At 40.5% G+C, this 51,146-nt stretch overlaps 1 protein-coding gene across 1 annotated transcript; it reads left to right on the forward strand.

Annotated features, from left to right (window-relative positions):
• The first annotated feature begins 8,537 nt into the window (after window positions 1–8,537).
• LOC134061668 (cytidine monophosphate-N-acetylneuraminic acid hydroxylase-like) lies at window positions 8,538–50,607 on the forward strand. The gene is made up of 13 exons (XM_062517422.1): window positions 8,538–8,746; window positions 9,205–9,296; window positions 19,975–20,090; window positions 21,166–21,356; window positions 21,955–22,035; window positions 22,385–22,451; window positions 22,771–22,852; window positions 24,008–24,145; window positions 24,315–24,450; window positions 26,889–27,032; window positions 36,185–36,359; window positions 49,053–49,169; window positions 50,491–50,607. Exons 1-13 carry the CDS (start codon window positions 8,538–8,540, stop codon window positions 50,605–50,607), a joined length of 1,665 nt encoding a protein of 554 aa, XP_062373406.1.
• Window positions 50,608–51,146: the final 539 nt, after the last annotated feature.

Below are 51,146 nucleotides of genomic sequence, written 5' to 3' on the forward strand. Positions count from 1 at the left end.
AATGTTTTAATATTCTTGGCCTCTTTCAGCCCGTTTTGATGAATTAAAGGTAGGCCTAAAGGTCCGATAGCTGACCAAAAATGGCAAATGGGACGCAAACCCATCTACAGAAGCCCCAACCCCTCTCCTTCCTTCCTTTCAACTTTTAAATTTTTTCCATATATTATGTATTTATTTAGAACATTCAAAGTATCTTCATGTGTGGATGACAACATGAATGAACTCATTTTTAATAATAGACTAGCAACATGCACTTTTCCTGGAACACGATGGATTTGTGAGTAGGCTTCACTGTAAAAAATAACTAGGCTATGCATCTTACTGCAATAACACAAATACAATATAGCCGCAAGCGGCGATGACGGGCCCGAGCACCTGTGGTGCGGACCTGTGACATTTCGGAATCTAAAAAAGCAACATGTGCGGGTTGGTGGGCATGTGCATGAGCAACACACGTGCCCACCAAATTTGGTTAATTTTTGTGATATATGTGTCAACCACAACAGACAACACGCTAGCTGGCGCTATAGAGTCCCTAAGCCACACCCTAGGCCAGAGCCCTGTCCCTGACAAGCGGTAGCAATAACACACAAGCCTACCTAATAAGCAAGGAAATAGAATTATATTTAGACAAGGTCTAACTTATCCCCACTGTGAAATGTACAATGCGCTGACAACAGAAACCAGTCCTATTGCTACTGTATCTATGCCAATCCTTAACAGTAAAAAACTAGAAAAGCACTCAGAGAGCGCAGACCTCCACCTGTATTATTCTTCCTAGGTTGTCATACATTTGAACCTAAACTATTCAGATTGCCACCACGTGGCCATACAATGCCATTACACCCCTAAGCGAAACACATAAACGGCTCTGGAATCCCGACGGAATTACTGATCACTCCCAAAATGTAATCGTTTCTTCCTTGGGTCATGTCTGACATTCGCTGAAAATTTAATCGAAATCCATTGATTACTTTTTGAGTTATCTTGCTAACAAACAGACAAACAGACAGACAAACAGACAGACACAAACAAACATACGCCAGTCCCCTATGAAAACATAACCTCCTTGGCGGAGGTAATGACATACTGCATGCCAATGAATCAACATATGGTAAAATGTTGGTTGTGTTTGAATTACTGTCCTTGTAGCATACCTTTCTACATTTCACAGTGGGGAGAAGTTCACATTGTATAATTATATAGTATGTCCTTGGCTGACAGCCAGGGCCTGAAGTTAACTTTTTTGGCCACCAGCCATTGTGGCGGGTGGAGTTTGAAATCCACCTGCCAATTTTTTTGCTTCCAAAATTACAACTGGTTTTTGCACTTGTGCAGAATACACATAAGCACGCATCAGCTCATCACTGGAGTAATTTGCACAGCTTGATAACTGTGTAGTACTGCGGCCTGTACTACGAGGGGAGCTCAACCTACCCATATGTAACCCAGGGTTACTTTGCTAAACCGGGGTTGACAAAACCTGGTTATCTTCATTGGTGTTAATTGGTACTACGACGCTGAGTAAGAAGTTGATTTGTTGAACTGGGGTTAACCTCATCGGAGTTGGTGCGCGTTCACATAAAATGGGCGGGTTGCAGCGCAAATCACCACTTTTAATGATGACGCGATCACGTTATTTTACGGGTAAGGAAATCCGCAATGATTATAAAAAGTTGCGAGGAATTAAAACCCACTTTACGATACATCAAATACGTCGGCAGCAAACAAAGCAAGACAAGGCTGTTGGCAACGTAGGCTATTGCAGATCGGATATATGAAAGTAAAGTTTTATTTCATGTTCCTTAAATAGCCTATGTGTTACGAAGGATTAATAGCTTGCGGAATGTCTGAAATGTGTTGAAATAAATACATTTTGAGTTCATAAGAGTCCTACAGATGCAACACAATTCATGCCATGTATATTAGTAAATATAAAGGATAATTGAATGTTTAGCCCCATTGACTGATTTAGTGTATGCCTGCCTATCCTGTGAACATTTTAGATGCAACGGCAGTGCCGCTGGCAGCAGGTGAAAATTAAACTCAAAAACATTCAGAAGGTTTATAGGCCTAGTTATAGCTTGCATTAATATTTCTTAATTATGAAAATATGTTATATTGCCAATGCTTATAGCCTCCACTTTGCCTCGATCAGCTGACAAATGCAACGAATTCCCTCGGCTGAGAATGTATAGGCTTAGGCTATCTTTAATAGAGAATATTATATGGAGAAAGATTCTGGCGGTCTTCAAAAACCCTCGCCTTGCGAAGAGAGGCGCTTACAATTTGCGCTCCAATAGGCTAATGTATCTTCCAAGTAGCCTACGTCGACATTGTGGGGTGTGGTTAACCGCAAACCTCGGGTTAACCAAGATCATAACCTGCTCGGAGCAGGTTTGAGATGCAGCGTAAATTGCCATGGCAGCATACCTCGGTTAAAACCTATCCACCTTTCGTAGTAGGCTACGAGTTAACCAGGAAGTTACGCCACACGTGATCAACTTACTCTCGAAGTTACCCAGCTAAGCCAGTAACCCCGCTTCGTAGTACAGAACTATCAATCATTACCATCTTTGACATTCATCTTCTCGTATTTCAGCCTATTTAAACATTATGACACCCAGGATTGGCCGTGCTGTGAAGCGTTACGCCTTTTCCTCCCTCTGCCCGTGTAGTTCTAGGCATGTGGTTGCTGCATCCCTTGTATGTACAGTAAATATTTGTAAATAAATTAAGACGCATTATTTAAACGTTGCCTGACAGTGTCAGTCTCCCAATGTCCCAGTCTCCCTTTGAGCCAAGGTGTTTGTGACAACATCTGGATATGAAAGTCATATTTGACATGACATGTATCAGTCATCTACAGGTAGGACAACAAGTGCTTTCAGTGTGAACAAGAGCTAGTAATAATGACAGGGAGAGTGTGTGAGCTGGGCAGCAGTGCTTCCATAAAGCAATTTGAATTTGAATTCACTGAGGTGAACTTGAAGGGAGCTTTCAGTAAGACAGACAAAGCACTGATTGTTATTTATAAATGCCTGGTAGATGGGTAGGTGGACATTAGATTAGAATAGATTCAACTTTATTGTCATTGTGCAGAGTATAAATGCAAATACAAAGATATGCAGTTTGCTTCTAACCAGAAAGGTGCAATGTGATATACAAAGTCGACAGGGTGGTGCATAGACAGGACAGGACATATAGTGCAGTGTAGACAGTATGCAGTTGGCTTACAGAAAGTGGTTTAGAGTGATATTAATGAAATATAGAATATGTGCAGTGTATCAACACCCTTACAAAGGTTAAACGTTTGCAACAGATGTGCAGCAAACTTGTGGGTGATTTATGGGAAACAAATGAGTTCACTAGAACATATTGGAAGACGTTTGCCAATGTTGACCGCTACAGGCAAACTTTCAGCAAAGTTCTGGCAATAACACGTTTTGCCAGAACTTTGCCTTTAGTTGGCCACTAGTGGCAAATGTGTTCGCCAGCGATTTGACACTACACTAGACAATATAGCAAACTTCCAGGGAGTTTCTGGTGAACTTAATTAGCAGCTTCTCCGTCAGAAGCCCTGACTGCCAGTATAGCCTAATCGCATGATGAACTACAGTAGCAGCTTTCACTCTATTCATCAAATCTGGACTGTCAGTGGAAGCTTTTAAATATCCCCCTTTTTTACACCTTTTTTTAAACACCTATATGGCAAAGTTTGCGCAATATCACAGTAAAAGGTGACAACGCTGAGAATATTTTTACTGTGTGCTTGCATGCGTTTGAATTGGACTATGCAGCAACCAACTTTCATTGCTCTTTTCTGAAGTGGCTGCTTTTTCATGTTTGCCAACGCATCTTTAATTAACCAATTTTCACAATTAAATTATTGCAGATTTATTCTCATAATGGGTCTGCGGGTGCCGGTCGGTAAAAAACAAGATGGTCTTTGTAAAAGTATTTTTTATTTGAAATTGCACATAGGCCTACACAATTTCCATTAACTATTTTTATGTCAAGCCAAACATTTTGTAAATATGGTGTTTAACACGATTTCAAACTCCTGTTTTAGGCCTAGGCCTACTCGGTAGATCGTACAATCTCTGGCAGGCTACAGTGAGGTAGCCTATGTTTGCCGCATAAAAAGCTTTAAATAAATGTGACAACCTTACATTTCCTTGCCATGCTATTTTGTAAGGTTGTTACATTTTCCGTGGGTGGGTTGTCTGTTCCTAGAACAATGATTTGCAGCGTTGCACTAGGCTAACTGTGGGCTGGTTTGCAGAGCCCCGAATGGTATTTTCCTGAGGCATCCCTATATGCTATATGGGCGCTCATTCCACTCCCTGCGCGACTCCTTGCATTAAGTTGGCCCAATTCTGTCCCTCCCGAACTGCGTTTAAATTGTGTGTTTAGCATCCAGTTGTCTTGCGTTCGTTTTGGTGCCCAATGACTGTGCGTGCAAAACATATCGGCATAAAACCGCTTTCTTATGTTGACCCCATAATGCCTGAAGTCGGCGTCACTGGTTGAAAAAGAACCCAGCATTTGTTTTAGTTTGTATGCTTAATAACGATTCAATTTCCATTGACATCATAGTGAGTTAGTTCAGTTGAAATTTCAATATGGTTTCAATATTCCTGATAACTGAAATCGCGTTGTCAAGGAGAGCGAGCCCCACCCAGCTGCTGAGGCTGCGTGTGACTGAATGCAAATCACCTCATATTACCTGTGGGTAGGGCCTACGTTGCAACCAGCCCTACTTGCATGCGACAGGTGCCTGCTCGATTTGGTTAAGTTACTGTCATCGAGGTACGTTTTGAGTAGGAAGTTGCACTTGTTGGACAAACCACCTTTGTGCTGCACAACCACTTTGACATAATTATTCAACGGGTGACCAATCTGTTCTGGTAAGTTTGATGGGATTTCGATTTTTTTCTTTCTTTTTTTTTGATGCTTTACTACAGTTTTTTTCAATTGCTTACACACAATTTTTAAAACAGATTTTTTTTAACAAAATTTAAGCACAGCTATCCAAACCCCACACTCAGTTTGCATTATTCCTAGATTATTTGCAAAATGAAACACTTCAGTCAAAACATACACACTTCAGTAAAAACATATACACATATTTGTAAAAATGCTATTAGTTGTCATTTAACAAACACAGTCCTCAATGATCAGACACTATTGCAGCCAGTTTCACACTGCAGTGATAAATGCAAAACACATTTGTAAAAAGAAAAATTAGGAAATAGCATGTGCTAGATTTTTGCCCAAACATTGTTATGTAAGGGATCATTTAGATGTCCAAAAAATAGTGACAAACCCACAACATTCTTCATGATTAGTTCGACATAGGGAAAGTATACATAAATAGGGCTATAAACTTGCACTTGCACTGTACAACACTGAAGACTGCTGTAGACTGAATATTTCAAGTATTTCTTTCAATACTTACAGTATTTCTAACCATAATCAGTTACAGTAATCAACCAACAATGAAATCAATTGAACAAATACAATCTGTAGACAAACAAAAAATACTGCATAAAGTACATACACTTTGACTCTGAAGAGCAACTACTGCAAAAGCAACAAGACTGTATAGCACACCTGAGTGCTGCGTTTTCAACTTTGCACATGTGTGCTTACACACCTGGTGGATGTGATTATCCAATTCGTTCATTAGTGAGTTTTACAAATCACTGTGTGTAATGTTTTGCAAAAAGGGTGAAGCAGACATTGTGTGTAATGTTGTGCAAATCTGTGGAGGTGTTTTGCTCCTTGGAGTAAAATTTTGCTAATTGTGTGAAAAAAATTATTTTAGTGTGTAAACAATCTTAAAAAACTGTAATATAAACGCTGTCCTAACATGAGGATCAGTGTGGTATACTACGAATCTCGATTAGTGGGTTAGCGAGGTATGTTGCGCTCAAAGCCAGGATATGCTGTCATACGAAAGTGGATTTGTTTTAGCGTCGCTGTATCACCATGGTATCTTATGCTCGCAACCAAACCTGGTCGGGAGCAGGTTATGTGCTAAGTTATAGCTCAAATCGTGAAAAACTACCGCCCTCTGGCCAATTCTAACCAATCCATTATCTTGAAAAACGAAGTTATCTCACGTGTGCTAATCTGTCATACTTAGAACAAGTTCAGCCCCGCCTCTGCAAACATTTTGAAACTCGAAGGCGCTTTTAACTAGGTTGCACGTGCAAATATGTCACTACTATGAACGTGCATACCATGCAATATTTGATGACCATCGATTTTTTGATGTTATGGGTTAGACACTAAAAAAGACCACCCTAGATTTCTCTGCCGCTCATAAATGCGGAAGTAATCGTTGGTTAACCTAGGCTGTCTTGTGCGTCTCCACGTTTCCCGATTGGTCAAAGTCACCCCAACCACGAGAACGCGCACAGATCTGAGCTGAAAGCCTAGTTTGATAAATTCATCCTTGAGTGAGTTTCGTAGTACCACTCAACTCTGATTGCGACTTTCGTTTTTAGCAATCCAGGTTATCCAAAGAAAACCTGGTTATGTTCAACGAGATTCGTAGTATACCCTGGTGTCCCTGACTAATATGATCAAGTTCTGCTTAGCAGCTTATATTAGATTATTTAAATGTTTTAATATTGTTGGCCTCTTTCAGCCCGTTTTGATGAATTAAAGGTAGGCTAAAGGTCCGATAGCTGACCAAAAATGGCAAAACGCCGTTCACCAATCGTCTAACCGTGTTGGCCCTCAGGAGCGCCTGCAGGAATTAATGCTATGGGACGCAAACCCATCTACAGAAGCCCCCACCCCTCTCCCCCCTTCCTTTCAACTTTTACATTTTTTTCCATAAATTATGTATTTATTTATACCACTGCTTGGTCAAATTTCCTATTGTGATGCGCTATTTGGAACGTGCATTATTTTTCTATAAACGCAGGAAATAGAATTATATTTAGACAATGTCTAACTTATCCCCCCTGAGAAATTTACAATGCACTGACAACAGAAACCAGTCCTATTGCTATCTATGTCAATCCTTAACAGTAAATAACTAGAAAAGCACTTAGAGAGCGCAGACCTCCACCTGTAATGTTCTTCCTAGGTTGTCATACATTTGAACCTAAACTATTCAGATCGCCACCACGTGGCCGTACCATGCCATTACACCCCTAAGCGAAACACATACAGTGGGTATAGTAAGTATTCACACCCATGCCAAAGTTGACTAAAAAGAGGAATATAAAATCATCTTTTGAGAATTGATTGTAATGCCTTAATTCAAAAAATGAGTAAAAATCAAACCGCTAAGGACACTAATTTTCTTTGTGATTGAAGAATGTATCGTAAATAGATAAATGTTCTTCCTTAAATACAGGGAGCATAAGTATTTGACCCCTATGTTAAATTCCCATAGGAGCAAGAGGATTTTTTATATGTTTTTATTTTTAAAGGCCGGCTATTTCATGGATCCAGGATATTATGCATCCTGATAAAGTTCCCTTGGCCTTTGGAATTAAAATAGCCCCACATCATCACATACCCTTCACCATAGCTAGAGATTGGCATGGTGCTTTTTTCCAGTTAGCCTATTAGCCGGTTTGATGCTCATTGAGCTCAATGCAAATCAAACAGGCTAATAGGCTACACCCCTATCCCCACCCAGACAATATTGAATTGTCTGGGTGGGGATGGGGGTGTGATTTGTAAGTTCAATGATGATTAAATGTGATAAACTTTAATCATATAATTATAATTTAATTTAATTTAATTTAATTATATATACACTGAGTGAACTGAATTCAGCTGCTTTAGTTCAAAGGAACACTTCAACGTTTTTTCATATTAAACTATGTTATTCACTTAATTAAGACGAGTTGATACATACCTCTCACATTTTAATGCGTGCACTCACTGGCTCTGGCGTGCGGCACAACTTTGATAGCACTTAGCTAGCCCAATGCATTCATTAGGATCCAAACAGAGATGAAGTTAGAAGTGACCAAACACCTACATTTTCCCTATTAAAATACAGTTACAAGAGTAGTCACACAACCAAGTATGGTGAGACAAAATAAAACGTGGTGCATTTCTAAGCAGATAAAAAGGATAACTACAGTATATTGTGTATACGGCTCAATGCAAACCTTGATTATTTATTTGCATTATTTTTATTTTATTTAATTTTATTATATATATATATATATTTTATTTTATTTTTTTTTGGGGGGGGGGGGTGGTAGTTATTGGTTGGAAAATATACATTTTATTAAATAACATTTCAACAGTATACCTTGGAACACCATTACAAGTATTACAATACTTGTATATTATACAAGTATTGTATAATGTCCTGATATAAAAACAGAAAATACTGAATTTCTGATGTTCATGACAGCAGAATTTCTGCAGATTATAGCTTACTATTCATAGTGTGTGTGTGTACATCTTTTTATACATATTTTTTATTTAACTAACAAGATGGTTGACATTTTTTTTTTTTTGCAAGAGGCTCAACGGAAGCCTTGGCTGTTTCCATGGCATCCCAGTTTGCGCAGAACGTGCTGACCCTGGACTCCGAGGCTGTTGGGTCGCTGAAAGACGGCATCAACTTCAAGAAGAGCCCTGTGGATGGGAAGTGCTACATCATCTACAAGAGCAGCGAGGGTCAGCTACGAGCATGTAGGAACCAGTGCAAGCACCAAGGAGGCGTCTTCATCAAGGACATCGAGGACATGGACGGCAGGTCAGTGGTCAGCACTAAACAAACAACAAGCAATACTCATTTTCACAGACAAAATATCAAAACCTTTTCCTTGTAAAATATCAAAACCAGGACAACAGTAAAACCTGAAATAAATGTGGGCAATAGTCATGAAACATCTAAACTGATTCAAAGGCCTCCTGAGCATCTGGCCTCAGCTTATAAAATGAATCACCACTGAGAGGAATATGCTTTGTGCCTTGCCTTACTTGGTGCACTTTTTGAGCAATGTTGCTGGACAACCACTAAAGCAGTTCCATGTGTTCTGATCGGACAGTGATGAAAATCTGGATGAATCTGGCTAAAGTCTTTCAGAAAATACACCTGTCCAATATCAAAGGGAAATGTTCCAGAACTTCAATACTCTGGAACATTGCATAGCTTGCTTCAAGAGCTGCTCAGAAAGTTGCCTCAGCTTCCATCTGTACTTTCTGCCACAGGACGGTCCGCTGTACTAAGCATAACTGGAAACTCAACATGGAGACCATGCAGTACGTCAACCCCCCTGACAGCTTCATGCAGGATGAACTCGGTAAGCTGGAGCACCCTGCATGGGGTGTGTTTAAATTGGCCACAAACAATGGAGAACTTTCGTGGCGAGCTTGTTTTCTCTGAACAGTTACATTTTACAGATTTTTTCAATCGCTAACAAGCGTTTGTCCATTCATTTGACACATTTTCAAAACTCTAAACACAGACTCTCACCTACAAAACACAATTGGCCAAATGGATCATTTTCCTCTCAAAAGCACATCCCAACGTTACACCACATTTTGTTACATATACACTATAACTCGTCATTTCTCTGCACACACTGGCCCTCATTTATTGTGTTGGCTAATGCTTTTGTCATAAACAACTTACAATATAAGAACACTACAACTAATGAACTACATTACAACTAATAGCTTCAAATAAAGTTGAAAAGCTGACATTAAGTATAAAAGTAATAGTAAAAATAACAACAATATTATTAACAATATCAAATATCAACCATGAAAATAATGGCAATTTAATAATAAATGGGCGATGGCGGGCCCATTTTGAATCTAACACAGCAACATCTGCTTGTTGGTACTTGGGGGTACGCCCCCTGGCTCTCTGGCGCCCCAGTCTTCAGACATACACATATCTCATCCAAATCTCTCTTCCTACATGTATAATGACACCTCACTGCCACAAGCCCTCCTGCTTGGTGACTCTTCCATCAAGGGAGTTAAACTTCCAGCTTGTATCACCTACTGTCTGTCCAATGGTAAAATTGGTGATTTCATCAAACTTTTGCCTGAACTTCTTCACTCACACACATCTGTCAAAATAGTCATTATACACACCGGGACTAATGAGATAATGGACAGGCAATCAGCCAGATTGCATTTAGATCTTGAGGCACTATGCTTTAAAATTGATCTCTGGGAAAGCGCTGCATTTTATCTGGTCCTCTCCCGTCTCCTTCCATGGGCTCCGAACATTTTAGTCGTCTCTATGGACTGCACCAATGGCTGTGCCACTTCTGTCTGGCAGCTGGTTTTAACTTTATTCCTAATTTTGACTCCTTTTGGACTAGGCTTGACCTTTTTAATGCTGACAAATTTCACCTGAACAGGGAGGGAATCAAGCTGCTCACCTCCAACTTAGTAAACTATATAGCCTTTGGTATGGATTGACACAATGCTTAGCTTGACCCTCCTCCAGTCTGCATACTCTCCACCCAGCATAGCATGTATGAGGGTCCTGCTGAACTGTCTCCCTGTACAGACCTATGCACAATCCCTGCGCACCTGCATAGGCCTACTCCTATCACATCCTTACAGGCTCCTATAACTGTGCAAACTGCCCAGATAGCAAAACTACACTGGGACGGAACTGGGCCACATCTACCACAACATTCGGCACGGATCTACATAATGGACCTGATCCGGCATCCAAACGCACATCGGTCCAAAATTGTTTTGGATCCTTTTGACGGATCTGCGGCAGATATGAACTTGCACTCGTCCAGGTCCGTCCCAGATAGCAAAACACACCTACCACGACATCCGGCACGGATCTGAATAGTGGACCTGATTCAGCGTCCAAACGCACATCGGTCCAAAATTGTTTTGGATCCGTTTTACTGATCTGGTGCTAATAAGGGCTAAGATTGCTCCCAACAAACAAGATAACGTCCCGGCGATGATTCAGAGCATTTTAAAGAACGTATTTCTCACCGCGACGTAAAAAGAGGAAAAATCTAAGTACCTCGACTTTCACACAACTTATTTTTGTGCCGTTTAGCTTTCCCCTCCCCCAAGTAGTTCTGTCTCGAATTTCATGGCGTGCGGTGATTATTAATGAACGTGAAACACCTGTCATTCTTTTTAAGCAGACATTAGCCTACAGCAATGATTAGCAATTACGTGTATTGTTTGTATATGATTCTAATTTGACTTACCTGTTTATGCGGCTTGTTGAATGATGATCACGTCTAGCTGATTAAACAGCTTGATAGTTAGCTGGATATTTATACTCGGTTAGGTCTGATACTTTCACGACCACGGTGTATTTTCCCCCTAATAAATTACTAAGTCAATGGTCATATCTAGTAATGTTATTGTTCAAAACATCAGTGGAGTAGGTTAGCCTATAAGCTAAGTCCCAACCATATTGTTTCAAAATTCAAAACTAATATTTGCAATGCATGCTGGGAAGCAAACCTCAACAAAGTAGGCCTACACAAAATATAATTAAAGTTATCAGAGAATGTTTAGGTTATATTTTATATCTAAACCATGAGGTTTATAAAGACATAAAATTGTGATAAGCAGTAGCCTATCCTTAATTCTTCTGCAAAGTTTTTTTTATAGTGGTGACCAGTTGGGGATGTTGTGAATGTCTGCCTAAAGTCATATGTAATATGGGACCTGTATTGCGGATCCGTAGCCTACCACACAAAAGAAGCGGACCCGTAGGCTACCACACATAAGAGGCGGAACCGCATTGCAGATCCGTACCACACAATAAGCGGACCCGTACCACACACAAAGTACCACACACAAAAAAGTATATATTCTATTCTAAGAGGCCGTACCACACACAAAAAAGTATATATTCTATTCTAAGAGGCGGAACCGTATTGCAGATCCGTACCACACACAATAAGCGAACCCGTACAGGTTCGCTTTTGTGTGTGGTATGGATCTGTCATACGGGTCCGCTTATTGTGTGTGGTAGGCCTACGGATTTGCAATACGGGTCCGCTTCTTGTGTGTGGTACGGGTCTGCTTCTTGTGTGTGGTACGGATCTGCAATAGGGCACGGGCACATGCCTTGCATTCTAGGAATATAGCCACCATGTTGGTAGCGTACCGAACGTAATATCCATTCATTCAGACGCAGAAGACAAGAAGCAGAAATATAGTATTAGCGATTCTCTTCCTCTAGCGATCGTGGGTTGCGCGGTTACACCCAACTACACAGCACCAAGAAGGCAAAAACTAAGTAACAGGAACACACTAATAGGTGGGGGTAAATCCATAGTAATCCATAGTAAACTAAGGAGTGAGGCTGCCAATAATATGGCTGTGCCCGTGAAGTTTTCACGTCATGATCCCGAGCCCTATTCATGGGTTTCATCAGGTCCCTTTCCACAGGTGTATACAATCAAGCACCTTAATTATCAATGCAGACTGCATGGTGCTTGATACACCTGTGCAAAGGGACCTGATGAAACCCATGAATACGGGTCCGCTTCATGTGTGTGGTACGGATCTGCAATACGGTCCGCTTGTGTGTGTAGTACGGGTCTGCTTGTTGTGTGTAGTAAGGATCAGCAATACGGGTCCGCTTATTGCGTGTGCTACGGGTCCACTTATTCTGTGTGGTACGGATCTGCAATACGGGACCGCTTATTAGGTGAGGTACAGGTCCGCTTATTTTGTGTTGTACGGATCTTCAGTACGGGTCCGCTTATTGTGTGTGGTACGGGTCTGCTTATTGGGTGTGGTAGGGGTCCGCTTATTCTGTGTTCTACGGATCTTCGATACGGGTCCGCTTATTGGGTGTGATAGGGGTCCGCTTATTCTGTGTTGTACGGATCTGCAACACGAGTCCGCTTATTAGGTGTGGGCTACATCTGGCCCACAGTCAGATACCGTAGGTCCGCTACATACGGATCTAAAGGCTTTCATGCGGATCCGGCCCAAAGGAAATTGCTATCTGGGTGGTTCCTCAACAGCAAAGCGGAATAGATGTAAATACTCCCTGGCTCGTAGATCTAATCCATCTAATCTACTTCCTGTTCCCAAGAAACCACCTGTCCCAGTGGAAAAGAATACTTCTCTCATAGTAAAACTTGCTTTGCTAAATATCAGGTCACTCTTGAACAAGTCTTTTTTAATCAATGATCTTATCTCCACATACAAACTTGATTTCCTACTTTTAACTGAAACCTGGCTTGACTCAGTGAACTATACCACTACCCTAATTGAATCTTCTCCCCCCGACTATAAATTCATAAGTGTCAACCGTGAAAATAGACGTGGGGGAGGAATAGCTAAAATCTTCAAAGCTTCTTTTCAGTGTCAACAGTCATCATATGGTGACTATGCCTCTTTTGAATATCTTTGTGCTGTTCTCAAAGGTTGTCCAAAAATCCTGTTGCTAACCATATATAGACCTCCCAGTTTGCCAGTTGCAGTCTTCCTTGAAGAATTCTGTGAATTGCTCTCTGAAATCTGTGTTCACTTTGACAGCATTGTTATATCTGGTGACTTCAACATTCATGTTGATAATCCTGAAACCCCACATGTAAGAGACTTTCTGGCGCTGATTGATGCTTTCAGCCTGACACAACACATACAGGGCCTCACCCACTCTCAGGGCCACACACTTGATCTTGTTCTCATGAAAGGTGCCTCTACATCTGTTGTGGACTTAGCCCTATCTGATCACTGCTGTATTTTCATTGAAGTCTGTATGTCCCCCTATCGTCAGAATAACTCCATGATGATCAATAAGAGAGTTATAAATGACAAAACCTGTGTTCTCTTTGAGCAAGTGTAACCCCTTCTATTTGTCTGCGTTGTGTTTTCCAATAAATGGCAGTGAGACGTGGAACCAGTTCGTCATTTATTGACCTGATAAAGAAATACACTCTTGTGGGATCCGTAGCAGGGCAACAGCATATATTGACATGGAATGCGCTGGCTCTAATCCTCCAAACTCTTGTATATTACTTATGAATAAAGCAAAAACAATATAGAGATGCTAACAAGTTGTTTTAACATGTACCTGATAAAGAAATACACTCTTGTGGGATCCGTAGCAGGGCAACAGCATATATTGACATGGAATGCTAATATGGGAGGGAGAATGAATATTAGCTATCCACACGTGTGATTTCATACTTCGACGTAAAATGACTTCTAATGTACAGAGTTACTACACAAAATATCCAGAATATATCAGCAAAACAAATGCATAACACCTTGAGACCATTGGTGTTGATTTAAAACGTAAAGCAATAAATGTTTATCTCTATAATGTGGGACGTCTGTTTACATTCAACTTACCGCTGGCTCTAATCCTCCAAACTGAGGAAAGCCACGCAGTTTCTCGCGTATGACCACTAGAGGCCAGTACTGAACCAACTACTTGGTTAGTACACCGGTATGGAAGACAATAACAAATTAGTGCAAGTGGAAGAAACTAAATCATCACTGTTACACAAGCACTTTTCGAGTCCACAATCCCAGTCCCAAGGACTGCTGATCACTTACCGGAAGATTTTAACTCAAGAATTACAACTATTATGGATGATATTGCTCCGTTAAAACTAAGAAAATCCACTGGCAAACAGAAGGCCCCATGGACGAATGACCTTTCAGTTAAAATACAAAAGAAAGAATGTAGAAGAACCGAAAGGATATGGCGCAAATCCAAACTAAACTCAGACTATCTAATCCATAAAAAGACACTTCACAAATACAATTCTGTCATTTGTAAAGCGAGACAGTCTCATTTCTCTACCATCATCAACAGCCAAGCCAATAACACTCGTGCACTATTCTCCACTATTGAGAAGCTCACAAATCCCTCCCCTCATCTAGCACCTGAGCTTCTTTCAGTTAATAAGTGCAATGAATTTGCTTCTTTTTTTAAGGGCAAAGTAGAGAACATAAGACATCACATCTCATCTATGTCACACAAAACCTCTCATTTTGAACCACTAACCATTCAGAGAGATGAGCTCAGCACACTGTCAGATTTCAACCCAGTTGACTTTGACACTCTTGAAAAGACCATAAATAGTCTAAGTTCTTCTACATCTGAGCTGGACATTTTACCCACTAGTTTTTTTAAGTCTGTGTTTCGTTTAATAGCTACTGATATGCTTTTAATCATAAATACTTCCTTGCTGACCGGCACATTTCCCAAGTCCCTCAAAATGGCCGTTGTGAAGCCTCTACTTAAGAAGAGCAACCTGGATGGGTCTGTGCTTAACAACTACAGACCCATATCTAATTTACCTTTCATCGGCAAAACAATTGAAAAAATTGTCTTTAATCAAGTATCTGCCTTCCTGACTACAATTTCCTGTCTTGATCTTTATCAGTCAGGTTTTAGAGAACACCATAGCACTGAAACTGCTCTGGTTAAAGTAGTCAATGACATTCGGCTGAACAATGATGCTGGGAAAACCACTGTTCTCAAGCTGTTGGACCTCAGCGCAGCGTTCGACACTATTGACCACAGCATACTAATAGAGAGACTTGAATGCTGTGTGGGTCTCTCTGGCTCGGTCATCTGCTGGCTGAAGTCCTATTTAGAGCACAGGAGCTTTTATGTGTCTATTGATCATCATGCCTCAGCTCCTATGCCCTTAACTTGTGGTGTCCCTCAGGGTTCAATCCTTGGCCCTCTTTTATTTAATCTGTACATGCTCCCACTTGGCCAAATCATAAAGAAACATTCCATCAGTTACCATAGTTACGCAGATGACACACAACTATACCTCTCCCTGTCACCCAATGAGTTTGCTCCCCTGGAATCCCTTTACCACTGCCTCAACCAAGTTCAAGACTGGATGTCTAAAAACCTTCTCAAACTCAACACCGACAAGACTGAAGTAATCATCTTTGGAAAGAAAGAACAGAGACTTAAGATTTCCACACTATTGGGAACGAAAGGTTTTGAGGTAGCAGAAAATGTAAAGAACCTCGGGGTCACTATTGACAGTGATCTAAGCTTCAACAACCACATGAAGGCAGTCACAAAATCAGCTTTTTATCATTTAAAAAACATACCAAAAGTAAAAAAATTCATATCACGGGTAGACCTCGAAAAACTTATTCATGCTTTCGTCACCAGCAGGGTGGATTATTGTAATGGTCTTTTCACTGGTCTTCCTAAAAAAACAATAAGATCTCTCCAAATGATCCAAAATGCAGCAGCAAGGTTATTGACCAGAACCAAAAGAAGAGATCATATTACACCAATTTTAAAATCCCTGCACTGGCTACCAGTGACCTACAGAATTGATTTTAAAGTCCTGTTACTTACTTTTAAATCACTAAATGGCCATGGACCTATCTATATAGCAGAGATGCTTCAAGCATATAGCCCAGTAAGATCACTCAGATCAGCAGATAAGTTTCAACTGGTACAACCCAGCACCCGCACCAAGCAGGGAGAGGCAGCTTTTAGCTGCTATGCAGTCCGTCTTTGGAACCTTCTTCCCATAGACATCAAAACCTCTCCCACCATTTCCATTTTTAAATCCAGACTAAAAACCAAACTTTTCTGCGATGCCTTCCACTAACTCACTCCTGTACCCGTGGTCTGCTTTCAAGTTCTTTTATCTGTGCTGTATTTTGCTCTTATTTTATTCTGTTTATTTTATCTGTTTTTATTTAGTCTATGTTAGCTGTTTTTTATTATTTTATTTTACTCAAGTTATTTTAACATTTTAATCAATTGACTTGACATTTTAACCATTTTTATTTTATCTTTATTTTTGTTTTTATGTGATTATTATGATTATGATTATGTGAAGCACATTGGGCTACCGTTCTGTGTATGAAATGGGCTATATCAATAAAACCTGACTTGACTTGACTACAGGCAAGTGACCCAATACTTTTGGCAATATAGTGTGTGTTGGAGTGAAGATGCAAGAAGCAGAACATGACAGAAGATGCCGTTACAACACTGCTAACACTCCAGTGGAAATACATGAGCCGCCTAAAGAGCCTTGCGTGCATCAGCTCCATTAGTCAACGTCACACTGCAACTCTATTCAAATCAGGTGTGCCCAGGTGTGCCCTCAAGCGCCACCAGTGATCAGCATGGCCTCTGTGCACTAGCTTACCTGAAGTTGGCAAACCAGTTTCCTGTGTGTTAGCATGGCTGGCAACAAGCACCTAAGAAATACAATGCTCTCAAGTCTTAATGTCAATGGGCGGCTCTCTGGAGCAGTGCCACTCTGCTCGGCTTCAAGTCAAAGTGATTTTAGCTTCCACCTTTTCCTAAAAACGCCAATCTGAATGCAGCGGCTGCTCAAATAACGAGGGAAGGGTTCTCGGTGAACACACGTTTTGATACAACGGAGACACTCCTCTTCAGGTGCTTGTTGACTGTGATGCCAACAATTAGGAAAAATAGGTTTTCTGACTTCAAGTAAATTAGTGCACAGAGCCCATAGTCAGGTATGCAATACAGTACATCAATATAATCAATTATTCATTAAACAGTTAGCACATTTTGCACACACACACACGCGCGCATACACACACACACACACACACACACACACACAAACACAAACACACAATTACTCATTAAATACTTGCATTTTGCCAGACACCAAAAGGAACCACATTGATGTTGGTAAAGTTCAGCCCACTGTTTTTCAGATACCTGCAACCAGATTACTGTTAAGTAGGGTTCAGACCAAAGATTCCCGATGAGACGAGCCGAGCCGCGACGTTCTAAAACCTTGCGACTGCGACTCAACATGTTTACTGTAATGCTCTGCGACGGCTTGCAACGGCTTGCACCTACGTGCAACTTCTAATTCACACCGCTGCGACTCAGTCGTCGCGTCGGGAATCTTTGGTGTGAATTGGGCTTTAAAGTGTTGTTGCCTTTATATTCAAGCAGTGCTTGTGAATGCTTGAAAGTGCTAGGCCTACATATTTCTCGGAAGTCTGACTCAACAGATATCGACTAGGACAGATGATGCATTTGTACAGTACAAAATCACTGGCAATTGTCAGAATTGTTGCTCAGTTAGGCCTATAGGGAACCTAAGTGACCGCCCCTTCCGGTCGGTCCACTGGACCTAAGATTGAAAAAAAATGAATGAGAGTCTATGGAGAAATATAAATTATTTTCTGGTCCTGATCGTCTTCTGCCATGAATTACACATATGATGTTTGTCAATTTTAAAGACAATTTTTCATGTAAAGACATTTGCAGTTCATTTCGTAACTAGTGAATTACAACAGAGTGAAATATCTTAATTCCAACGACTACAACACATCAGTCGCGTTAGTGACGTTAGCCCACTTCACAGGCAGTCAGCCACAGCCACCGGCACTAGCAACAGCAGTCTGAACTTTCCCCCTTGCCGGTGAAAATACCATGAGTGAGAGCATTAAACACTCCACATAAGTTGTATTCGTCCATAGACTGTACATAAACTACAGTAAAGTGACATAGTTGGCAGCAAGATGTAACCGCTAACTAGCATAACAACTAGCTAACTAGCGAGCCGCTCGTTTAATGTTGGTGACGTGCATAGTTTGAGACGAGAGATGTAGTCCACTGGACGGATTCGCACAAAACTAACATAACTTTTAAAGTCTATTGAATAACAGTACTTTATTGACGTGAAAAATTATCTTTTAAATTCCCACACATCATATGTGAGATCCATAGTACAATTCGAACGGGACCAAAAGATAATAATTATCTCTCCATTGACTCCCATTCATTTTTTTTCGCGAGTTAGGTCCAATAGCCCGGAAGTAGAGGCGCGTCACTTAGGTTCCCTATAGACCCCTTCACAACGGATAAACATTCGGAGTGGCGTGACGTCAGTGGCGGCAGAAAAGTTAGACGGCCATTGAAAAGCACTAGTAATGCGGCTAAAATTAGTCCGTAATTAACCTTTGATGAAATGGCTAACGATATAAAACAGTATGTACATACACTCAGTGTACGGGATTGGGAGGATTATTTGAAAAAACTTTGAAAAAACGTACGTTATCAGGTGGGATCATACTTTATTGATCCCCAAGGGGAAATGTCTTGGTAGATTCACGACGAGAGGAACCTTATAAATACTGCAACAACCTAATGAATGCTTTGCAACGGCTTGCAAATGCTGGCAACGATGTGCAACGTTTAATCAGACAGTAAACAAAAATTTCATTTAATTCACACCTCCGCAACAGTTTTGTCTCGTCGCAGATATTTGGGTTATGTTTTTGACGTGAGATGGCTACCGTAGTCTCTAGGCTGCGATATAATCCCTAACCGCTAGATGGGAGAATTTCACAATGAAATTTCCTCAGTCTTACACAGTGTCCGTTTAAGAAAATGTAAGCATTGTGAAAATGTATTCACTGACTGCTTACTGTATGAAAACAACATGAAATGTGTGAATGGTATGGCCACAAAAGACCGATGCTGTGCTAACTGTGTTTAGAGTTTTGAAAATGTGTCAATTGAATGGACAAACGCTTGTTAGCGATTGAAAAAAACTGTAAATGAAATTTCTTGAATTTCCCCTTGGGGATCAATAAAGTATCTATCTATCTATCTATCTAAATCCTGTTTACATGTACTCTGGAGTTCCTCCTCCTGCATCTATTACTATTCTTATTTCTCAGTAATTAATCAATTGTGAATTTGATTGTCTTCACTTATGAACAAAACGAGTGAATGAATAAATAGCATAACCTCAAAACAACTTTAGCATAGGCTATTCAAAATTGCATACGGTCTTAGGTCTCTCTAACAGGATATAGTTAGCCATAGAATGTTTGAGAAATAATGGAAATACTAATATGTGCAGCTGCTTTCCCCAGGATCAATGTGTGTGTGTGTGTGTGTGTGTTTGTGTGCTGTATTGTGTGTATGTGGTGTGTGTATATGGTGTGTATGTGTGTGTTTTTATTCTTTTGTGTGTGTGTGTGTGTGTGTGTTTCATGTTTCATGCACAGAGGTTGTGTGGGCAGACGACCCTGATGGTGGTCTGGACCTTGTGGAGCTGAATCCTCCTGACCCCTGGCTCACAGACCCCATGGAGGCCCAGGAGCTGCAGCCCGGTGAAGTGACCGTGAGTGTGTGTGTGTGTGTGTGTGTGTGTGTGTGTGTGTGCGTGTGTGTGGTAGTGTGATGCCATGCAGATCCAAGACTTACTTACTATAGTTACTTCAACGGAAGTGGCATCACACTACCACACACACGCACACACACACACACACACACACACACATCCAACGACGTGATAATTTTATCCGTTTTAAGGGTATATTTGTCAACAATTGTCACTGTCAAAACCAATCTCATGATCATAAAGCTTTGTTTCTGCCTTCTCTATGTGGGGACCAAACAAAAAAACTTACATTTTGATTAATATAGACTAAAGAAGTTGCTGTGACACTGCCCCCCCTCCTCTTCCATCACAACAAGCCAACAAGCGATAATATTAATGTCTGACCGTGAAAAGTTGCCAAGTGAGCCAAGTAATTATTACCACCGTGCAGCGAAGCAGCCATGGAGGTATTATAAGAACTGGAGAAAGTGAACAAGTCCCGCCCCCATTCATTTCAATGGGAATGCTAGGCTAGTGAAAATTGCCAAAATTGAACGATTTTTTCAGGCTTCAACATGGCGTTTCAAGGGGCTTGTTTCCGGTGCCGTTTTACTTAGCTAATTAAGTGCCAGGTTACCGATTGACGTAAGGTACAGAAGGAGAGCTTGTGCCCACACTAAGCTCGTGCATGAGCTGAGAGTGGAACAGCCACCAATCAGCATGAGGAAAACGCAGGGAAAACGGCACCGGACATGATGTATTTCTGGAAAATGGCGACGAGGAAGTGCTTTGCTAATCGGCGAAGCTAACCAGTCAAATCCTGACCCCCTGGAAGCAGCGGTCATATAGTTTTTAATATAGTTTTCTCATCCGGAGTTTTGTGTCACGCCTAACACACACTTAACTACTGTACACTACTGTATACCCTTACAACTGATGAAACAGATATAATTTCACTAAATCAGTTTTGTCATGCTGGTGGTTTGTTACTCTCCTTTCTCTTCCCTCCCCTCTCTCTTCCTCAATCTCTCTCCTTCTCTCTTCCTCTCTGCCCCCCCCCCTCTCTCTCTCTCTGCCTTTCTTCATCTCTCTCTAGTTGACGTATCTCACTCATGCGTGCATGGAGCTGAAGTTGGGTGAGCGGAAGATGATGTTTGACCCCTGGCTGACGGGCCCGGCGTTTGCTCGTGGCTGGTGGCTGCTGCATGAGCCTCCGCCCGACTCCCTGGACAGGCTCTGCAACGCTGACCTCATCTACATCAGCCACATGCACTCAGACCACCTCAGGTAGGCTGGTGTGGACTGGGCTTGGCTGGGGTTGCTGAGAACAAAGTGACAGTGCTGGGAAGTTACGTATTTGTTTTACATTTGGTTGAAAATGCAATATTTAATAAGGTGTGGTTGTAAGACAGGTGCACTGTTACGGTGTAGGCTCGTTTACACCATAACATAATAAGAGACAAGAAACAGTAGTAAAGAATATTAAATTTATTGAGAAGTATAATCAAACTAAGTAAATTATACGTGTCTAGGGTATGTTGATGCAATGTAGTGCCTGTATGGATGTGGTGAGTGTGTAGTAGATCAGTATTAGAATGTTAGCTGTAAAGGGAAAATTATCATGCACACACACACACACACACACACACACAAATGCATGCGCACTCTTACACACATACAGTATATAAACACAATACATACCGGTACACAAACACACTATTTCTGTGGCAGTTTGGAGGGGGAAGTTTGCTCACTGACGCCGGGGATGCACCCAAGCATTCCCCCTTCATCTCTAAACACATAACGCATAGTCTCATACGGAAATATCCAGGGACAGTACAAGAAAATGTACATTTAATAATTTGACGAATTGTCTTCTTCTTAGTTACCCGACACTAAAGACCCTATCTGAAAAGCGACCTGACCTACCAATATACGTGGGAGACACTTCTCGACCAGTGTTCTGGTAAGGAACATAAACATCTCAGCTACATATTCAAATATTACAGTAATGCAGTATAATATTATATTAATGTATTAGAATATACTGTACATACAGTATGCATTATTACTGATATATATTGACCCCAATATATCTTATATAATCCATATAGGCAATGTAAGAATAGAAATGTTAAATACTACAATGCCATTGTTTTCTTTTTCGATATACAATATTGTTAATGCTATTTTTGTTATTTTCACTTTTCAACTTTATGTAATTCATTATATCAGTTTAATGTGTAAGACAAAAGCATCTGCCAACCCCATAAGCATAAAGGCAATGACACTTTAACAACCTGACCATGTTGCAGGTATCTGAAAAACAGCGGGCTGAACCTTACCAACATCATTGTGGTTGCTTTTGGTGTCTGGCAAAATGCAAGTATTTCATAAGTAATTGTGTGTATGTTTGTGTAGCTTTATTTGTGTGTGTGTGTGTGTGTGTGTGTGTGTGTGTGTGTGTGTTTGTATGTGTGGTTACCTACGGCTCAGCCTTCAGCTTCGTGCCTACGGCGAACCACAGCCGTGGCGATATAGGCCAACCACACCACTCCCGCTCATGCGATAATGCTTAATGAAGGAATGTCCTTATTGTATAACAGTTGTTTGGTCTAAACGTTTTTTTTTTTTTTTTTTTTTTTGAGCAAATACTCTCAGACACTAAAACAATGTTTGGGCTTTGTTTGTGTTTTTTCAGGTAGACAAACACCTCAGATTCATGATTCTAATGGATGGTGTCCATCCTGAAATGGACACTTGTATAATTGTTGAATATAAAGGTATTTGTGTATTTTATCAATATAAAGATATTTGTATAATTGTTGAATATAAAGATATTTGTGTATTTTATCAATATATAGGTATTTGTATAATTGTTGAATATAAAGGTATTTGTGTATTTTATCAATATAAAGGTATTTGTATAATTGTTGAATATAAGGGTATTTATATAATTGTTCTACAGTATATGATTGTACTTGGATAATGAATATAAGGCATGTGAAGGCTACAGTATAGTTGAATACAAAAGTATATGTATAATAGTATAAATGTAATTGTGTAAAAGGTACATACAACACCCATTACTCTATCCTCACATGACCATGAGCTCTGTGGTGGGGCGGCCCACAGGTTACATGACCTTGAGCTTTGTGGTGGGGCGGCCCACAGGTTACATGACCTTGAGCTTTGTGGTGTGGTGGCCCACAGGTTACATGACCTTGAGCTTTGTGGCGACCCACAGGTTATATGACCTTGAGCTTTGTGATGGAGCGGCCCAAAGGTTATATGACCATGAGCTTTGTGGCTTCAGGCTGCATTTTATTATGCTTTGCAAATCGACTTGGACCTTGGATATGATGTTACGTCCCCACTTCAAGCATTCTATTATGTTATTCTTTATAACAATATTAATTTGTTTGAGTGTTGTACTTTGAGAGCAAAGTTAACTGGAGTCAAATTCCTTGTTTGATTATGTCAACCTGGCCAGTAAAGCTGATTCTGATTCTGATGTTTTGTTCGTCCAAGTTGGAGAAAAACATGGATGTCACTTGTTGCGGTAGCACTGGCTGAGTACCAGGCATGGTAACCTTCTGTTAGCAACGCTAGCCACATTTACCAACACCAGTGTGGAACAAGTCTTCATTCAATATTGCACTCACAACAAGACCGATTCCCATTCTCATAGGCAGTGATGCGGATGCAGTAAGGTATTGCAGTGATATGAGTGATTGAAATCCGCATTTAAACATCCAAGTTCAACCGAGCTAAAATGTTCGCCATCCGAGTAAAGTATCCGAGTATTGGTGTGTGTTGCTTGACAACATGCTGTGTTTCTCCTCGGAACTCCGACACAAAGGTCACATGACCTTGAGCTTTGTGGCCCCACCCACAAATATCACATGACTTTGACCTCTTTGGCTCCACCCCTGTAGGTCACATGATCTTGAACACGGTGGACTGCACACGGCCCAATGGGGGTCGTCTGCCTCATGGGGTGGACCTGATGATGAGTGACTTTGCTGGTGGAGCCTCTGGGTTTCCCATGACCTTCTATGGAGGGAAGTACACTGGTAAGGCCACAAAAACACAACCAGTTACAACACCATAATAACAATAAACCATTACAGTGGACAACACATCAAAACCAGTACGGTCTTTTAGCTCTGTATTATTGCTTATAGCTTTGTTGTTGTTGTTGTTGTGATTTATTGAGTAAACACTGTAGTTGTGTGTCCATAGAGAGCTGGAAGGCGGACTTCATCCGGACGGAGAGGAGGAAGCTGCTCCATTATAAGGCCCAGCTGGTGAAGTCACTGCAGCCCAAGATCTACTGCGCATTCGCAGGCTACTTCACAGAGGCACATCCCTCTGACAAGTAGGTTAGCTACACACACACGCACACGCACACGCACGCACACACACACACACACACACACACACACACACACACACACACACACACACACACACACACACACACACACATACTGTATTTCATCCAAGAAGTCGAACTTAGTTTAATGAAACACACAGACACCTGCCTGATTTTGGAGAACCTAAATGGAAAGACTGCTGCACCACTCTCTACTTTCATCAGGAAGAAAAATGCAGTCCTGCCTGTTGCAGGAGTGTCTGTGTCTGTCAGTGTTTGGTGTTGATGCTGGTACTTGTGGTAGTTGCATTGTGTAAATGTGTTTTTGTGTTGGTGTTGTTCTGCACAATGAGTGTCTTAGTATCGGTCACCAGCACTGTGTTTAAAGTACAAACAAAACAGAGAGCTAGTTCGCTACTCCCTCCCCCTCCCTCCCTCCCTCCCATGAAATTGAAACTCTCATCTCGTCGGTGATTGGCTGGAACAGTTTGTTATTGTTTTATAGTCCAGGCTGGACCAAGTTATTTTTTGCCATTTTTGGAGTCTGGGCTGTCTATAGAGACTGCATTTTTGTAAGTGATGTTTGCTGTATTTGCCAATTTTTTTTAGCTTAGAAACATCACTCAGGAGCATCTTTAAATGCAGCTATAATTTAAACTGAAAATAGTTACATTGATATATTTAAATCATTTTAAAACATTACAACATGTAGGATTTCCCAACTCCAACTCAAATATTCCCCACATGTAGCCGATGTATCAGGTGGCTCTCTGTTTAGATTGATAGCCTATGAAAAACCTCTCTGGGAATGTAGAATGTAAAATTAGCTGGATGTAGGCCAATATGGCATATATCCAGCCAGCATGTTTTAGGTTTACAGTTTAATAATAAGCCAGCTAAAGGAACACTCCACTGTTTTTTCATATTAAGGTACGTTATTCCCTTAACTAAGACAAGTTGATACATACCTCTCGCGTTTCAATGCGTGCAGTCAATGGCTCTGGTGTCCGGCGCTACATGTACTTTGATAGCGCTTTGCTAGGATAACTTACTCAGAAGGATAACTATACTGTATGGCGGAAAAGCACTTGGGAGCACTTCGACTCGGAGCAGTGATATCATCACTGTTGCAGTTTCAGTTCCTTCTTATTAGAAAAGCGCCACGTTTTAATTTTGACTCACCATATGGTCGTGTAACCACTCATGTGACTGTATTTTAACAGTGAAAACGTGGAGGTGTTTGGTTGCTTCCAACTTCATCTTTGTTTGGATCCTAATTAATGAACTGGGCTAGCCAAGTGTTATCAAAGTAGCGTCGTACGCCAGAGCCAGTGAGTGCACGCATTGAAATGTATGTAAACGAGAGGTATGTATCAACTCGGTGGAGTTGACAAAAACGGTGGAGTGTTCCTTTAACACTGGCTTTACAGAAATGTTGACTGATGAGGACTTCAAGATGCAACTCAGAGCACCTTGGATTGGAAGAGAAGCTAAGGCCCCGTACACACGTAGGCGGGTATCTGCTTAACCGAAGGTATTTGTCTACGAACCGAATGTTTAAAAAAACTCCGGGCGAATCTGCGAATTCTCCGTTCATAGATTGGCGTGTAGCCAGAGATAACCAGAGATCTGTGGTTTCGAACGTCAGAATATGCGCCAAAACCACAACAAATCTGCTCTGACGTCAAACGTGCGACCTCTGTTCACTGCAGAAGCATGGATCTGAGTGCCTTGAAACCGCAGATGTTTGGTTATGTGTGGAAGGTTTTTCGTGTGTACATAGCCTTAATTGAACTAAAATCCCAGGGTACACCTTTAAAATTATGCCCCCGGATTGTAGCACTGTAGCTGCCTGGCTACTCTAGCTGTTGGCTGCAGTAACTCGAGCTAGGAAGCACCAATTTATTTATTTTTTTCACCCTGTACCAATAGTACTCGTGACTTCAGAAACAGAGATCGATGTGAGGCGTTGGGAGGGAGGTTTACCAAGCACATACATACCAGCTGGCTACCGTTGCTTATCACACTAAGCCACAGCCTACCAACACAATTTCCACAATTCCGATATCATAATAATGACTGATATAGTTGTAAAACTGTTTTTCCAACAAACCATTTTTTGTACATTATACATGATTATGCAACTTTCTTAAAGTTTCTTCACCTGAAAAAAGGAAAATGCACAAAGCACAATTCGGAAAAACCATAACGATAATCTTTCCAAAAACAACTGGGCTTCGCACCTCCGGTACTCGGGCCTTAAAGATAAACTGTTTATCCCGAATGAGCCTAGTCTTTCCTGCTGTTTATCCATGGGTTTCATCAGGTCCTTTTCCATGCGTGGGCCACTTCCCCATCTCTGTCCACTTCCTGTCCCCCTGTCTCTGACCACTTCCTGTCCCCCATCTTTGACCACTTCCTGTTCATTGTCTCTGCTGCAGATACATTAAGGAGACCAACATCAAAAACAGCCCAGAGGATCTCAACACTCAGATCAGGAAGAGCAGTCCTGACATCCTCACCTGGACTCCCAAACCTGGGGCTGTGCTGGATCTGGGTGAAGCACTGAAACACCCCTCCACTGGGTTTGTGTGTGTGTGTGTGTGTGTGTGTGTGTGTGTGTGTGTGTGTGTGTGTGTGTGTGTGTGTGTAGGAGGAATTGAATAAACATTGGACAGGCATTTCAGTGTCAAACTTCTAAAGCAAAGGATTCAGGCTCTACTTTGATCCCCCCAAACCAGTTGTACAATCATGATCTAACCCAAAACAACAACACAGACAGAGACATGACATTTTCGTGACTATTACACGTCACAGCTATAATTCCGCTCCGGCTTGTCACGTGACTAAATTCAAGACGTGAACTAAGGCGCGTTCAAGTTGGCTGCGCAGCACAAAAACTGCGCAGCACAAGATGCACGTGGTTAAAAATCTGTCCACGATGGTCTAGATGGGCGTGTTTTCGACTCGGCAGTCGGTATCACATGGCCTCAACTTATCGCGGGAGCAAGGCGTGGCCAGGCGGCTGCTCCGCAAAAGAGCAGCCGGTCTGGAGGTACTGCGGAGAGCAGCGGAGCCTAGACCCTGCCTTCATGACGTCAGGTCTTTGCCCTAATTGGCTTTTACATCCCTGACGTGTGTGCAGGTGTTTAGATGCCTCCCCATATCCACAAGAGTCCGTGCGGGTCCGTGCCTCGTGATTCGTCACATGGTCAAGTCTAGCCAAGTCTACACTACGGGAAGTAGAGAGTGTACAACTTCATAGCAGCGTTTGCATCCCCGCCCCTGCTGCCACCGGCAGCTCTCGTTGCTGCAAAAGGTCATTTGGAGTTGAACTTGAACACGGCTATTGTCACGAATCAGTCACGTGACTAAATTCAAGATGGCGGCGAACGGAAAACTTTCAGAAGTGACTGCCTGAATAAACAGTCATGTAAGTAAACCACCAGTGCTTTTTCAAAGTTCTTGATGTCTCGTTTTAAATGTCGGAACCCTCAGAAGTCTACCAATAAAGTGTGGTGCTACTTTGAGCCTCATAAATGGTGTAAAACAGTGATTTATTTGCATGCCTAACCCGATGCCGAGGCACTCACATTGACAACCTGTTGCTAGCATCGGCTAACGAGCGGCAGCTTTCTTTTTGTAATTAACAATTTTTATTTCAAATTGTACACAGCAGGACATTATATAACCAGGAACAAAAAACATACATAAGTAGAAAAAAGTAAAATAAAATGCCCACCCCCATAAGAAAATAATAATTATATATTGTTAATAATAATAATAGTAGTACAAATAGAAAAACCTTAAATAAAAACAAACTCACATACACACACAGACCCCCAAGTCACCGCCTCAAATAATTTCGTCTTAACTGTACCTCAATGTACTGTATTCCATATCAAATATATAACTGTATGCCCTATCCTTAAGACATAGTAATATATACTATATTTAGAAATAAGAATAACCATTAAATTATAATGGCAAATGTATACACAATAAGACACACCCTGTTCATGAATGTGTATTAACTGTAGTTAGGATAAATCAAAATAAAATACACAAACAGGAATAAAGAAAAAAATAAAACATAACACATGCGTCTCCCTACATATTAATTTTGTGTATTGTCCTCTTCCAGAAATGACAGGTATTTTCCCCATTTTTTATAATAAACCTCTAATTTACCAAATAACTTAAATGACATCCTTTCATAAGCCGCCACTCTGGCCATTTCTGCAGTCCATTCCTTAATTGAGGGCACCCCTTCTGTCTTCCATTCCCTGAGAAGTATCTGCCTACCTATCATAATACTAGTTTGGATCCAATTTTTAATGTGTTTACTCCCTTCAACTAAGACTGAGTTATCCCCTAAGACAAAGAGTCTGGGGCAAAACTCTATGGGGCTCTCTGAGATCTCACTAAGAAAACTGTGTATCCATGACCAAAATTCTTGTACTTTGTCACAAGACCATAATGTATGTAAAAGGTAGCACTCTGTAGATTTGCAACGCCAGCAGTTAGGGTTCTCAATCAAACCTAATCTGAACAGCCTAGATGGGGTCCAGTAAAAGCGGTTCATGATTTTAAACTGCATTAGACGCACTCTTGCATCCCTTGACAAGGTTTTGACATTTTTGCAAATCTTTAACCATACCTCGTCCTCCAATGTCAAATTAAGGTCCCTCTCCCATGTGTGTTTGAGCGCTAGTAGGGCCTCATCCCCTGCTGTTTGAGTCAGCATAGAATAATATGTAGAGGCCTTAAATCCTAAACTATGATACCTAAGTATGTCATCTAGAAGCTCAGCTGTTTTTGGAGCTGGGGTATTTTGTCCAAAAATCCCCTTTAACATGTGACGTACTTGCAGGTATCTATAAAAATGTGACCTGGGGATTCCATATTGACGCCCCAACTCGTCAAACGATTTCAGAGTATTGTTGAGATACAGATCACCCAGGGTTACAATACCCTTCTCCTGCCAATCCTTCCACCATATAGGGGCTTTGTTAATGCGTAATTTTGGATTCAACCAGATACTGGACGACACATTTAGAAAAGGATCCAGTTTAAATAATTTGGCAACTTTAATCCACAACCCTTTGATGTTGGAAATGATTGGATGGGTTTTGACTTCTCTTGAGAGATTAACTGATAGACACTGGAGTAGCGGCACAGGGGCAATAGACTGTTCAATACAGAACCAAGGTGGCGCCCTCTCTGGAGGAAGTGCCCAATGGGCTAGGTGTCTCAAATTAAAAGCATAATAATAAAATAACATATTAGGTAATCCTAAACCTCCTCTGTCAACTGGTCTTTGTAATTTGTAAAGATGTAGGCGGGGCCTCTTACCATTCCAAATAAACGTCTTTATTATTCTGTCAAACCATTTAAAACTAGATGTACCGCAAAGCGATACACAATATGACCGCCGCTCAGTCCTGCACATTCTCTCTGCAAATATCAATCACACTTGTGTTTCCATCGCCTACTCCATCCCTACTGCAACTTTTATGAATGTAAATGAGTGTGTGCATGTGTGCGCTTGCTTTTGTGTATGAGTGCTTCTCTGTCTAGTGTGAGTGTGTGTCTGCTTGTGTGTGTGTTTTATGTGTCTCTCAGTATATGTGCACTGTGTTCTCTGCCGTCACTGTCCCTCCAATATCAGATAACACACACACACACACACACACACTCACATGCGCGCATGCACACACACGCACACACACACACACACACACAGGCACACACTCACACACACACGCACACAAACACACACTCGCGCGCGCACACACACACACACACACACACACAGGCACACCCAGAGAGAGAAAGAGAGAACACACACAGAATACACACAGATAACACAGACACAGAGAGAGAGAAAGAGAGAAAGAAAGAGAGCACACACAGAACATGCACATACACACATATACACACATGCAAACACACAGATGGGCACACAGAAACGCACCCACATGTGTGTGTGTGTGTGTGTTCCTGCATGTTTGTTGCACCCAGAGCAACCATTCTCTTTTAAAACATATTTGGAAACTAGTTGATTAAAGGTTTCTAATGCTGTCATTTATATGTTTCTAGGACAAAAACTAGCAGAGATTGAGATGTTTGGAACAGTTTTTGAAATCCCCAGGGGGGGATTTAGACTCCAGAGGGTGATGGCCGATGGGTATACAGTCCTGAATGTACACATAAATCCATTTCTTTTATAGCCCCCCATGGATGAAATTCCACAAAACTTGGCATACTCCCAGAGGGTGTCAGGTTAATCATACACATGAAATTTGGTGCAGTTCATAACATCTCATCTGAAGATAGGGGCAATTAAAGCAATATTACATTGCATTTTCAATTTTTACCATGGGGGTGCAAATCACAAATGACTGGTTATAAGCTAAGTTGATGCAAGCTCTAGAGAACAACATACCATAAACATTTTGTCATCCTCGGTGCCACGGTTCAGGTAGTTATGTAGGAAAAACTGTCATTTTTGGGCTTCGGGCGGGGGCAGCGCGGGGGTGGAGTGACCCCCGGGGACGAAACGAAAATTTTCCATAGAAGTCTACTGGGGCTACATGCCCACCAAGTTTCATGCGCTCCGGTGTTACGGTGTCCCGGGAATCGTTGACGAAAAATGACGGGAAAAAAGAATAAAAAAAAGAAAAAAAAAAAAAAGAAAAAAAAAACTTTGACAACAACTATATGACCGCTTCGCTAGCTACGCTAGCGGCGGTCATAATAAGTCATGGGAACCTCCAGAGGAATAGACTGAATCAAATAGTTAAAGGGATATTCCGCCATTTTTGGAAATACGCTCATTTTCCACCTCCCCTCGAGCAAAATAATCGATATTTACCTTGCTCCCGTTCATCCAGCCATTCTGTGAGTCTGGCGATACAACTTTTAGCTTCAGCCTAGCATAGATCATTGATTCGGATTAGACCATTAGCTTCTTGCCTGCTAGCTTCATGTTTAAAAGTGACTAAGATTTCTGGTAATTTTCCCATTTAAAACGTGTCTCCTCTCAAGTTAGAAAGTGCAATAAGACCAACTGAAAATTAAACCTGGCGTTTTTCTAGGCTGATTTGACATGGAACTACACTCTCATCTGGCGTAATAATCAAGGCAACTTGCAAACGTACCATAGGCGCAGTGATATCGTATGCAGCATCTGAAAATAGTCCCCATAGACAACAAGCAGTAGTAGTGCCAGTAGTGCCATAGTTTTCTATGGGGTCTCTACCCTTCTTAGGGACCAGGGTGATCAACGCTTGTCTCAAGGTTGGAGGTAATATCCCCTTCTCCAGTGACTCAACATATAGGTCTAACAGCAGAGGAGCTAGTTCCCCTGCAAAGCCCTTAAAAAACTCTGCAGTAAAACCATCAGGGCCTGGCGATTTCCCTGCAGGAAGTGCCTTTATTACTTCCAACAGCTCTGCCAAAGTAATATCTTCATCTAGAATTTCTTTTTGTCTCTCAGACAATTTAGGAAGCTCTAATGGCTCCAGGAAGTCAAGAATTTCTCCCTCTGTTGAGGTAGATGTACAACTGTACAGATCAATATAACATTCTCTAAAATACTTGTTAATATCTCCAGTTGCTGTTAAGGTGTCTCCAGATGACGTCCTAATTGCTGGGATGGTGTTAGCTTGTTCTCGCTCTTTGATAACTCTGGCAAGTAGCTTCCCTGTTTTGTCTCCAGATTCAAAAAAGTTTTGTCTGGCCTTGAATAAAATAAATTCCATTTTTTTAGACAAAATTATGTTGTACTGGTATTTTAGCTGTGTTAATTCCCTAAGGAGGTTGTTTGACATCTGTCTTTTCAACTCTGATTCTAAGTTTTTTATTTTAATTTCCAATTCCAAACTTTCCCTCGCTTTAGTCTTTTTAATAAATGAGGTGACTGAAATAATACGGCCTCTGATGACTGCCTTAAGGGCCTCCCAGGCCACACCCATAGATGTACCTGTGGACCAATTAGTTGCAACGTATAAATCCAACTCTGCCTTCAACCATATCATATTGTCAGGGTCTTGTAAGATAGAGGAGTTAAGCCTCCATCTGGTAGAACGCAGTCTTTCACTATGGGGCTGCAAATCCAGGCCTACACAAGCATGGTCAGAAATTATTATATTTCCTATTGAACAACCAAGAACCGAGGGGATAAGAGGCTTAGATAATAATAAGAAATCTATCCTTGAATATATTTTGTGGACTGGAGAAAAAAACGTATAGTCCCTTCCTCTGGGATTCAAAGTCCTCCAAATGTCTACCAACCCTAGGGCTTTAGACATGCGCTGTAAAATCAGGAGTGCACGGGGGGACCTACCCACTACTCCACCACTATGATCTAAAACTGGATCGATTAATAAATTGAAGTCCCCCCCCAGTAAGATGTTATGATTGCCCATAGCATTAAGTTTCCCTTCAAGGTCTACAAAGAATGATGGGTCATCCCCATTGGGTGCATATATATTGGCCAAAATAACCAGCTGACCCTGAATTTCTGCTAATACAATTATAACTCTTCCCAAATTATCTTTTGTTTGTTGTACACATCTAAATTGTAAATTTGTATTAATAAGTATTGCCACACCCCTACTATTGCTAGAACCTTCGCTATAAAAAATATGACCAACCCAGCCACCACGAAGTTTGATAGACTTCAGAGGCTTGCCTGCTAAATACCCTGATTTAGCCAGAACTACATTCTAAGTAGCGTGTAGGTTATCTGAAAATCGTCCAGACTAAACACACCATAATACAGAATTCTAAATGAAAACCAGTGTCTTGCCTTCAGTTGGGTTAATACTCACAGTCATTACAATGTATTAATAAAGGCCATTGCTTTCTTTGGGCACACAAACGTCTTCTCTCCCTCGTCGCATGAGACTTTCAATGTTGCTGGGTACATGAGACGAAAGCTCACTCCACGGTCGTGTAGCTTTTTCTTACAGTCTTTGAACTTGTCGCGTTTCACCATTGTAGAACGGGAGAAGTCCGGGAAAAGCATGATGTTGTTGTCATCCCAGCTCACCTTGCCCTTGGTCCTAGCTGCTCGAAGCACCGAATCCCTGTCGGATGATCGCAGAAACTTTGCCAGTATCGGACGTGGCTTGCCTCCTGTCAGTGTGCGTTGAGTGGGGACTCTATGAGCACGTTCGATCTCTAGCTTCTCGTCGAAGCCAAGTAGCTCAGGGATCAGGTCCTCCACAAACTTAACCACATCTCTCCCTTCCACTTCTTCAGGAAATCCGATAAAACGGACATTGTTACGCCTCGTACGATTTTCCATGTCTTCCAGTTTCTCCCAAATTGAATCTTGAGACCAAAATTGAGACTTTCGCTTCGGTTGATGCAGTGGTCCGGCGAATCTCTGCCAACCCCTCCATTTCGCTAGAAATTTTTGACAATGCAGCATTGATATTGCTAATATCCTGGCTTATACTGGAAGTTTCAGTCCTAGCGTTAGCATCGCCATCTTTATCCCGGACCACATCTTGTCCTTGTGAGCGTAAAAGCTTTTTAATGTCTCCACCGGCCGGTGTTTTCGAGCTTTTTGACATGTTTCAGATGTGTAGACACCACTCTAGTAAAATAACTATGTATTCTCTGGCTTAAAATGAAGTTTAAACGATAATAATAGCAGAGCCTTGCGGAGCACAATTCTAGGCAGCCGTTCCTCGCATTGCGCCACGTGAACTCCACGAGCGGCAGCTTTCTGAGTGCAGGGGGCAGGTCGAGATCAGCTCTGAGACAAACGCTCACACTCGGTATCATGTTTCAACACACTTTAAGTCAATAACACACCGGAATTCTCCTTTAACCCTCTAACCGCCCAAGGCGCCGTACGGCGACAAGCAACATCACTGATTAAAACAGACGGTAGATCCGAGTAGGGTGACAAATCGCCTTTGTACTCTCCACCACTAGTTGGCAGACATCCAGAGCTTCGATTCAAGCCCAAATTCGAGTAAAAAAGTTTTCAGGAAGTGCCTGTATTACTCGCGAGAAACAAAAAAAAAAGACGCATTTCCTGTTTATAACGCGGAAGTGAAATGCGCGATCGCTATGCACAAATTGAAGCAGAAAAACGGCAAATGTTAAAAAACAAAGTCGTGTGTTATGAAGTCTTGGGTCTGCCATTCACCTACTCTGATTCTGAAGGAGAATATCTGCCTTTTGGAGATTATGATCGGTCGTTCATTGGCAGTGACAGTCAAGATGCGTCTGTGAATGGAGGTGGGTCTTTGCGTGTGTACGTCAATGTTTACCTGCAGCAATGTTGACCAAAGGGTTCAAATAAGCATGGTGTGCTTGGTGCCAGTGATAATCATGATGATAGTGTCTGTAATTGACATGGTACAGACAGCAGGTCTAGTAAAAATAGGGCTCTGAAGAACTACAAAGTCATCCGCGATAGGAACTGATTTGACCAGGCTACTTTATTATATAGTAACATAGGGATTGTGATTGTAATACTAATAGTTTACTATTGTTGGTTTACATGTGGCTGTGGTCCTGTTTATTTGTTATGTCGGAGAAATTACAAAAATCTAAGTAAAACTGCTCAAATGTGTTCAACAATCAGTATTTACTGAAATGTGCATAATTTGACGCTATTGCCATTCTGTGATGTCATAATATGCAAATTAGATGAGTACATTTACTCCCTTTATAAACTTTAGTTCATACTCAATGATTTTCACATTTACAGTAGGACTTTATCTCTGACCACTTTCAAGCCATGGCCTTTTGAATTTTTTATGCAAAAATCCAAAAAAACCCGGGCGGTTAGAGGGTTAACATTGCTCGCTTTGTGCATGGTCTATTCTGTCCTTAAAACACCCCTAAACGTGCAGCTCACCAAGTGGTTACTGGTCTTCAACGATCTTCTATAGCAAGTTTTGCAATGAAATTCAAATTCTATTGTGTTATATTAGGCACACACGGTTGAAAAAGTACTTCCGAGATTTCGAAAATTCCTGATAACAGATGACAGAAGCTGTATTTCGCTGCTAAAATGCCAGCTACCATTGGAGTTTCTTATACGTCTTTCTGCAGTTCTGACCCTGTTTGTAAGACCCGTGAGTGACACATAGTTGGATGCTCGATCAAACGTTTGATTTATTAACAACTAACCAACTGAAATGATTAAGTTAATTAAGTTCATTTTTGATCCACATGCTCGACTTTCCTGCGGCATGCCAACTTCAACTACAGTTATCCTGCATTTCTGATTGGATATTAGCAGCATGAGCTCCACTGATTGGTTCATTGATGGAGGCACTTTCGTGGAGGATCTTCCTCCCTTTGGCCATTCACTTGAATGGTATTCATGAGCCGCGGGGGTCTGGAGAGTTTATAATGGGCGCTAATGGGGGTCTTGAGGAGGAAGATCCTCCGTGCAGTAATTTTCAATTGCAATAGGTGTCGCTTTCACAAATTTGACTGATTTCAGTAACATTGCGTTTGAAAAGCAATTAGTTCTACTGTATGTTGTTTTAGTTAGGAAGTTGGTTAAATATACAGTATGTATAGCCTATTTTATTATTTTATTATTATCCTCCCTCTCCTCAATAGATGAGCCTCCTCTGATACACACACACACACTCACATTTATATATGAATACAGACGCTCAAAAATATTCATATTTTTGTGTAATAACATACAGTGATTTATAACAATACTGTTATAATGTGGTTATTAATGTAGGAGTGCCATAACAGACCCACCAGCTGGAACAAAGGTGTTTAAGGACAGCTGGGAGTTGGACTTGTACGTGAGAGAGCTCAACGCTGCTATTGGTGATGACATTTTTAAGCACAGAAGCTGGATCCCATTTTACTACAACTGGGCAGGCTTTAAAGACTACAACCTTGTCATTCGGGTAAGATCGTTTTACAAAGTTCACAGTTATTCTGAACACCGTCTCTACCAACCATAGTAAACACAGGACCCCGCCAAACGCATGATGAATTTTTAGCAGTCAGATGAATTGTAAACTGATCTGTGTATTCTGACGTCTGGTGCCTGTTATTCAGGTTGGAACATGGGTCGGTGCAAAATAGCAGACCGAGGAAGCAGGTGTAAAAATAAAAGTGTTTTGGAAACACAGGTCTGGTAACTCAATTCTCACTGAGGCGTGAACAAAATACAGGGTTACATAGTTTCAGGTACACTTGAATACAGGTAGGTACAGGTAGGCAGGGTGAATCCTGACTGATCTGCCGGCGATTTGCATTTCGCCCTGCAGCTCAGGCTGAAAACCGGCGCATCTACTGTATCTCTCCTGCTTCCCGTCCACATCTCCTGGGTCCAATCACAAACTAGCTCATCCACAAGGCACACCCAGATCGTTGGTCTGATTGGATGAAGGACTATCCAAAAGTGTACAGAGTTATTTGAACTATGCCCATTGATCACACCTCTTGACAGGGCTGTACAGTGCGAGCAGGTCATCGCAAAAACGACTAAAAATATATTAGTTTGAGTAGAAAATATGGAATGGGCGCACACGTGCGAGTACTGATTTCAACCCTTTCGCATTTTGCTCCTAAAATGAATCCACATCAAGTGGATCAATGTATAGTAGCCTACAATTTTCACGAGAGTTGACAACTCTTGCGCCCCTGGCTAGACACTCACACTTTCAGCATCAACCTCGCGCTCTCACACACTTGCAAGAAATGTCACTCCAAATCCATTCTTCTTTTTCTTCAATCTGTTCGTAATATCAGTTGGTGACTATGTAGCGATTACCGGTGAAATGGTAAACCATGATAAAAATGTTGACTAGGCTATAACAATTACCGTGTTCATTTCAAATATTATTATTATCATGGTTGATAAACACGGTGTGGAATCCGTGGGTAAAATTCGTCCCAGCTTCTCCCAAGCCTGCATTTGACAAAGGCCTGGTAGACTTCTATGAAACAAAAATGGTATCCTACTGATTCTGTTGTCTAAATGATGGATTTAACCACGATTCTATGTAGGCTACACCTGCTTTAAAAGGTGGAACATTTACATCACAAATGTGCGCTGTATCATATAGCCACTCTGCGTCTTTTTATGTAGGCTACGTTTACATAAATCCATTCCACTAACGTTATCATGAGAATACCGTAACGTTTTATTTTGAGCACTGGTTGTCACTCATTGGATATAACAGATATACCAAACTCCAAGACAAGTCATGGTAGAGTAAGTTAAGCACCCAGCCAATTAAACATGACCAAGGAAAAAGTGAACGGGACAACTCACACTGCCATGCCACGGTAGGCTACCTAAATCATAGACGTTAACATTGCTGGACACTCATCCTTTCTATTACACCAGAAATATTTGTCTTTACCTTTGTTAGTTTTTTGAACATTCATGTTATTTAATGAAAACATGTAGTGAACTATGCGTGACTATTTTCCTAAATACCCGAATGAAACCTAATTCTGTTCACGTACGGTACTTCTTAAAGTGACAGGCACTCAATTAGACCTACACACCATATCTTTAAAGACAAGTGTAATCATATGAAGTATTCAAATTACTGAATATTTTAAGCTATAAGTAATTATGCAGATCCTAAAATGCTATAAATTGTTAACAAAATGTACACAAATTCTGAATTCAAAATATGAAATAGAAACAAGACAAGCCATTTTATGTGTGTGTGGAGGGTTTGAGCTGAGACTAGGATTGCCACTACTGTGAATGATCTGTATCCTGCTTAAAGGAACACTTCACCGTTTTTTCATATTAAACTACGTTATTCCCTTAACTAAGACTCACTGGCTCTGGTGCGCGGCACAACTTTGATAGCACTTAGCTAGCTCAATGCATTCATTAGGTTCCAAACAGTAGTTATCACTTGTTAATTAATCATTTACAAGGCATGACCATATTCCACCCGTAACAGACCAATAATTAAGACTTAAGCAGATATTACTTCGTAACTACTGATTATTACTGGTTAATTAGGAGGCAATAGGACACAAACTATCATCATAACAGGCAATGCATAGTTCTGGTCTTATTATGTAGCAGTTGCAAAAGAACAGCCATTCTCCATTAACAACACCCAAATCGCATGGTCTGTTCTTGTGGAATGCAATGCAGACCTACAACTGTTAATACTGCCTAATTACATATGAATTGATGCAGTATAAGTGAGAATATGCTCCCTGTTCTAAAGTGAAGTGCTTTTCATACTTAATTAATGAGTAGTTTACTATAGCATGGTCTGTTCTTGTGGAATGCAATGCAGACCTACAACTGTTAATACTGCCTAATTACATATGAATTAATCCAGTTTAAGTGAGAATATGCTCCCTGTTCTAAAGTGGAGTGCTTTTCATACTTAATTAATGAGTAGTTTACTAAGTAGTATTAAAACAATAAAACACCGATAATAATAGTCCAAAGCAGTTCTTTATTGATTTATTTAGCACACTATGTTGACATTTTCCAAGAACTTTTACTTATACAAAAAATAAATTAGCAGCTGACACGTCAGAGGATAATAAAACAATGTTAAAGGTAAACCTATTTCTCTTAGCTTAAGGTGTATTGAATCTGTGAGCGCGCGCGCACACACACACACACACACACACACACACACACACAAATACTGTCTTTACAGCCAAGAACCATTTGGTACAACCTAAAGTTGTGAACAGGAAGTAAAGCAAAAAATAAAGGGGTAGCTGACACAGCTGATAACAATGATAAAGGTGCATTTCTTTCCTACTATGGCTTTAGGCATTTTTAATCTGTAAACACAAACACACACAACCTAGCCAAGAACCATTAGGTCAAAGCAGTACTTGCTCAGTACTTCACAAGTATGGGCAACAATTTTCCTTTCGACTTCATGTCCCCTATCATCTTTTTAGCAAAACTCAACAGAGTTTCCTGAGTTGGGTCATAAACCAGGGAGCTGTACTTTGCTGGATCCACAATTTTGAGCACAACATCACTGTCTGAATCACTAATATTTGGAGATGAGGCTGGCAGCTCATCCATGTCATCCTCGTCTTCCTCTTTCTTCACTAAGTATTTTGCTATAATTGTATAAAGGACAAAAGAACAAACAAGATTAGATTAGACACATTTCAATGCATATCATATTTTAAAGGGCTTCTGTGCATGCCCCCCCCATGTAGAACTACATTAGACATTTGACATGTGGTATATGCTCAGATGTACAGTATAAGCCAATTCATCGGTAGCAGTAGAGGGCTGTATTAATTTGTACATGCTATTTTCTAAAACCCAAATTATAGACCATGAACTTAAAGGGATAGTTCGGGTTTTAAGACACGAAGTTATATGGGTTCCCTGTCAGCAACGTGGTGCATCAGCAATGACTTACCCCCCGACAGCGTCCTGTGAGCCGAGATCCAGCCGGTTTTTGATGCTGAAGAAAGTAGTCCGGCAAGTTTCTGGGGTCACGAAAGTAAAGTGTTTTTCTTCTCAAAACCATATGCGTTCAAAAGAGTGATATATTTGCACCACAGAAGAAAAACACTTTACTTTCGTGACCCCAGAAACTTGCCGGACTACTTTCTTCAGCATCAAAAACGATCAAAAACCGGCAGGATCTCGGCTCACAGGACGCTGTCGGGGGGTAAGTCAGTGTTGATGCACAACGTTGCTGACAGGGAACCCATATAACTTCGTGTCTTAAAACCCGAACCATCCCTTTAAAGGAATAGTTCGGAATTTTGGACATAGGACCTAATTTCCAACTTAGTCGGGGTGATATAGGTCGGTGAAGACCATTTTCAGTGAATTTCTGCCCTTCCTTGAGTTGCAGCATTCATCTCGTGCTAACCTGGTGCCGAGATAACGCAAGTCAACGGTAACATCCAGCCTGCCTCTGAAAACACTCCACAGAACACCCGAAACAAATAAATTATAACGTCAGACTATCAATGCATATGCCTGTGTTGATAGAACAATGTTAGAAATAAAACTAACCTTGCATCGCATTGCAATAGCCTACTTTGTTCCCTGTATAGCAGTGGCGGATTGATATTGAGAAACTAGTCCCTCAAAATGTAAAATATCATTGAGTTGCAAGGTTAGTTTTATTTCTAAAATTATTCTATCAACACAGACATGTATATCGATAGTCTGACGTTTTAATTGACTTGTCTCGGGTGTGCTGTGGAGTGAGTAAGACGGTTTTGGCAAAGGGGAACGCTGCAACTGAAGGAAGGGGTTAAACGCGATAAAAACGGTCTCCACCTTTGTTTGTGGAATTTGTCAGCTTTAGAATGGAGCCCTGTGTGGCTTTAACATTGCTCGCTTTGTGCATGCTCTATTCTGCTAAACTTGCTATAGAAGATCGTTGAAGACCAGTAACCACTTGGTGAGTTGCACATTTTTAAAACCGAACGTTTAGGGGTGTTTAAGGACAGAATAGAGCATGCACAAAGCGAGCAATGTTAAAGCCACACAGCGCTCCATTCTAAAGCTGACAAATTCCACAAACAGGCTCAATCGTCGCGATTTCGGTGTCAAACACTCGTTTTCATGCTAGGCAATACAGAAAACGACCTTAAAGTGTAAAATACCTAACTATTCCTTTAAGACGATAGATACAAAATAACCAAACACTTTAGTATGCTGTAGAGTACATGCTGTTTGTGGGGTACATATGATGATACAGCTAACGAACCATGTCTGAGCTAAATTACAGTCTGTTACAGTGGATGATCAACAAATGACCGCTAGATGGGTAAATAGAAATTAGATGTGGGGAAACTATGACTCTGGTGGTTACAATACAATACAATATATTGTCTAAATACCAAAAGACATTCAAAATATATTTAAACTACAGTGCTTTTAAATGTTTACTTGAGTACACTATTACAAATGTAGGTCATGTACAGTAGTATGGTTTTGGAATGACAGTTGCCTTCCATGCAAAATCTCTATTATTGTACTCTATTGAGAGGTGAGCAACATCTATTTCTGAAATGACAAGGATGGTTAAACGTCATCTACTTCAAGTAGATAATGCGAGTTGCATTTACCCTCCACTACAGCTCTGCTTCTACAGTGAAAAAGACCTTACCTGTTCCCAGACTACTGTGGGTGCTGGTGGTTGCCACACTTCCATTATCTTCAGGTCCTAAGCACAACCATGAGTAAAGAATATTTCAAATAATTTTCATTGGAAAGGTGTACATGTAAGCTGAACTTCAAGACAGACTGAAACTGCGAAATAGCCCATTACCTGTATCTGGTAGGCCTTCTGGGTCATTTCTGGCCACTTCTGAATTGTCAGTCACCTTTCTGTCCGTTTTCTTCTTCACCTTAGGCTTCAAAGAAAGAATGGTAGACAGAAAGACACTTTATTGACAAAGATCGTTTTTTCCCCCATTTCTCTTTTGTAAAATACTCTGCATGTCCAAATGATCAGGTAGACTACATGAATTTGGATATACAGAAAGTATCTGTTGTGTGTTAAATTCATTTTAACCAAGTTTAATGTAATTCGCCCCTAAAGCTAGTGCCATTGGAATCTGACTAGCTAAGGCTAGGCAGAGTTTAGCTGCCACCAAGAGATTTTTTCGCCATCAAGCTATCCTTATGGAACTTCATTCTAGTGAAATGCAATCTTTCAATGTGATTTGGCTAAGGTCCTGGCTGTATAGATGCGACAAACTCCTAGGACAACTCTTAAATGATAACGTTAACTCTAAGGTCTATGGTCATTTAACAGCTCTTTCCCATAAACTACGTTAGCCCTAGCGAACTGAATACTTCGACATAACTGAGTGGTTTTCAAAAGTTGTTGTGTCTGGTTCGTTTTTATGGAATAGCTTACTAATCAGTTCCCTTAATTGATGCGCTATGTAGAATCAGAACAGTTTGGAAAAAGGCATTACAACGTACCATTTCAATGCAGGATAGTAGATGAACTTGTCTCCGACTTCGATACTCGTCTGTTTGGCGTTGAACGCAGGTCCTTGTCGATGATTGAACGAGAATGCCAGGTGGGATGGCCTTCTCAATTTCCTTAACGCTGACTGGTTGAGGAGCCATCAATCATATGCCCACGGATGACACATTTCGCGCTTATTATTTCCCTCCATCCGTAGCCAGACAAATGTGCCTACTGCAGTTAGCATAATAATGTTAATGTCACATTACGAATTTTTAAGTCGTGTATATTTCAGGCAGAGCCCAAAAGAAAAGCACAGGTTTAATAGATGGTTAATGAAAATAGGTCTTCTTAGAAAATCAATGAAGTGTCCTTCCTGCAATCATCTGATGAAGCTGAAGAACCCATTATGGAAAAAAGGATTCGATATGGTAAGCACCCGAGTTTATATCGGACTTCTGTTGATACAAAATTAGCCCACATTGAACATTTAAATATTTCCTGTGGGATGATTTATCGATCATTCACCAATCATTCAATCTGTCAATACTTTTACATACATAAATCATACATGGGAGTATTATTAACTTTTATGTAATTTAATCATCAGGATATGTCGAGATTCATGTCACAGAGGAACAACAGTAGGCTATCCAAATCTATCCGAAGTGGCTCAATGTTTGAGAACTCTCATCTTGATCTGCAAACATGGATGCACTCCATCTACAAGTGAGTACTTTTAGACTATAAAACTTTTATTGTGTTAGATTAGTAGTTCAAAAGATGATGCGATCAGATCTGTTGTTGCTAACAGCCTATGCGGATCTAATGACCATGTTAACCTTTCATCTGCCTTGCTTCGAGATCAATTCTTTATTATATCAAGTTGTTCACCGTTATTTATGTTCATTTTGAATTGTATTATGTGTGCAACGTTATTAACAAAGTTAGTGGTAAAGAAAACTAGCATCAATGTTAGTAATCAAGTAGCAGTACATTCATTCCTTATCCTCTGCTGCCATCTTGTGGGCGTTATTTAATTAGACAGTTCTCCTTTTAAGCAGCAAGGGCTAGTTAGTAGTCCTGACACCATATTTTATTTCCTTTACAGAAACCACACACACATACATACATACATACATACATACATGGAGGAACACTTGACCACAACATCCGTCACATTGAAAATGTTGGGATGTTTTTTAGCCTCACTTCCATGCATTACTCTACAATGACATAACCCAAATAGTAGATGTTTGTAGATGGTTAATGAGGTCACCCATTCACAATACTGTCAAATAAAATATGTATTTTAATTATTTTGGTCATACACTTCCACTTCATTTGTTTCATGTAGTGGGTCTGGGTTTGCTCCATTGAGAAACAACTTGGGAGAATTTTTGCATTTTGAGTGACCAATTAGCAAACAGAAGAGACCACTTAGTGCCCTGACTGTTGCCATATCTGCAACTCTTGTAATACAACAACTTCTAATGCAAATTGTTTTCAGTGATCGTATGGAGGTTAATGTCAATATATTACACACTGCTTTAAATATTAATCTAATTTTGCTGATCTACTACAGATTTTCCCAAGGGCTTCGTCTGAGACAAGTGGACATGCTGCAGGAAGGGATAACTAGGAGTTCTGCATCTCTGACTAAACTTGCAGACAAACTGCGAGGGGTTTGCAAGTCTGCCATGAAGAGAATGAGACAACGAGGCCAACAGACTGTTGGAAGAAGAGGAGAAATGGTTCTTATTGATGAAAGCAAGTTTGGGCATAAACGAAAGGTATTGCTATCATTTAGCTTGTAAGTTTAACCTGTATATATGTGTAAATGTAAACCCAATGCACTTGTCTGCATTGTGGGCTCAACAAATGTTGGCATTATGGAGTCAGTGTCAATTCATTAGTCTGGCACGAATGACTGGTTAGGATTTAGGATCAACAGCTTAAAATATAAGCATCTGGAATTAGTTATTTTCTCTCCTTTATGGTGACAGTAATGTATTTTCTGAATATGTGAATTGCAGTACAACAGAGGGCGAACAAGCAACAGAGCTTCCTGGGTGTTTGGGATGCTTGCCACTAAGGATAATAGGAGGAAGCCAATTTTGAAGATTGTACGTCGCCGGTCAGCTGATCATCTCATGCCCCATATCAAGAGACATGTTCGCCATGGAAGCTTGATCATTTCAGATGGCTGGAGGTCATACCGCCATCTTCGAGATGAGGGTTACGATCACCTCACGTCAACCACAAGGAATGTTTTGTTGACCCCATTACTGGTGCACACATGCAAAATGTTGAGAGACTTTGGGGTGTGTGCAAGTCAACAATATGGAGACTGAGAGGAAACCGCACAGAAAATTAACATATAACATTTACTTCCCTGTACATAACTCTAGGTCTAGGTAGGTTGTAACAAATGGTTCTTGGCTGTAAAGAAAGTGTGTGTGTGTGTGTGTGTGTATGTGTGTGTGTGTGTATGTGAGTGTGTGTGTGTGTGTGTGTGTGTGTGTGTGTGTGTGTGTGTGTGTGTGTGTGAAATGTAGTACAGCTCCGTGGTTTATGACCCAACTCAGAAAACACTTTTGAGTTTTGCTAAAAAATGTTCTTGGCTAGGTTGTGTGTGTTTGTGTTGTTTACAGATTTAAAATGCCTAAAGCCATATTAGAAAAGAAATGTACCTTTAACATTGTTATCAGCGGTGTCAGCTACCCCTTTATTTTTTGCTTCACTTCTTGTTCATAAACTGTAAATCACTGTACATTACTGTAAAGACAGTATTTGTATGTGTGTGTGTGTGTGTGTGTGTGTGTGTGTGTGTGTGAGTGAGAGAGAGAGAGAGAGAGAGTGAAATGTATGTGCGTGAGTGTGTGTGTTGTTCACAGATTCAATACACCTTAAGCTATATTAAGAAATAGGTTTACCTTTAACATTCTTTTGTTATCCTCTGATGTGTCAGGTACCTCTTTATTTTTTGTATAAGTAAAAGTTCTTGGAAAATGTCAACAGTGTGTTTAAAAAAAATAGAATAAAGAACTGCTTTGGACTATTGGTGTTTCATTGTTTAATACTACTTAGTAAACTACTCATTAATTAAGTATGAAAAGCACTCCACTTTAGAACAGGGAGCATATTCTCACTTATACTGGATTAATTCATATGTAATTAGGCAGTATTAACAGTTGTAGGTCTGCATTGCATTCCACAAGAACAGACCATGCTATAGTAAACTACTCATTAATTAAGTATGAAAAGCACTCCACTTTAGAACAGGGAGCATATTCTCACTTATACTGGATCAATTCATATGTAATTAGGCAGTATTAACAGTTGTAGGTCTGCATTGCATTCCACAAGAACAGACCATGCTATTTGGGTGTTGTTAATGGAGAATGGCTGTTCTTTTGCAACTGCTACATAATAAGACCAGAACTATGCATTGCCTGTTATGATGATAATTTGTGTCCTATTGCCTCTTAATTAACCAGTAATAATCAGTAGTTATGAAGTAATATCTGCTTAAATCTCAATTACTGGTCTGTTAAGGGTGGAATATGGTCATGCCTTGTAAATGATTAATTAACGAGTGATAACTACTAATTAAGGGATAATATCTTACTAACAGTCATGTTAGTTACTGGCTAATTAATGATGAATATGGGTGTGTTAATTTAAAGTGTTACCAAAATAATTTCGCCAGCCAATCATTTACTGAGCCAAATTGAGCCGCCAGCTGACAAACTTTGACTAAGCCAGTTAGACTTTTTGCATCTAAAAATAATTATATCATAGAGACACGCGAAAAATAAACGATAGCCTAGAAACTAGGCCTACATGAGATGTTCCCACTGGACACACCACATCAGTATTGTGCTCGTTGCCACGATACACAGGACTCACAGTGAGTTGACGACCAATTAAAATGACATGGGGTAAAGAAGCAAAAAAGGCAGCCTAATTTTGATCTCGCCTTACATACTTTCCTAATTCCTACGTAGGGCTACTCAGACTTTTGTTAAATCTTCAGGGCCCGGTTGCACAAACACCAAAACCAAAGATTGATGATATGAACCAAATATTCTGGAACAGACGGCTTTACAGCATTGAACGCGATAGGCAAGGCTAACTGCGACTTCCACCGTTTCCTTTCCAGAGATTGCTGCGCTGTTCACAACGCATGCAGTTAGGGGTGTCACGATTCTCCAAATCCTCGATTCGATTTAATTTTCGATTTTAAAGCCACGATTCGATTTGATTTTCGATCTTTTTTTATTAATGCATTCCTTGTGTCATTATTATTATTATTATTATATTCATTTTTATTTTTTGCCCTCTTCCTATTCCGTTTCAGGGGGCTTTTATTTTGAAAGCAATTTTTATTTTGAAACCGTTCCATCCGTGAGGTTGTAAACAAAAAAAAAACGTCAAACATAGACATGTGAACATAGTGAAATGAAGCAACACAGAATGATACTTTGAATGTTTGTGCACACTCTGAAGACACTCTGAAGAGACCCAAGGTTAGTGTTAATGGAATAAGTACTTATCAATGTGCATTTTAAGCCTTAAAGTCATTTTGAACTGTAGGCTAACTAAATCGTTTTTTTACTTGCTAAGTTGAGACGGCTAAATTGGTGTTAGGCTAACTGACGTGAATGAACGCAAAAATGCTTCCACACCCGTGATTTCAGAGTAACAAGAGGATGATGTGCATTTTTTAACTGGCTGCAGCCTAAAATTAGAGGAGTGTTGATGCTGCACGTGTGTGGTTTTGCGTTTTGGGCATACATGCTGGACGTCACGTTGGGGGTGTGGCTGCATCGTCGATTCTACTTTTCAGTTTGAAGTTCGAGATTGAGATGTAATTTCGATCGATTTCGATTTAAAATCGTGACACCCTTACATGCAGTCTACATTGAAGTGAAACGTGCAGAACGTTGTCCAAAACAATACAATAACATTGTGTGTTGAGATCTAGTACAATATAGAGATCTGTAGACATGAAGTGGCAACTAAAGCCATTATCAGTCATGAAAACGAACCCGCAACCCTTGGGCTTTGAGGCCGAAACTCTAACCAGTGGGCTACAGCTCTACCCTACAATACTGAATCTCGAATTCATATAGAAGTTAGCTTAAATTGTAGAAACAATAGGCCTATAGCTTTTTTTCAGCAGACATCGCAAACATAGCCTACACATTCGCAAAACGGAGAATATCTTTCACTCATCATTTTTAATTAGGCTACTTCTCGCGCCTATGCCTGCTCAGCATAGTTCTCTCTATCTCCCTCCCTCCGAGGTAGCTAGACCCTATAAGATGCTTCTCCCTAAATTAATGAAAAGTGTTTTAGAAAGTAGCCACGGTAGCCTGTAAAATGCGGCATGAAATCCTGGCTACTGTGTAATTGAAACCAGACTGTTAGGCTCTTTGTTCCAGGTCCGATCATTTTCGGCAGCGCGAACGTAGGCTACCTATTAAATGAATAGAAGTGAATTTGTGGACTGAATTAGAACTAGCCACCCATTCACTTTTAGAGCATTTTAGTTGAAAGTCAGATTTGCTTAAGGTTTGTTCAAGAACTCTTCCAGAGTTTTTACCTTAAAGAGGAATAATGCAGGATTGGCGATTTCATCTCTGGTTTCGGTTTCGTTTTTCGTTTTCGCTCGTTTTATGCTTGCATATTTCTCTGCAGAGCTTCCCCAACAGCTTTAGCGTGTATATTTATACATATATAGGCTATATATAAATATATAAATTGCAAGCGTGGTTCTTCTTGTTCCTTTCGCGTCTCTGACTTCCAGATGTAAACAGCAGACGATCGTTTATCAGAAAGTTGCAAGGTTGTAATAGCGGAGAGCGACACTAGGGGCGGGAGGAAATGTGACTGTTTTCGATAAAACTGGTCAGTCAAGCAAAACAACGATTTCTAAGCGATTTTATGACTATGAAAAAGTTGCATAGGGTCTCTTTAAGCAACACAAATCAACACAAATAAATGAACAGATAACTCAAACGTGCTGTATGTCATAATGAAACAACCACAGACTATCAACAACACGGTCTGACATGAATGACATATGACAGCTATGGCTGCAAACTGAATTTATGACCAAACGATTTGATTCGTGCACGAAGCGACATCTAGCGATCATTATGTGTAAGTAACAGCCTCCCAGTCTAAGGACTCAGCGGTCTTTTGACCGCCTCGCCGCGCTTTAAGTAGTTCACACCAGCACGGCGCTTCTAGTAGGTCGTCAAAGCGGTCAAATGACCGGGGCGCGGCGCTTCTTGATATAAGTGGGTCAGAACTGCACGGCGCTAGTGTTAAGCGAATAACATAGTTTAATATGAAAAAACGGTGAAGTGTTCCACTAAGGCAATACGGTTTTCAAGGAAATGTCATAGTGCTCCTATTTTTTTTTTCTGTGCTCCCAAATGTTTTCATTTAGGAGCACCTGTGTAGGCTTCAACCCTGCCGGAGCTCGAACCTGCATCTTTGTATCGCCTCGGATCAGGAGGCAGGAGTGTTAGCAAAGAGGCTAGAACCCCTGAGTGGTTGTGTCTGTTGCTAGAACGTCTCTTAGCATGTTGGGATGATGATTAACTAAACCTACATACTGCACAGATTTTTGACCTGTTGGCTATCGTTTGTTTGTGTCTGGAATTGCAGGTGATTGAAACGGATGACGATTTTAACCCTGTGCCTGGGGGCTATGACTACTTGGTGGACTTTCTGGATTTGTCCTTCCCCTCCAAGCGCCCAAACAGGGAGCACTCTTATCTAGAGGTAAGTGGGACGATACCCAAACCATACATACCTGTCAAATCTGCAATCTGTAATGATCAAGTTCATCTGAAACCAACAGCCATGACAAAAATGCCCCGTAACCAAAACTGCTCCTTCTCCAACTTCTCCAAGTTTGATTGTAGTATCGTGGGTAACAAGTTAGACTTCATTCCATTTCTGGCCTTCATTTTATCACTTCACTTCACATGAAGAGATATGAAAAGGTTTTATAGTCCCTTACACACACACACACACACTGTTTTTGAAAGTGGGATTTGGGTTGTTGACGTACATTTGGCTGCAACCATTTTTTGAAAACAATTTCAGATATTAGGCACTGACTCGATTTTGTATTCATATTCATATATTATATCATATTTATTCTCTAATTTGTTTTGTTAGTGACAAAAATTGTTGATATGATGTGACATGAAAGTTAAATTGTAAAGTAAAGTAAAGTTAGAGTGGTGTATAATGGGAGTATAATCCAATCCAATCCAATCCAATCCATTTATATTTATATATATATATATATATATATATATATATATATATATATAAGGCTTTTTATACTTTTTGGATAAAGAAGAGTGCCTTGGTTTCCATCCTTCTTCAAATGATGTTTGTATTCCCTACACCAAAGAGCAACTTCAAACTTCTTTCTGCAATTCCTGAGCACTTTGGATTTTTCCCCTTTATGACAATACGTTTTGTATTTGGAAGTGTATGCTAGGTCCACAAGAATGAACAGTCTTGAGATGTTTTGTTTATTGTGTGTGTATTGTTTTTGTTCTTTTGTTTATTGTGTGTGTATTGTTTTTGTTCTTTTGTTTATTGTGTGTGTATTGTTTTTGTTGTTTTGTGACCTGTAAAAGTATTTCAGTGATGTAGAGACCTGTCACCTTTTTAGAGTATTTAGATATTGCTTTCCTTGCATGCCTTTCTGACCCCAAATTTTTCTTGGATTTTTCCCCTTTATGACTATACGTTTTGTATTTGGAAGTGTATGCTAGGTCCACAAGAATGAGCAGTCTTGAGATGTTTTGTTTATTGTGTGTGTATTGTTTTTGTTCTTTTGTTTATTGTGTGTGTATTGTTTTTGTTCTTTTGTTTATTGTGTGTGTATTGTTTTTGTTGTTTTGTGACCTGTAAAAGTATTTCAGTGATGTAGAGACCTGTCACCTTTTTAGAGTATTTAGATATTGCTTTCCTTGCATGCCTTTCTGACCCCAAATTAATTAAATGTGTGTGTGTGTGTGTGTGTGTGTGTGTGTGTGTGTGTGTGTGTGTGTGTGTGTGTGTGTGTGTGTGTGTGTGTCAGATGAAGAACAGGGTGGGAGTGATGAGACACTTGGTGAAAACCGGTCTGTTGTGGGACGATCTGTACATCGGTTTCCAGAACCGACTCAGCAGAGATCCTGATGTTTACCACAGGTGAGACATGGGAATACACACACACACACACACATGCACACACACACACACACACACACACACACACACACACACACAATTTGATTCAATATCGGTCTTCAGGCACAATATTTGATTCAAAATCAATTTTCGATTCAAAAACTATTTTTGATTAAAAAAACCTATTTGTAGTATATAGTTACTTTCCCCATATGATTGCAGTACTGTATATATAAACATTTTTTAATTATTATTATTTAAAAGCACAACAAATGAAATATAGTTTACTACCATTCAAGATCTATTGGTTTCATTATGTCCACTCAAAAGGATGGGCAACATTCTGTAAAGTTATAATTTTGACTACATTATATACTAAAGGCCTACTTGATGATAGCCTGCCCCTACGTCCCTTGGGCCACTGTACAAAATAGAGAATCATGTTATAGCCTTCTGATATTGATGCTGATTGAAGAGGATGCAGCTTGAAGGTTGTTGATATTTCAGTTGAAAATGGAATCAAATTACACCTTTCCCTCTCCTCACAAAGTAACACTGTAGGTC

Source organism: Sardina pilchardus, chromosome 17 (assembly GCF_963854185.1).
Source record: "Sardina pilchardus chromosome 17, fSarPil1.1, whole genome shotgun sequence".
NCBI lineage: Eukaryota > Metazoa > Chordata > Actinopteri > Clupeiformes > Clupeidae > Sardina > Sardina pilchardus.

What these genes read in the sequence shown, in the direction of transcription:
- LOC134061668 (XM_062517422.1), top strand. Translation starts at nt 8,538, where the DNA reads ATGGCATCCCAGTTTGCGCAGAACGTGCTGACCCTGGACTCCGAGGCT. An exon ending in ATGCACTCAGACCACCTCAG is followed by an intron (nt 21,357 to 21,954) that starts GTAGGCTGGTGT and finishes TCTTCTTCTTAG; the next exon opens with TTACCCGACACTAAAGACCC. An exon ending in TATAATTGTTGAATATAAAG is followed by an intron (nt 22,853 to 24,007) that starts GTATTTGTGTAT and finishes CCACCCCTGTAG; the next exon opens with GTCACATGATCTTGAACACG.